General features: G+C 48.0%; 3 protein-coding genes across 6 annotated transcripts; 1 reads left to right on the plus strand and 2 right to left on the minus strand.

The window, feature by feature from the left end:
- Nucleotides 1-3868: 3868 nt before the first annotated feature.
- On the minus strand, nt 3869-12746 carry TRIM72 (tripartite motif containing 72). The gene is made up of 7 exons (XM_034988801.1): nt 12461-12746; nt 11660-12056; nt 8400-8495; nt 8083-8313; nt 7598-7620; nt 6365-6483; nt 3869-5214 (listed from the first exon to the last, which is right to left on the minus strand). Exons 2-7 carry the CDS (start codon nt 12047-12049, stop codon nt 4640-4642), a joined length of 1434 nt encoding a protein of 477 aa, XP_034844692.1. The 5' UTR covers nt 12050-12056; nt 12461-12746; the 3' UTR covers nt 3869-4639.
- Nucleotides 12747-23045: 10299 nt separating this feature from the next.
- Nucleotides 23046-24681, plus strand: LOC117999561 (apoptosis-associated speck-like protein containing a CARD). Of its 2 annotated transcripts, XM_034988802.1 has the most exons (3): nt 23046-23345; nt 23617-23670; nt 24203-24681. In XM_034988802.1, the coding sequence occupies exons 1-3, from the start codon at nt 23075-23077 to the stop codon at nt 24457-24459; spliced, it is 582 nt and encodes a 193-aa protein (XP_034844693.1). In that variant the 5' UTR covers nt 23046-23074; the 3' UTR covers nt 24460-24681. The 2 variants fall into 2 exon arrangements, with proteins under 2 accessions (XP_034844693.1, XP_034844694.1); XM_034988803.1 differs by lacking the exon at nt 23617-23670.
- Nucleotides 24682-33680: 8999 nt separating this feature from the next.
- FUS (FUS RNA binding protein) lies at nt 33681-44359 on the minus strand. Of its 3 annotated transcripts, none has more exons than XM_034988805.1 (15): nt 44252-44359; nt 42681-42705; nt 42439-42593; nt 41568-41709; nt 41160-41350; nt 40754-40961; nt 39120-39154; nt 37592-37624; nt 36483-36586; nt 35940-36069; nt 35312-35413; nt 35041-35164; nt 34606-34706; nt 34134-34281; nt 33681-33882 (listed from the first exon to the last, which is right to left on the minus strand). In XM_034988805.1, the coding sequence occupies exons 1-15, from the start codon at nt 44262-44264 to the stop codon at nt 33843-33845; spliced, it is 1551 nt and encodes a 516-aa protein (XP_034844696.1). In that variant the 5' UTR covers nt 44265-44359; the 3' UTR covers nt 33681-33842. The 3 variants fall into 3 exon arrangements, with proteins under 3 accessions (XP_034844696.1, XP_034844697.1, XP_034844695.1); XM_034988806.1 differs by having other exon boundaries at nt 41184-41350; nt 41568-41712; XM_034988804.1 differs by having other exon boundaries at nt 41568-41712.
- Between the last annotated feature and the right edge of the window lie 22574 nt (nt 44360-66933).

Below are 66933 nucleotides of genomic sequence, written 5' to 3' on the forward strand. Positions count from 1 at the left end.
CTTTCCTCTTGTGACTGAGTTCTAGTTTCAAAGCATTGTGGTCTGAAAATATGCAGGGAATGATCCCAATCTTTTGGTACCGGTTGAGACCTGATTTGTGACCTAAGATGTGATCTATTCTGGAGCATTCTATGGGCACTAGAGAAGAATGTGTATTCCATTGCTTTGGGATGGAATTTTCTGAATATATCTGTGAAGTCCATTTGGTCCAGTGTGTCATTTAAAGCTTTTATTTCCTTGTTGATCTTTTGCTTAGATAATTTGTCCATTTCAGTGAGGAGGGTGTTAAAGTTCCCTACTATTGTTGTTTTATTGCCAATATATTTCTTTGATTTTGTTATTAACTGGCTTATATAATTGGCTGCTCCCATGTTAGGGGCATAGATATTTAAAATTGTTAGATCTTCTTGTTGGATAGACCCTTTAAGTAGGATATAGTGTCCTTTCCCATCTCTTATTACAGTCCTTGGTTTAAAATCTAATTTGTCTGATATAAAGATTGCAACCCCAGCTTTCTTTTGGTGTCCATTAGCATGAAAAATAGTTATCCACCCCCTCACTTTCAATCTGGAGGTGTCTTTGGATCTAAAATGAGTCTCTGGCAGACAGCATATCGAAGGGTCTTGCTTTTTTTATCCAATCTGATAGCCTGTGTCTTTTTATTGGGGCATTTAGCCCATTTACATTCAGGGTAACTATTGAAAGATAGGAATTTAGTGCCATTGTATTGCCTGTAAGGTGACTATTACTGTATATTGTCTCTGTTCCTTTCTGGTCTATGTTACTTTTAGGCTCTCTGTTTGCTTAGAGAACCCCTTTCAATATTTCTTATAGGGCTCCTTTGGTGATCACAAATTCTTTTAGTTTCTGTTTGTCCTCGAAGCTTTTTATCACTCTTTCTATTTTCAATGATATAGTATTCTTGGCTGCACATTTTTCTCATTTAGTACCCCACCTATTCTAATTTTAAAGGTATACATGCTAGGCCACAGTAACTCCACCACTCAGAATCTACCCTAGAGAAACCCTTGTGCATGTGTACACAGGGGCAGATACAAGGATGCTCCTTGCAGCACTATTTGTAATTACAAAAAAATAGAAACAAATGCCAATTAATCAGGGAATGATTAAGTAAGCAATGGCACATTCACATAGTGGAATACTACACAGCAGTTAAAAAGGAGAAGGTGCACTCTACATAGTGACATGGATAGATCTCCTAACTATATGACTAAGTGAAAAAATCATGTTGTAGAATATGTCATGTTCATGTAGAGTATGACATCATTTATATAGAAAGAAAAATATAATACTATGTATTTTCTGTGGAACATATATATGTACAGGAAGTCCTGGAAAACTACTCCCCAAACTGACAACAGACATTATTTCTGATGAAGAAAAAAGAGAAGAAATTAGGAATGGGTGGGGGAGGGAAACATGGTCAGAGAACTTTCCTCTTATCTGTAAGATATTATTAAGTATATTTGTGCATTTTTTAATTTTTTTAAAGATTTTATTTATTTATTTATTTATTTATTTATTTATTTATTTATTTGACTGAGAGAGATACAGCGAGAGAGGGAACACAAGCTGGGGTGGGTGGGAGAGGGAGAAGCAGGCTTTCCACTGAGCAGGGAACCCAATGCGGGGCTTGATCCCAGGACCCTGGGATCATGACCTGAGCCAAAGGCAGATGCTTAACCACTGAGCCACCCAGGTACCCCTCAGTTTTTTTAATTTTTTTAAAATAATTTTAGGAATTCATATCCCTGAGGGTCTAGAAGTCTAGATCCAAACAGCCAGTACAAATACAAAAGTTCGTGGACATCTCTTGTTTAATCTCAAAAATTCCTGTCAATTCTGTACTCCATAATATGTTTGTTTTAATATGAACATGTTTGCAATGTTTACTTACTGGTTAAATTATACAACTTTCTCGCCACCACCACCATCAAGAATAATAATAATCCTCGTATAAATTTGATACTCTAAGATGCATCATGCACCTGTGGATTCATGGCCATACCTCTCAGCAGCTGGTTGCTCTGGGTTCCCAGAGTCTCCATGAGGGGGAAGTACTAAAGGAGAAGATTCTGGTCTTTGTAGACACGGGTGCTGGAGGAACCCAGCTCTATGCTTCCATTTCACCTTCCTACATCGCCAGGAAGATTCTGGATGGGCCAGGTGGCCACCACCCAACAAGGAACACTCTGACTAGGCAAAGTTTCCCACAAACTTGTCACATCATGACAGCCTTTGTCTCGGGGACCCCCTCTCTCAGTCAGCCATAGATAGGCAAGGTCACAGGGTCGTTTCCCTCAGTGCACACAGCTCAAGCCAAGGTAACTTTATGTAGAAAGAACCTGCGGTGGCTGTGAAAAGACATTTTCCTGACAGAACTCCAACAAAGGGGAGCAAAGACTGAGGGCAGCAGCTGAAGAGCTGTGAAACCCATTCCTGCATCTGTGCCAAGCACAGCTCCCACAGCCAGCTCCCAGCAATGATGCAAACATAGCAGGGACGCAAAGGCAGGCCCATACTGGAGACACACAGGGCTCCCTGCACAGGCAACTCGTAGAGAAGTCCCCACAGCTATCAACGACACTTTCCCCCAACCTTCCCTCACTCTCTCCTTCACTCAGGGTCAGACTGGCATCATAATCTGACAGCCCTGTTTGCCCCTACACTGGCATCTTCCCTCATACAACCCTTGCACATTTAATGCTGTCTTGGCATCTGTTTCTCAGAGCACCTAATTCTTCAGGAAGGGGCTTTGGGATCTTGGACATCGCCAGCCCATGACAGGGGAGGGCATTGGAATGCACCTTGTAAAGACGAGCTGGGGTCTGGAGAGGATAGAAAATAGTGGTGGTTCAGGGAATCCCTGTAGGATGAATGGGAAGCAAAAAAGCATTCCTAACAGAGAGTTATGTGATGTGGTGGTGCAAGGACCCCAAGAGGTCAGTAGGGCCAGAGAGTAGATGTGGCTGGAGAATAGCAGGGTATCTCATATGCTGAGCCAAAGATCTAGGGCTTTCTCCTGCAGGAAAATGGAGTTGTTGAAAGTTTTGAGCAACTGGATCCTACCACCACATTTGTGTTTTTGGAAAGATGAGATGGGTCAAGACTGAAAGCCAGGTGGACAATAGGAGTTTACTAAGCCTAACAATAGGTCACTTGTCCCTTCGCACAGATTTAATGGGGAAGGAGTCTGAATATAATCGTCTCTATTAATGCTGCTGAATTTTACAACCAAATAACCCTTTCACTTTATTTTCTAGCATGAAACAGCTTCTCAAATTAATCCTCTCTTCGGTGTCTGAGAGCTATTCCTCTGGGAGACACAGCCAGGAATGCGGGATGCCCCCCAGCCAGATCTTGAGGCCTCTCTTACCCTACCCACACCTTCCTTTTGCTTTATCCCCCAAGAAAATTCCCATATTGGCACCTGTTTCCAGGAGTTCCCAGGCCCTTTCACACATCAGCAGCAGCATCCCGACAGAGAGAACAAATGGCCCCACACCATCATCTTCTCTCAAGATAGGAGGGGCAATCCCACCTGCCTGAGTCCCCAAAGGCCTTTCCCTCTAAGGAAGCAGAACTCTCACTCTGGGCCTCAGTGGTTAATTCCAGAGCCCAAGAAATGGGCCATTGAGCTAAAACCAAAGAAGGTGTGAACCAGTGAGTAAGCAGCGAGGGGCCAATCCAGGAGAAGAGGGGGTGGGGGGGTGGGGGGAGCCTTCTATTCTCCACAAGCAGCAGGGCCCAGGCTGGGATTGGTATCAGGCTCTTTCTCTTGGTTGGCAACTTGAGAGATTTCTTCAGTGTCCAAGACACTCAGTAAACATACTCCAGAGGCAAAAGGGAAATAGTTGGGGGGTCAGTTTATTCACTTAGCGTGGGCTCTGGCAGTTTTTCAATGACTGTTGAATCGCCAGAGGAATACAGGTTTGTGTTTTCTACTCCTGAGAGCTGATAGCTATCTGATAACTGATTCTGTGTAATGGAGAGTTTACTGAACAGACCAGTGTCTAAGTCCGGGGTTCTCCAGGTGATCCCACTTATAACCTGCAGGAACAGCATAGCCCCGGGGAACTTGTTAGAAAAGCAAAATTTTGTCCTGCCCCCAGACCTAGTGAACCAGAAACTCAGCACTCTGCTTTAACAAGTCACTGTTACATGCTTTGAAAAAGTGGTTTTGATGCACGCCCAAGTTTGAGAACCATGAAGGGAAAGACCTTTCTGTATGGTGGGTCTGGACCCCTTGCCCCAATGCCACCAAGGAGGGGAAGGTGAGGCTGAAGGAGCTCCTTGCTCTACAGAGTTCTTCAGATCCCCCCCACCCCAGACACCTGACCCTTTTCACTCCTTCCCTCAACTTCAATTTCTTCCTGGAGATTTTGGGCTTCCTGGTTCCCAAACTGGGATTTCCTTACTGACCTAACTTTAGATCTCCCTTCCCCGCAGCCACTCCAACACCTAAAACTTCCAACTTCTCAGAACTCTTAGAGTCTCCCGTCCCCAACCCCCACCCCCACCCCACCGTGGCCCTGCCTTCAGTCCTGACAACCCCTGCGCGCCCCGTCTCCTTCCAGGCCTGCAGGACCCTGCCCCCCTCCCCAACCCAGTGGGCGGCTCAGGCCTCCTCGCCATCAGCCCCTACGAGCAGCAGCGGCTGAGCGTTTTTGCCCTTGTCGTGCCAGCACACGTCGAAGAAGGGGTACACGGGCCCGGGCAGGCGCTCGTGGAAGGCAAAGAGCAGCTCGAGGGCGTCGGCGTCGCTGGCATCATAAAAGGAGAGGACTCCGTCGCCGAAGCTTAGGTAGATCCCAATGCGCCACGGCCGCCTCTCCGGGGTGCGCAGTGAGCGCGGCTCCTTGGCTTCGACGTGCGCCTCCAGGATCTTGCCGTCTCGCAGCCCGATCAGCCAGAGGCCTTGCGAGGGCACGGCGTGCAGGCGGCCGCGGCGGCTGGCTTGGGCCGCGATCACGCCGAGGGCCCAGCGCGGCTTATCGCCCACCTCCACCTCCCAGTAGTGCTCGCCGTCGGACAGCAGCTGGTGCGCCACCACCGCCACAGCCTTGTCGAACTGGCACGGGTCCTCTCCGGCCGGCGGCGCCTTCTGCTCCGAGCACTCCACGCGGCGGCCGGAGGGAGACAGCACCAGGCTCGGGTGGGCCGTGCTCGGGTCAAAGGTCAGGTCCTTCATAACTGCCAAGGGCAGAGCGGTCAGGCCCCTGCGTGTCTGCCTCCCGCAAGCTTCTCCCAACCAACTTAGGGGCCAGCCGGTCTGCTCTAATCCCCCCCAACATCTTTGGGAGGTGAGTCCCTCTCTGCTTCCTGGCTTGGGCCAAAGACTGGACCTGTCTGAGCTTCAGTCTGCTCGGCTGGAAAACGAGGCCATAACTGCCTCTTTCCAAGGTAGGGAGGATCCCGTGGATACAAGGCATGTAAGTCAGTAGCTGAGGCCCAGGTCCCAAAGCAGGAGACAGTCAAGAAGCTGGGTCCTAGGGCGCCTGGGTGGCTCAGTTGGTTAAGCGACTGCCTTCGGCTCAGGTCATGATCCCGGAGTCCTGGGATCGAGTCCCACATCGGGCTCCCGGCTCAGCGGGGAACCTGCTTCTCCCTCTGACCCTATCCCCTCTCATGCTGTCTCTCTCTCTCTCTCTCTCTCTCTCTCTCTCTCTCTCTCTGTCTCTCTCTCAAATAAATAAATAAAAAATAAAAAGATTTAAAGAAAAAAGAAGCTGGGTCCTAGGCCGGCCCCCGCCTCACCCAGCTGTGTGATTTCAGTCAGTCTCGAGCCCGTCTCTGGGCCTCTCTTGCCTTGGATAAAACAGAATTTCCCCCCACCCCTCCTCCTGCAAGGCGGTCAGGGCTATTCCAGCCATGTGTGCATGTCCTGGAGTTCTGTAACCTATGGCACCTATGTGACCTAGCTCTCAGGGACAGGAGGCAGAACCCTTAGGGGCCTCCCCAGCCACAGGCCACCAGAGTCAGTGTCTGGCCTAGGCCCATCCCCAGGGTGTCTGTTCTGCACACCCTCAGCCTCCAACTGGCAGCCATGATCATCTCCGCCGGCCAGAGGGGGCAGGAACTGACCCAGGATCACACAGGGCTTGCCAACGGTAAGCAGGGTCCTCCCCACGTCAGCCCCCCACCCATAAACCCCATGCCCCCAAAGGTCCTTCTCTGAGCACAGGTTACAAGGGTGCAAGGCAAACCCCAGAGGTAAAGGGGCAATGGGCACCTTCTTCGATGACCTCCCAGCTGGGACTGAGAGGCCTCTCTTGCGTAGCCAGGACCTCCCCTCAACCACACAGTTACAAACACAAACCCGGAGACAGCCCCTCCCCAGTACCTGGCATCAGAGCCCGGAACATCTTCCTCCACACCTGGAATTTGAAGTCATCTGAGATGACAGGCAGCTGGATGTCCAGACGGGCAGGCGGCGGTGATTCTGCCAGGATCTTCTGTAGCCTGGGGGCGAGGAGGTGGGGGCAGCTGTGTGTGGAGGGACTTCCTGGAGGAGGCATGGAGCAGGGGAGGGCCCGAGGCGTTACCCCAAAGAGAGGAGGACAGGGGCTGTGGTGGAGTTCCAGGATCTCTCCTGCATCACACCTGGGCTTTTATTAAAACTCTGTCAGAGTTTCTGTTTGGAAGGATGAAAAAGTTCTGGAGGGAGGGGCGCCTGGGTGGCTCAGTTGGTTAAGTGCCTGCCTCCGGCTCAGGTCATGATCCTGGAGTCCCGGGATCGAGTCCCGCATCGGGCTCCCTGCTCAGCGGGGAGTCTGCTTCTCCCTCTGACCCTCCCCCTCTCATGCTCTCTCTCTCTCTCAAATAAATAAATAAAATCTTTAAAAAAAAAAAAGTTCTGGAGGGAGATGGTGCTGGATGGTGGTGGCACAACACGAATGTACTTAATGTCACTGAACTTAAAATGTGTACGTCAAAAAATGGTTAAAATGGCAAAGTTTACATCATGTATATTTTACCACAATTTTTTTGTTTATTTACTTACTTAAGTGATCTCTACACCCAACGTGGGGCTCAAACTCACGACCCCGAGATCAGGAGTCGCAGGTTCCACCGACTGAGCCAGCCAGGCACCCCCACAAAAAAAAAAAAAAAAAAAAAATTTTTTTTTTTTTTTTAAGAAGTACCTTCTGTTGGGATAAGGGCCAAGCTCCTCAGCCTTCCAGTTTGCCCTCACCTACCACAGCGGCTTCATCTTCTCTCCCTCTTACCAGTCTTGGCCCGCCTCTTCCCCCAGCTCTTCACCTCCCCACTCCTGGCATTCCTCCAGCGCCCCCTCTGCGAAGCCTGCCGCCGGCACCCCCTTCCCGCCACTGCAGCACTGAGCCCCTACGGATGCCTGTGTCCCCGCCCAGGTCCGTCCCCAGCACCAGTCTGGGAGGTCCCTGAGGAGAAAGACCAGGTCAGGGTCAGGGTCATTTCTGTGCTCAACAAATGCAGGAAGATGGCGGTGGACAGAATGGGGTGTACAGGCTTGCTGTGATTAGACGGTGAGCCAGCCAGTGTCCCTGAAGACTAGGGCAAGTTGGGAAAAGGGGCAGGGCCAAGTTGATCTCACCTGCTGGTCACCAGGCAATATTTCTGGAAAGAGAGATAAAGAGATGGAGGTGAGACAGGCAGGGGAGACGCTGGGGACTTCTGAGGATGGATGGACCACCGGAATGCTAAGTGTGGGGTCAGGAAGAAACAGGAAAGCCAAAAGAAACCCAGAATTTAAAGCCAACCCTAGCCCTTTACCTCTGTGTGAGCTATAAAAACGTACTCCCTTTCCTCAAGAGACCAATTCCACTGGGTAGAAGATTATCTAAAACATACAAACCTACAATGTCTATGATATGAATGGTGCCCACTTAAATCCAGTGTCTTTGTGCAGTGTCCAACCTAAACAACCATAACAGCAGTCCTGCTCCCCTCCCCCGATATGTGACCTGGCCTTGTCCTGTCCCTTTCTGGACCTCAAAGTCCATGTCTGACAATGGGATGAGGTCTCTAGGCCCCGAACCCTGGCTGAGAAGCAGAGAGGGAAGGACATCCAGTGCTCACCATGAGGAACTCAGTCTGGGGCTTGTCGGCCACCTCCTCCAGGACCTTCTCCATCTGCCGTAGCTGCTCCAGGTAAGAGTTCAGGCTTCCCAGCTCCCGCCGCAAGGCGACCCCTGCCTCACCCCGCACTCGCTCGGCCTCACGGTCCAAGGAGCCCTCCAGTGCCGCCAGGAACACCCGCATCTTGCCCAGCTGCTCCCCGACAGCCCCCCGGAACTGACGCACCATCTCCTGGGGGAGCAAACAGGCAAAAGCACTGGGCTGGGAGCCCCAGGCCGATGCCCAGTCCCCCGGCCCTGCTGTGCTGAGCCCCTCACCTCCACCTCCATCAGCTGATGTTCCAGCACAGCCACACTCTTCTCCTTGCGCATGCACGCCTCCTGCAGCTGCAGCTTCTGCTGCGGCAGTTGCGTCTGAGGGGGTGAGGCATAAAGAAGTGAAGGGGCTGCCCCCGCCCTCCACGTGCCGCCCTAAACCTGCACTCTCTGGCTCAGCCTCAGTGCCGGCTCCTCCGCCAGTCAGGTGGGCATCTCACCATTCCCCAAACTCGTGTGCAGATCTCTAGGCCCTCGCCGGCCCGGTCCTGATGTCGAGAACGCCTTACCCTCCCACTGCCTAGTTAGGGAAATCCTCCCTGGCCTCCCTCCCCTGAGCCCACACCCTGGGCCTTTAGCACCCCTAGCACGGGTCTTTGTGAGGGTGACAAACAGAGGGGCACAGCGCTGACACAGCCCGCCTCTCGGGGTGAGTGTAGGATGTATGAAGAAGAAGTTCAACCTCCTCCTCTCTCTGGGCTTTACCCCATCCTTAAAAGCAGAACAATAACAAAACACCCCAATCAGCCTTCCTGCCCCCCGCCAAGGGCTGTGGGGGCAGGCAATTTAATAAAAATGTCTGCTGTGGGGCGTCTGGGTGGCTCAGTTGGTTAAGCGACTGCCTTCGGCTCAGGTCATGATCCTGGAGTCCTGGGATCGAGTCCTGCATCAGGCTCCCTGCTCAGCAGGGAGTCTGCTTCTCCCTCTGACCCTCACCCCTCTTATGCTTTCTCTCTCATTCTCTCTCTCAAATAAATAAATAAAATCTTTTTTAAAAATTGTCTGCTGTGTTGGGGCACCTGGCTGGTTCAGTGGGTACAGCATGTGACTCTCGATCTCCTGGTGGAGGGAAAGCTTACTTTAAAAAAATATATTATCTGCTGCGTCTACCAAACAGATTTGTGGGTGGGATCCTCCCCTAGGCCTGCCAGTTTGTGAGTCCTGAAAGGCAGGTGTAGGGAAACTCCTAAGAGCCCCTGCCAAAGTCACTTTTTGCCTGGAAAGTGTATGGCCCTGGAATCAGACGGTCCCAGTCCCTCCTCCATGGCTTCCAACCTCAGTTTCCTCTTTTGCAGAATGGGAACAGTCTTCCTCACTTCACCCGGGGTTGTGGCAGATCTGTGGCCTCCTCCCCACTCCGCCCAAGGGAAGCTGAGAGACCTTCTAGGCTCTGGCTGCGGATGAGTCCCCGTCTTAGCGGAAGCCCCAGGATTAGCCCATGGCCCCCGTGGCCAGCCTCAGGTCATGCTCCGGCCTGCTGCAAGACAGGGCAGACCTGGTGGCTCTTAGCATGGAGTCGTCGTCAGAGGTTCAGTGGCGACAGGGCTAAGCCATGAGGAAGAGGCGTGACGCCACCCTGGATGCGCGGGGAATACTTGACCGCGGATGAGCTTAAGAAGTTCAAACTGAAGCTGGGGGCGGAGCCGCTGCGCCGAGGCTTCCAGAACATCCCGCGGGGCCTCTCCGGCAGCTAGACGCTCCACAAGCTGGTTGCCCTCTGCGGTGAGCACTTCGGCTGCGAGCCCAAGGCAGTCAGGCTGCACGACATTGGCATGCAGGAGGAGGCAGCTCGGTTTCAAGGGGTCGCATCAGTCCCCCGCTCCCGGCAGATCCCATTCGACCACTCTTGAGTCCTGGTACATGGTCTCTGGACACAGCCCCTCTTCATCGCCAAGGACCCAGGCATCCAGCCGCGCGCCCCAGCCTTCCTGTCTCCCTCCTCCGTCAGACCCTTCTTGGGTCCCTTCTTCAGAATTCCTGCCAGCCCCTCTCTGTGGCTTGGGGCTGGGCTGATGCGGATCCTGGCAGAATGTATCCCGCCCCATCTGTCCCCTCCAGGCTCCTGGGTCCCCTGGTGCTCTGTTGCATGTCGGGGACTCTATTCCCTCTTGGCAGGTCTCTCTCTTCGGCCCAGATTGGGAGTTCTGGGGTTACCAGCAAAGGTGAGCCTGGGTTGGGAAGACTCCCGGGAAGAAGCTCCTGCGCTGGTCTAGAAGACCACCAGTCGGCACTGGGCAGAACTGGGCAAGGCAGGAGGGGGAGGGACGGTGAGGCTGGGTCCCTGGGGGAGTCTGGGGGCCTCGAATACCCGCCTGAGGACGGTGGTCTACTCTCTTTAGAAGTCTGGGGGCCAAGCAGAAGTGCAGTGGAAACGCTGATGTTTGTGGGCAAAGATAACCCGCAGAAGCTCACCCCGCTCATCGTTCTCAAGAAGACGATGGCAGCTTCCCTGCCGGGGCTAAGGACCGCTCCCTGACTCCAGAACCCGCCTCGTCCCCCTCCCGCACCTGTCGTTTATTCTTCCACAGCCCAGCAAATGCTTCATGGCAGACCTTCCTGGGCCTGTGTAGACACATACTCTCCTGTCACTACATGCGTGTGATTTGCCACACGTCTGACACGGACGAGCCAGTGTGTGTATGTGTGTGTGCGCGCGTCTCTATTTGCTAATGTCTTGGTATCTTTTCTGGGCACCCGTGGGAATCGCAAACCTTGGGGTGCGCACAACTGTGTGTGGGCTCAGTACATAAGCGTTCAAGACTTCCAGCTCCATCGAGAAAAACAGCCCGGATTTAGGTCTCGGTGCCAACCCGGGCCTGCGCACAGAGGTGGGTTTCCCAGGCCTGCCTTGCCCTCGCCGCCGGATGTAGTGACCCTCGGGCCCGCACAAGTTCTGCAGCTCGGGGGAGAACGCGGGCCTCCGCGAAGCAGGCCCGCGGCCCCGGCCAACACCGCCCCCCCGGCCAACACCGCGCCCCCGGCCAACACCGCCCCCCCGGCTAACACCGCCCCCCGGCTAACACCGCCCCCCGGCCGCCCGCCCCCCCAAGCCCCGCCCCCAAGCCCCGCCCCGCTAGTCCTATCTGCCCCGCCTACGCCCGCGGAAGGGGCGGTGCTCGCGGGCCGCAGACACGTGTTCTCCTCCCCGCTCAGCCAAGTCCGCCGTGTGGCGGCTGCCCCTGCATCTCTGGGCGCGCTCCAGCCGCTAAGCCCGGGAAATCTAGGTTCCGGGCCGCAGCCGTTCCCCAGGGCCCGCCCCTGAGTGCCTCTTCCAGGCTCCCTTCTCCGCCTGCAGCTCGTCAGCCCCCATTCCCTAGCGGCCTCGCTCCGCCCCGCGTCCCCCGCCGCTCCAGGCGCCCCCGGCCCCGAAGCTCAGAATCCAGGTCAATGCGGCGACCTCCAGATCGGCCAGACCCCGCTCCAGCCAACAACCCCGTCCCACCCCGGCGCCCCCGCCGCCGAAGGCCGCCCGATCCCCGCACCTTGAGGCGCGCGTGAGCTTCGGCGGCGGGCAGCAAGCGGTGGCCGCGGTGCGAACCGAGCGAGGCGCACACGCCGCACACGAGCGCTCGGTCCTGCTCGCAGTAGATGCTGAGCGGGTCGAGGTGCTCCTGGCAGTGGCCCTGCGGCACCTGCGCCAGCCCCTCCACCAGGCGCGCCAGCTGCAGGTTGGTGCTGAGCGCCTGCGGCCGCGTGAGTGCCTGGCAGCTCGGGCAGGGCACCGTGCCGTCCGCCGCCGGCTCCCCAGCCACGCGGCTCAGGCAGGCGCGGCAGAAGCTGTGGCCGCACTCGGCCGTCACGGGCGCGTCGAACAGCTGCAGGCAGAGCGGGCAGGACAGCTCCTGGTGCAGGAGGCCCGGCGCAGCCGACATGACGGACCTGGGGAGAGGAGGGCTCAGTCAGGGAGGCTCCGCGGAGCCGCGAACCAGGCCCGGCCCCAGACCCAGACAGGGAGGATCCCCAGCCTATAAAGACCTCACGTCTCCTACAGAAAAGGACTCTGGTTCTGGCCAACGGGGAAGGGGGACTCGGTTTTGAGCCCCAAAGCAGTCTCAGTTGCATTTCTCAGCCCCAGCCCCCAAAACAGCCCCTAACAGGGACCTTGTCTCAATCCCAGGTCCTAAACAGGAGTCCAGGTTGCAGTCCTTCCCCTGTCTTAGGCCCAGGCCTCAGCCCCTGCCCCAAATTCCGCAGAGCCCCCACCCCCTACCTTCCTACCTCTCCGGGATCCCCAGGCCTCCCCTCCCCCATATCTCCAGGCCCACAAGACCCACAGGACTCACAGGTCTGGATGGAGATCTTGGGCGAAAAGAGACTCCCAGGAGGCCCACTCAAGGTCAGGCCTAACCTTAGGTGGGTGTCAGAGCTGTGTCTGGAGACAGGCAAAGGGCAAGCAGCAAGCTCAGAGCAAGGACAGGGGACCCACAGGCACAGCTGGGAGCCGACACCACGGGTGAGGGCACACAGTGAATCGCAGACAGACCCTCCCAGACTGAGTCTTGGCCCCAGGACTATATTTAGTTGTCCTGCCCACCCCCTTCCATCACTTCTGGAAACCGTTCTAAAAGTGAGGACTGAGTTGTCAGCGGGCAAGCATCACATGTCAAGGCCACCTGTCCTGGTCCATCCACTGGCCCCTCCCTGGCTCAGCCTGGAGCCAGAAATTACAAAAGCAGGGAGATGGGGCCCCTCATACCACAGAAAAGACAGAAACACGTTTGGGAGGAGTCTCTCCTTTCTCCCCCACCCCACCGCCCCCCATTCCACACTCTCCAGCCTCCCCTGTCCCTGACTGTGGCCCTCCCCAGTTTGTCACCCACTTATTCCCCAAGTTTATGGCTCTCCAAGATCACAGTGACCGTATTAGCTCCATCTGCAGGAGGACAGGACCTCAGACTACCCTGAAAGGTTTTCTTCCTCCAGAGTCGAGGGGAAGGTCTTTTCCCTGCTGGTCTCTCCAGTGCCCAGCACAGGCCCTGGGGCAAAGTGGGCCTCCCTAAGTGCTTGGAAAATGACTGATAGAGGGACAGTTGAATAAATGAAGGAACTGAATCCACAGCCTGCAGCCCAGAAGTTGATTCTGCCCTGAGAGCTTTGGGCTTTTACATGCTTAGCCTTCAAAACTCAGTTTAAATTGCATTCAGAATGAAAACCAAAGTCCTCACTGTGGCCTACAAAGCCCTACTGAAGCTGACCTCATTCTCCTCTCATCCCTCCCCACCTGCTCACCAGCCTTGGCCTTTGGGCTTGCTGGCCCCTCGGCCTGGAACACTCTTTCGGACATGGTTTCCATCCTACTCTCAGTGCGGCTTTTCCTAATTCCCCGATTTTAAATCTCATATCTCCCTCCCACTGCTCTGTTTTTCCCTATAACATTTATTACCATCTGACAAGCAATATTTTACTTATTGGTTTTTTTGACTGATTCCTCCTACCAGAATATAAATTTTGTACCCTGCTTGTCTCCAATTTAGAATAAAGCGTGTGCACACTGCAGATGCTCAGTAAATATCAGTGAATGAATAAACACACAAATTCACTGGATCCTTCTCTTTTGGCCTCTCAGCCACACTTTCTCTCAGCCTTTCCCTGGATTTGTCCGGTCTTAATCTGAGTTTCTGCTTACGTTTCAGTTTTATCTCACCCTTTGGACTCTCTTTTTGCCTCTCTCTTGGGTTTTTAATGTTCATTTTTATTAATTTTATCCCAAATGTGCACATGAGGTGTTCTAGATCAGAGACAGACTCATTAAATCTCTCCCAGGAAATAGTAAATGTCTGGCTCCCTGTGTCCTAGGATGATGGGATGAGAGCCAAGTTAACTGGCCCATGACGGTAGCCAGACACCCTAGAGAGGAGCAACAAGAAAGAATTCCTTTCCCTGATTATCAAGGAGAAGAAAGCAACTGCCCCTCTCCCCTGCTTAAAGATCTTCTTACTCCAACTCCTCGGCAAGTAAATAAATCTCCCCAGGAGCCAGATAGCTCCTTACACATCTCAGCTCAAGTCTTTGGTTTTATTGTTTTTATTTTTTTTTAATTTCACAAATATATTTTATTTAACCAAGTGTAGCCAAAATATTATCATTTGACATGTAACCAATATGAAAATTACTAATGTGGGGCATCTGACTGGCTCAGTCGGTAGACCATGCAACTCTTGATCTCGGGGTCATGAATTCAAGCCCCATGTTGGGCGTAGAGCTTACTTAAATTATTAACAAAATATTTTACATTCTTCCTTTCATACTAAGTTTTTGAAAGAAGGTGTGTATATTACACTGAGGGCACGTCTCATTTCAGACACCTCATTTCAAGTGCTCAAGAGCCACGTGTTTATAGTAGCTATCAAATGGGACAGCACAGCTCTATAATCTCCATGATCTTATAACAGATTGCCATTAAAGATTGTCATATTAAGCCTTGTTGATTAAATATAGATTTGCTCTCATGTGCTTGATCAAAATCCTAGGAAAATGCAGAATTTGGGGGGGGTGGAAGAACTCCGTTATTTTAAGCAGAGTATTCTTGTATTTATATACAAAAGTTATATTTAGGAGCTGAACCTCCCATTCTTTTTTTTTTTTTTTTTTCTGGTACCTTCTCCAACCCTCCCTCCCAACCCATGCTTGCTTTTTGTTTTGGTTTGGTTTGGTTTGGTTTTTTTGTTGTTGTTATTGTTGTTAACATATAATGTATTGTTTCAGGGGTACAGGTCTGTGATTCATCAGTCTTACACAATTCACAGCACTCACCACAACACATACCCTCCCCATGTCCATCACCCAGCCACCCCATCCCTCCCACCCCCTCCCATTCCTTTTAATAATTTGTTAAATCCCAAAGCGTATCTAGATAAACAATGACTTGCATCTCAAAAACGTAAGTAAACCCTAAATATTACAAATCTTTAGACTTGTCTCCAAGTTCTGTGGCTCATTTCTTCTAAAACACTTGAAGCTCTTCCATGTTGCATGCTGGCCCACTTAGGAAGCTACCCCAGGCTTCCTGGCACCTTTGGGCTTAACCTAGGAACCTTGTACAGGCTATCATCATTTACGCCTCTCAGGAAGAGATAAGTTTTATTATTCTTTTGGATCAGAGCAATTGACTACACAAATAACTACAGTATTGAAAAGTCTCAGGAAGGAGTGCCTGGGTGGCTCAGTCGTTAAGCGTCTGCCTTCGTCTCAGGTCATGATCCCAGAGTCCTGGGATCGAGCCCCGCATCGGGCTCCCTGCTCCGCGGGAAGCCTGCTTCTCCCTCCCACTCCCCCTGCTTGTGTTCCCTCTCTTGCTGTGTCTCTCTCTGTCAAATAAATAAAATCTTTAAAAAAAAAAAGAAAGAAAGAAAAGTCTCAGGAAGCTACTAAGGCTTTTTACCAGAACCCTGAGAAACCCAGGGAAGTTTGATTTCCCCAAAGAGGAGGGGGTGAGGATGAGAGCATATCTGGAGCTGGTCTCTGAAACCACAAACCACTTTACTTCCACTCAAAAAGTCGACATCCTGAATGTCGATCTCACCTGGAGTTCCCATCACTGCCAGGCTGAGGCTGAAGATTTTGGTCAATAGGAGTGGGTGCGCAGGACAAGGAGGTGACAGTCAACTCAATCTCTCTCTGTGGATGGGCCAGATCTGACCTCTGACCCATGAGAGGGACATTGATTGTCTACAGCAGGTTGGAGGGAACATATCTGGAGGAGGAAGTAAGGATTTGTGATGCTAACCCTACGATACGATGGAGCTCTGTGAAGTCCCTGCAGCCAGAGCTCAGAGGGAGCAGATTCCGGCTTGTCCTAAGGGAGAGCTTCCCAATGGCTGAAGTCATAAATGCCATGGAAGGTGAGAGCTCTTGTATTGGATAAATGCAGAAAGAAGGCAGAAATCCTCCAATCAGGGCCACAGCAAAAGCAGGTCCTGAATGCTGATGTCACAGACTCGTGTTGGGTATGCCCAGGAAGATCACCTACCTCTCTGGACTCCAGCATCTTCAGCTACAACATGAGGATAAGTAGGATAACAATACCATCCCTGTCAGGTTGATATGAGGATTAAACTAGATATTATAGTAAATAAACACCAGGGACAGTGTGTTGGCACTCAGGGGCTTAGGAGGCAGTGACTGCCACCACCAGGCTCAAATCTTGACTCTGTTCTTTCCTCATGTGACTTTGGGCAAGTCACTTAACCTGATTTTCTTATTTGTAAAATGGGAATCATGTAAGGATTTTTATTAAGACTCTAGATTGGGGGGCGCCTGGGTGGCTCAGTTGGTTAAGGGTCTGCCTTCAGCTCAGGTCATGATCCCAGGGTCCTGGGATCGAGCCCTGCATTAAGGTCCTTGCTCAGTGGGGAGCCTGCTTCTCCCTCTCCCTCTGCCTGCCACTCCCCCTGCTTGTGCTCTCTCTCTCTGTCAAAGAAATAAATAAAATATTAAAAAGAAAAAAAAAAAGACTCTTGGATTGGGGCACCTTGGTGGCTCAGTTGGTTGAGCATTCAACTCTTGGTTTCAGCTCAGGTCATGATCTCGGGGTCATGAAACCAAGCCCTGCATCGGGCTGTGCTCTCAGGGAGGAGTCTGCTGAAGATTCTCTCTCCATCTCCTGCTGCCCCTCCACAAACCCCAGCCCCCGCTCACTCACGCACTCTCTCTCAAATAAATAAATAAATCTTAAAAAAAAAAAAAAAACAGATTCTTGGATTGTTATGAAGATTCAACAAGCTAATTCATATAAAACTCTTAGAACAATGCCAAGCCCATAGGAAATGTTCAATAAATGTTGGCTATTGATATTATTACAATTATTATTACTAAGTATTCCAAGGAATCCTCCCTATAACCCTGTAAAGTCAATAACATCATCCCTACTTCAGAGACTGGGAAACTAAGGCTCAGAAACTTTAACATGACAAAATCACCCACAGTATGCCAGGCCTGTTCCAAGCATTTCACCATTCTTAATCCATTTATAACCTTATAACCTCATAACCTCATTTATAACCTTGTAACAACCCAACATTGTCCCTATTTTACAAGGAGGCCATGAGGAATGAGATTAAGTGGCTTGCCCAATGTTCTGACAATCTATGGTCTTGGCTGCAGAAGAAGCAATCTGGTTCCAGTGATCAAGGGTTACTTTGGTTGGGTGGGGAGAATCACACCCAGGAGGCATCTTACCACCACCAATAGCTCCGGCTCTAGTCCAGGGGCAAAGGTGGGCCTGAGGTAAGACCTGAAGGTTCTTTCCTTGCCAGGGATCAAAGTTCGGAGCTCTGAGCACTCCCCCCAGAAAAGGAGGTGTTGAGGGAGAAGGGATTATCATGGCTTCCCGGAGAGCTGCCCAAAGCTCCTATTCCCCACCTCCCCAGATGGAAATCACCCTGGCAGCGTCCAGGAACAAGTAGGTTCTGCCTCTGCCTCCCTGGGGACTTTGGCCAAGTCATTGCCCTTCTCGGGGTTCTGATTCCCTACAGGCTGATGAGGTGAGCACATTCATATTACAGAATGCAGACCCCAGGGAGGGGCTGTGACCTCCCTAAGTCACACAGCTAAGAGGATCTGGGAATCGAATCTGAGTGGGTCTGACACCACTCATCTCCTGCTTTTCCCACTATTCCACTATCTTCTGAATGCAAGTTCTAGAGCTTTCTGCAAAGAGGAGGAAGTTAGCGTTAACATTACTACATCGTAACATCTAGCTTCCCAAGATGTTTGTGGACAGTCTGGAGGAGGCATAGATTTCCATATACATAATCTCTTCAAGCCATTTGTCAATTTTTAAGGAAAGTAGGACATTTAGGATGGTGGTTGGAATTTGGGCCTAGGGGTCAGATGGTTCAATCTGTGTTTCCTCATATACTACCATTATTGGCTTCCAGAGTAATTTCTGAAAACCTCAGGTTTCTCCTCTGTAAGGTGGGATAAATACACACACTCACAGGGATGTCAGGAGGTTTAAATGAGATTATGCATGTTAACTGCTTAGCACAGTGCCTAGAACATAGTAAATTTTGGAGAATGGAAGCTGTTATTACTACTATTACTGTCTCCCACCAGCACTTATCATGTGGGTGGGCGTCTAGTAGATCCTTAATACATCTATTTAGAATAAAATAGGGGCGCCTGGGTGGCTCAGTCCATTAAGTCTCTGACTCTTGATTTCGGCTCAGGCCATGACCTCAGGATGGTGAGATCGAGCCCCATGTCAGGCTCCACGATGGGCATGGAGCCTGCTTAAGATTCTTTCTCTCCGGGGGCACCTAGATGTCTCAGTCATTAAACATCTGCCTTCGGCTCAGTCATGATCCCAGGGTCCTGGGATTGAGCCCTGCATCGCATCGGGCTCCCTGATCGGCAGGAAGCCTGCTTCTCCCTCTCCCACTCCCCCTGCTTGTGTTCCCTCTCTCACTCTGTCTCTCTCTGTCAAATAAATAAAATCTTAAAAAAAAAAAAAAAAAACTCTCTTCCCTCTCATTCTGTCCCTCTCCCCACCTCACTCACATGCTCTCTCTCTCTAAAAAATTAACTTTAAAAAAATAGAATAAAATAGATTCTCCAAAACCTATGTTCCCTTCTGAGTTCAGAGTCTACAATATGCTCATAGAGTACATCCACCTGCCAAAAAGTGTCACTTGTTCTAACTGAGGTGAATCCTAAAACCACCGGCTGGTGAGGCTTCCGGTTCCATGAAAGGAAAAGCTGTTCTCCCGTCCCTTGTCCCTTGCCTCCCTATGACATCACACCAAAGGGCCAGCACATGCTCTGAGGTGTCGTATGAAAATCACAGCCTGGATCTTCCGTGTCCCGGTCTGAATATGTGTGAGCAGAAATGTGACTGGGGTTGGATGCCAGGGACAACCTGGGCCCAGAAGGGTCGTGGGTGGTGACATGCAGGAACAAGGGAAGGGCACATGACCCTTGTGCCATGTCACAAATCTTCAGCCCCATTGCCCCCAGGAAGCCAGCTGGAAGGAGAAGCCCACCTTCTCCTCCTAGGGATGACACACATTCTCCCAGGCACAATTTCCCACAGTCCCACGGGTTCCATTGAAATATGTTACATTGAGTTTACTTAAAGCCAAGGCCATCCCATCCAAACAATGGCTCAAGAGATACAGAAATATGGCCATGTGGCTAGGGGTCCCTGCTCTATGTGGGGGTTGAGTCAGGCAATCATTTTTAAAATTCCATGACTCAAAAACCCAAAGCATTGGGGCACCTGGGTGGCTCAGTCGGTTAAGCATCTAATTCTTGGTTTCGGCTCAGCTCATGATCTCAGGATCATGGATGGAGCACCACATGAGCTTGAGTCTGCTTGAGATTCTTTCCCCCGTCTCTCCCTCTGCTCCTCCCCTCACCCCTGCTCTTGCACACTCACTCTCTCCCTCTAAAATAAATAAATAATTTTTTTAAAAAGATTTTATGTATTTATTTGACAGAGAGACACAGCGAGAGAGGGAACACAAGCAGGGGGAATGGGAGAGGGAGAAGCGGGCTTCCCGCGGAGCAAGGAGCCCGACGTGGGGCTTGATCCCAGGACTCTGGGATCATGACCCGAGCCGAAGGCAGACACCCAACGACTGAGCCACCCAGGCGCCCCTAAAATCTTTTTTTTTTTTTAAAGCATGTAAGATTCTACCAATGTGAAAAGAGCAGGTTGTTATGATTCTAGATCCTAGGATTCTTTTGTCATTCCATAAAGGCTTATAATGGCTGGAGTTATGCCAAGCCCTGTGGTGGGTGCTGTGGATCACAGAGGGTCCTCAAGGAGCTCTCAGTCTGGTGGGAAAACAGAGTGAATGGACACACTGTATGATAAAGGCATCATAAAGGCATCCTGCAGACGTGTGAAGGAATAATTCATTTTGCACAGAGGACAGAAAAGTCAACAGGGAAGAGTAGACAGAAGACAAATTCAGAATCCAGACAGACAAGCTATATGATCCCCTCAGCTATAGGACCTTCGGCAAGTCCCTCAACCTCTCTGAGCCTCAGTCTTCTCGTTGGTGAAATAGGGCTACTAGACCCTGTCCCCCAGGGATTGTTGTCAGGCTTTGAAATAATGCATGTAAAAGATCACAGCCTAAAGAGGGGGCTCAAATGTTTATTATTTCTTCGAAAAAGTGACTCCTGATGGATGTTGGGACAAGCACTAACTCATCAAGGCAACCAGAAGGGACTTTAAAGAGGCCAAGCAGAGAAAAGGTGCCACTTGTGGAGAGAAGTCCAGAGGCCAACACTGTCGAAGGTGTAGCTGAGGAGGTTGGCAAGGATCTTGAAGACCAAGCCAAGGAGCTTGGACTTGACTCTGAGGGCACTGGAGAGTCCTAGGTTTCTGAGCAGGGAAGGCGTAAGATCAATGTGTGCGCTAGGAAGCAGTAGCCTCTTGGCCACAGTGTGCAAAATGAGTCGGAGATTGTAAAAGGATAAAGACCAGGGAAGAGGCACAATAATAAACAACCATAAGCCAAGGAACACTGGTTATTGGACCACAGGTGCCACCCATGGTGGGATGTTGGCACATAATATACCTAGACCACGTGAGGCAACATGCACAAGGATGGGGAGTGAGCCCCGCTACTACCCTTGCTGGAAGCTCTTGAATACAACATGCTGCAGGTAACACGGCCTCATTTATTCCTTCATTTAGCAAATCCTCACTGAGCACCTCCTAGGGATCAAGCACTGTCTTGATGCTGGGGATTCAGCAATGAACAAGACACACAAGGTCCCTGCCTTCATTCACCGAGCTCACAGCTGGGTGACGGATGTTCAACAAATGAATAAATAAATGTGTATGTCAGGATCACATCAGTAAAAGCAATGGTGATTGTTACAAGCCAGCTGAAATGGAAAAATGAAGGGTTCCCAATAACCACCTAGGAAGGAGAGCCCAGATTCAAACTAGACACTGGACAGCTTCAAGCCCACAGTCTTCCAGCTCCTGGCAGCTGCCTCTGGTATCCTCCGTTGAACCACCAGATGCCTTCGTTGTTGCTGTTGTTTTTAATTTAGATTCTAGTTAGTTGACATACAGTTCAATATTGGTTTCAGGAGTAGAGTTCAGTGGTTCATCATTTACATATAATGCCCAGTGCTCATCATAACATATGCCTCCTTAATACCCATCTCCCTCCATCAACCCTCATTTTGTTCTTTATAGTTGAGTCGCTCATGATTTGTTTCCCACAAGGCCCCTTCATTCATTACTGGTTCCACAAAGATTTCTTGAACAACCACGATAGGCCAAGCACTGTTCTGGATGCTGTGGATGCAACAATGAGCTGGACAGGCATGACTTACAGACCGGCAGGGAAGACTGATGCTAAACAAATCCATATAGTTACAATTCAGTCACAATTGCTATGAAAGCAGGTGTTATGAACTAGTCTGGGAGGGATTCTAAACCTGGTTGGCCAGAGGAAGTGACATTTAACTGGAAACCTAAAGTCTCAAGAATTTACCAGGCAAAGAGTGAGGGAAGAAATTTCCAGATCAAGGGAACACGTTGAAAGGTTAGAGAGGGGCGCCTGCATGGCTCAGTCGGTTAAGCGTCTACCTTCGGCTGGGGTCATGACCCCAGGGTCTTGGGATTGAGTCCCGTATCAGGCTCCCTGCTCAGCGGGGAGTCTGCTTCTCCCTCTGCCTGTCCCCCACTCATGCTCTCTCTCTCTCTGAAATAAAAAATTTAAAAAACAAAACAAAACAAAAAAGGCCTTGGAGAAGCAAAGGAGCGTGGCACATTTGAGGAACTGAGAGGCCAGTATGGTTGAAACTCAGAGACAGAGGGAGAACAGGGTGTGGCACAAGACAAAGCTGGTGAGGTCCACGGGGGCCAGACCAGCAGGGCCTTCCCAGACACGTTAAAGACAAGTTAAGAATTCTGGGCACAGCTTGGGCTCCAATGCCTACTCATGCCACCTTTCACTTGCTCTTCTAGATCAAGCCCCCTGGGCCCAGGGTGACTCTGCACCCATGACTTTCCCTCCATCGAGAAGTTTCTCAACCGTTCATTACAAGTGTCTCATCATCACTTCCCCAGAAATTCAGCTCCTGGGACCAAATCCTGGCTGTCCCAGGAAGTATCTGGCCACTTGCGGCCATCAGGTAGAGGCCATCAGATAGCCCATGTTACACTGGAATATTTACTAAGTGGATAAGTGTTATGATCCCATTTTACAGATAAGTTAACAGGCACAGAGAAAGTACACGACTTTTTTTTTTTTTTTTTTTTAAGGTTTTGAGAGAGAGAGCATGAGCAGGAGTGAGGAGTGGAGGGAGAGGGATAAGCAGATTCCTTGCTGAGCAGGGAGCCTGATGCGGGGCTCGATCCCAGGACCCTGGGATCATGACCTGAGCTGAAGGCAGACCCTTAACCAACTGAGCCACCCAGTGCCCCTCTACCCTTTTTTTACATCTTTTCTTCTCTGTGCATGCAATTTGGTAAGCTACATGGCTCTGGTTGTTAGGATTCTAAGATTCTAAGATTCTATGACACGTGAGCGTGGACGCTAAGATTCAGGGAAATGTGGACATTTTAGTGTTCTAGAATTTCAAGATTCTAAACCTTGGCACTTCCAATAAACCAGGTTCTGGTCTGTGCTAGTTACTGCAAGCCTGGAGATGGAGGCACTACCCCATGAGCCCCTCTGCCATCTCCCGGCTCCCACCTCACACATCAGCTGGAGGACGCAATCCCGGCGCCCCCTGATGGCCAGGTTAGTGAGCCTGGAGACCTTGGTGGGTGGGAACCAATGAGGTAGTCGGGGCGCCCTATGCCACCCGGCAATGAGCTGGGGCGAAGGCGGGAATCGGGAGAAGGCGGGGAGTTCCAGGTCCCACCCCAGAGCAGACTTCCTGGTCTGCAGACATCCCGGGTGAGCAGCAGCGGCAGAACCATGGGGCGCACTCGCGACGCCATCCTGGACGCGCTGGAGAACCTGACTGCAGACGAGTTCAAGAAGTTCAAGCTGAAGCTACTTTCAGTGCCGCTGCGCGAAGGCTATGGGCGCATCCCGCGGGGGACACTGATGTCCATGGATGCCATGGACCTCACAGACAAGCTCGTCTCTTTCTACCTGGAAGAGTACAGCGCAGAGCTCACCGCGGTCGTGCTGCGTGAGATTGGCATGCAGGAAACAGCGGAGCAGCTGCAGATGGTGCGCAAAGGTGAGCACACCCGCTCCACGCTCTGCAAGGCCCCAGATCGCTGGGCCTCCTATGTCCCCTCACCACACCAGCCCCACCCCAACGTTTGCCCCTTGGGCTCTTTTGCTTTCAGTTCCTCCTACCCTCTAAAATTACAAATGCTCCTCCTGCTGGGAAGGGTTTCCTGTGCTTGGCCCTGAACTTGGCTTCCGGACCAAGGGGCCCCTGCCCCAGAGAGACTGGAGATATGATAACGGAAGGGAAGGGGACCACTTGACTGATTTCCTTATAGGCCCCGCTCCAGGGCCTGCTGGGATCCAGGATCACCAGACTGCAATCAAGCCAGGTGAGGCCTTCACTCCCAACCTCTCTGGCCACATCCCAGCACAGCCTGGAGCTGTGTCCCCCAGCCAGCAACACTGGGGAAGCAAGAGTGGGCCTCCCCTTCCTACCCACCCACACACCACTTGGGCCACACCTCAGGGGCACCTGCTGAGATCCAGGCTTCTTAAGAGCTGGCAGCCAAGCCAAGTGAGGCCTTCACTGCCAACCTCTCAGCCACACCCCACGACACCCCTGCACAGCCTAGAGCTGTGTCCCACAGCCAGGAACAAAGGGAGCAAGGTTGGGCCTATCCTTCCCACCCACACACGTACCCCTTGGGGCACACCTGGTTGGGGGGCGGGGGGGCTGGTGGGAGGGAGAGAAACAAAGTTATACTCATCCCACCCTATCTGTAGTGTGGGTGGGCTGCCCACCTTGAGCCCCACCCCTTAGGGTTACAGAGCAATTTCTGAAGAAAGCAGAGCTCAGGGGGAACAGACCCCAGTATCCACCCTGGGAACTGGCTCAGCTGCTCGCCTCCATTCTGCCTGCAGCACCGCACTTTGTGGACCAGCACCGGGTAGCCCTCATCACGCGTGTCACAGACGTGGATGGGGTGCTGGACGCCCTGTATGGTACGGTCCTGTCAGAGGAGCAGTACGGGGCAGTGCGGGCCGAGTCCACCAACCCAATGAAGATGAGGAAGCTCCTCAGCTTTGCTCCAGCCTGGAACAAGACCTGCAAAGATCTGCTCCTTCAGGCCCTGAAGAACACCCACCCCTACCTGGTGGTCGACCTGGAGAAAAGCTGAGGGGTCTTCCCCAGCAGCAGTCCCACATAGAATCCCTGGCAGTTCCAGCCAACTAACCCCAAATCTGAATCTCTTTTTATACTCAATATATGAAAAGCCAACTTGTACTTGTGTGTTTTTCCTACTTCCAGCCTGGACGCACATGCAGAGCTAAACTACAATGTAAATGCCACAGAGGCCAAATAAAGCTCTACTTTACTGCCTGGTCCTAGGGCAGCAGGCTCCCCGCTTTATCCTTTCTACCTCACAGTCACCGTGGAATATCCCCTCTCATTTACCATTTGGTAACTCCTCCAGTGCTACCCATGGTTAGCCCTGTGGCCAAGGTCGAAAACAGACGTATGTACAAAAGGTCTGAACCGTAATGGGTCAGCTCAGAGGCATGTGACAACAGACGAGTCTACATAGCTTCTCTTTCACTTTTCCTTAGGGAAAAAAAATGTAAAATTAGAGCACTCTTCAAGGGGAGCGACAGAGTACCCTCTAAACACAGAAGAGCACAAGCAATCAAGCAGAATTCTAGGGTTCCTTCTGGCACCAGCCCAGACTTCAGCAGGCTTCATTGCTCCCTCTGCTCCCTGCCGCCCCCTACAGGAAGGGGTTATAGGTTATACTTTGCCCAGAAAACAGGCCAACGACAAAACCAAAACTTTGGGAATGAGTTCTAGGAGCCATTTCTTCTCGATTGAATTTTTGCCTCCAGAGGTATTATTAATATAAGTATTCTTCACCAGGAAACAGCACTTAAGGAGTGCTGTTTGCAAAGGCTGTTGGGGAACCAGGATGCTAGGATTACATCCTGCATACCCTTTGCACCCAAATTCTTTCTGGCTTTGAAGCAAGATAGGGGTAGGCAGGCAAAGCAACAAGCAGGCACAGCAGCCCAGTGTCCCACTCGTAAGGGACAGATCATCAGACACAGGGGGTCCGGGTATGCAGGTACCTGCGTGGTTCTGTGCCACTCGGTGATACACTAGTTCACAATGAGCAAAAGCTGTCGACTTCACTTTGAATCCCTCACCTAGAGGACACAACTAGAAATGGTAGTCTTTATGCCTCCCACACACTTCCTTAGGGGTATACGCACAGTATTCTGACAGTCTGTATAAAATGTCCCTATCCTGATCTACTGGACCACCAGAGAAACAGGAGAAAACAGGTAGTTTGCTACAAGAGGAAGCACCAAGGTAAGATATGGCCACCGTCAAGGCCACCCACTCATCACATGGGACTAACTGCTCCGAATGCTAGGTGGGACTCCAGGAGAAATGCAGAACTTTCCAAATGCAGCCATCAGCCCTACCAGCTTCCTGTAGGTTTTTAAGATTTTATTTATTTGAGAGCGAGCAAGCACGTGCGGGAGGGACAGAGGGAGAGGAAGAAGCAGACTCCCCATTGAGCAGGGACCTGATGTGGGACTCGATCCCAGGACCCCGAGATCATAACCCCAGCCGAAGGCAGATGCTTAACCCACTGAGCCACCCAGGCACCACAGGCTCATCGTTCCTTAGCCAGCCATCCCATAAAATAAATGATGCTGATCCCCATTCCATACTCAATCCTGAGATGTTAATATGTTCTTATATGTCACTTATATGCTCCGCAAGGACCTTGCCATATCCAAAACTGGTCTTCCTTTCATCATCCCTCTATCTTGACATAAAATAGTATCACCTTAACTAGAAAACAGTAAACCCTAACATGTTCCAACAAAGCACAAATTTAGTCAGTCTTGTGGACGCTAGCTCTTCCAACTAACTTCCAAGAATAACATCAAGGGTGCCTGGCTAGCTCAATCCGTGGAGCATGCGACTCCTGATCTCAGGGTTGTTGAGTTCAAACCCCATGTTGGGCGTGGAGCCTACTTAAAAAGAAAAAAAAGACTAACATTCAAGACTAATGTTGCCTATGCGTCAACCTCACTGCCGCCACCTGGCTTATGCCTAATGTCTCACCTCCAACAGGTTCTCTACCTCTAGTCTACCTTTAAGGGCTAGAGTGATCAAAACGGACCATGGAGGGGCGCCTGGGTGGCTCAGTTGGTTAAGTGACTGCCTTCGGCTCAGGTCATGATCCTGGAGTCCCAGGATTGAGTCCCGCATCGGGCTCCCTGCTCGGCGGGGAGTCTGCTTCTCCCTCTGACCCTCCTCCCTCTCATGCTGTCTCTCATTCTCTCTCTCAAATAATAAAATCTTTAAAAAAAAAAAAAAAAACGGACCATGGAAAAGACAGCCTCACTTCTAACATTAGGACACCTCAACTCTTTCACCCTGACCTTTAAGGACTCCATCCAACCTGTCTTCCTTTCACATATCCCATGATCCCAGCAATATCTGCTCACACCCCATTCCCTAGAACATGCTGGTCCCTTAACTCTGGACACCTTGCAATCTGTCCTAGAGCTCCCACAGGCATGCCTTTATCTGGGCTCCAGTGGTATTTCCCAGGGTCGCATGGTAAAGCAAACCTTTTTTATTTTTAGTCTTTTACATAGGACTGAGCCCTCATAAAAAGGCAACCTTTCAACCTCTCAAGTGCCTTGCATGCAAAAAGTACTAAATGGTAACTCCTGTGAATCTCCAGTGTCCTAACAATTTTTTTAAAAAACTCCACGAGGGGCGCCTGGGTGGCTCAGTTGGTTAAGCGACTGCCTTCGGCTCAGGTCATGATCCTGGAGTCCCGGGATCGAGTCCCACATCGGGCTCCCTGCTTGGCAGGGAGTCTGCTTCTCCCTCTGACCCTCCCCCCTCTCATGCTGTCTCTCATTCTCGCTCTCAAATAAAATCTTTTAAAAAAATACAATAAATAAAAAACTCCCCATGAAGGGGCACCTGGGTGACTCAGTTAAGCGTCTGCCTGCAGCTCAGGTAGCCCTGCTTCAGACTCCCTACTTGGGGGGGGGGGGGGGCCAGCTTCCCCCCCCCCTCCCCCCTCCCCTGCTCCTATTCTAATAAAATCTTAAAAAAAAAAAACCTCCACATAAAACGGATTCTCAGATGATGGTGCCATAGCTAACACTTTCTTGCACAACGGTTATCCTTAAAAAGAGCAGTTACAGGGACACCTGGGTGGCTCAGTCGGTTAAGCGTCTGCCTTCAGCTCGGATCATGATCCCAGGACCCTGGGATTGGAGTCCCACATTGGGCTCCTTGCTCAGTGGGGAGCCTGATTCTCCCTCTGCCTGCCACTCCCCCTGCTTATTCTGACAAATCTTTAAAAAAAAAAAAGCAGTTACAAAAACCAGTGCAGGCCTGAAGCAAAAGAAATGGTTCTAAGAAACTGATCCCTAGGTTAAAATTTCTTGGGGCCTTTTCTTCTTGGGGAGATGGGGGCAGGGGAGAAGCACAGGAGAACGGAATTTTTTTGTAGTATTTTATTTAGAGAGCACAAGCAGGGGGAGGGACAGAGGGAGAGTGAGAAAGAGAACCTCAAGCAGACTCCACACTGAGCACAAAGCCAGACACAGGGTTCAGCAGGGGGCTCAATCCCAGAACACAACCTGAGCAGAAAGCAAGAGTCAGATGCTTAACCTACTGCACCACCCAAGGTACCCCGGGACAACTGAACTCTGCCTGAAGTCTTTACGCACAGCACAACATAGTGGTCAAAGATGAAAGTTCGACAGCCAAAGGATATGAACTCCAATCCCTGCTCCACTTCACATCAGTTTTGAGTCTTAAGGCCAGTTTGTGCATCAGCATCCCAACTATAAAGTAGGGATAACAGCAACTGGTCCATAGTTAGTACACATTAGTGTTAGCAAATACCTCCACTAGATGTTTTCGTTCCTGAGCTCCCTGATGACTTAACATAAATAACACCTGGGGGGTCCTGGGGGGGGGCTCAGTCGGTTGAGCATCTGCCCTCAGCTCAGGTCATGACCCCAGGGTCCTGGGATTGAGCCCCGCATCGGGCTTCCTGCTCAACGAGAACCTGCTTCTCCCTCTCCCTCTGCCTGTTGCTCTCCCTACTTGTGCTCTGTGTCTGTCAAATAAATAAAAAATCTTAAAAAAATAAAAACCGTAAGTAATACCTGAATCAACTTTTGCTCTAATCTCCAAGCATCACAAGACTGAAAAAAGAACAAGTAACAGGAATGCCTGGCTGGCTCAGTTGGAACCTCTTGATCTCACAGCTTTTAAGTTTGAGCTCCACGTTGGGTGTAATTACTTAAAAAATAAGATCTTTTAAAAAACGGGGGGGGGGGGTGTACGCCTGGGTGGCTCAGTTGGTTAAGCGTCTGCCGGGGTCCTGGGATCAGGCTCCCTGCTGAGCAGGAAAACCACTTCTCCCTCTGCCTGCCACTCCCCCTGCTTATGCCTCCCACTCTGACAAATAAATACAATCTTTTTAAGATTTTGAGAACAAGCAGTGGGGAGGGGCAGGAGAGAGCGAGCAGCAGACCCCCTGCAGAGCAGGAAGCCCAATGCATGGCTCAATCCTAGGACCCGGAGATCAGGACCTGAGCCGGAGGCAGACGCTTAACCCACTGAGCCACCCAGGAGCTCCATAAATAAAATCTTTTAAAAACATAAAGAGGAAAAAGGGAAAAAAAGAGAACAAGAACAAAAGCTAGTGTTGGCTAGGCCTGTGCTAATTAGAACAAAAATCTATAAAGCAGGATCCAACCTTCCATAAAGTGAAGTTTAGCTTATTAGCTCCTAGCTAGCACCACTTATACAGAAAGTGATAGTCAAGTTCCCCTTCACAGGAAATGTAGAGGGAAATAGCTGAAAAGGAATCTCTGCAAAACTTAGAAAGTATGGATCTACGTGTGCAGTTGCACCAGCAACATCAACACTGCCAGAGAACGTGTGTCGCACCTGACCTACACGGGGAATTAGAATCCACATGCTAACAAAATTCCCCAATGATTCGTGTGTTCAACTTAGACACACTGCTAGAGAGGATCCGGCTCCACCATCTCAGTCTGAGGTTTGCAGAGGCCTTCCTGTACCAGGATGTAGATGTGCTTTTTTTACTCATGGCAACAGTACACAGACTAGGCCAGCCTTCTCCCAAACTCTGGAAAAATAAAAATAAAAGCCCTGTCAGTCTAGACCTGACAGACAGGCCCTCACTCCCTAAAGGGGCTGCAGTTGGACCCTAAGTACCCTGCGGTGAGCAAGCTCCAGGGCATCGATGTGGCCATGCAACACTGCCACCCTGAGGGGCGAGTGCAGGGTACCACCCGGGACGCTTGGCTCCTGTTCCCTCAACATGTCGTCTTCCCACACCCACCCCACTCACCCTCCTTGGGACTTCTCCACTTCAAGCCACCTAATTTGGTTCCCACTGCAGACAGAGAATCCCAAATCCTTAACCTAAGGATAGTCCGCGCTCCTCTCCCGTCCCACTCCCCGCACTAGTGGCTCTCGACTGTTCTGTGAAAGGAGCCCTTCTCTCTTGGGCCCCTATGTGGCTGTCAGTTGGGCATGAGCGTCAAATTCTTGATTTTGGCTGAGGTCTCCATCTCAAGGTCATGGCCTCCGATGCTCTGATCTCTCCCCCTCTGCCCCTCCCCCCAAACTTGCACACGCTCTAAAAATAATCTTAAAAAAAAAAAAGCCCTTCTGGCACTACACCCCAAAATTTAGTAGGACACAAGCCACTGTCCAAAGAGCAAAGACAGCACTATCCATCAGCAGGGAGCACTATTTCCAGACCCAAACTCCTGCTCGTAAGTACTTTGTCTATTCCTACTTCAATACCAGGAATTTTAGACTGAACTGCCTCCAAAAGCTTCTTTTCTAACTACGAACACCAGGGGTTGAGTGGCCCAATAATTTCTACAAGCCCTAAAGTCAAGTGTGCTGGCAAGATCCACTTGACTTTACTTTTTTTAAAGATTTTGAGAGAGAGAGAGAGAGAACAAGCAAGGGGAGAGGCAGGCAGAGGGAGAGTGAGAAGCAGGCTCCCCACAGAGCAGGGAGCCCAATGCAGGGCTCGATCCCAGAACCCTGGGATCATGACCTGAGTTGAAGGCAGACGCTTAATGACTGAGCCACCCAGGTCCCCTTGACTTTCTTCGGCTCTTCTGTGTCAGCATCATGAAGACTGTATTTCATAGAGAGAGATGAATGAGACAATTTTTAATAAATTTAATTAATAGAGCGCCTGGGTGGCTCAGTTGATTAAGCGACGGCCTTCAGCTCAGGTCATGATTCTGGAGTCCCGGGATTGAGTCCTGTTTGAGGTTCCCTGCTCAACATGGAGTCTGCCTCTCCCTCTGACCCTCCCCTCCTCCCCCAAATAAATAAAATCTTTAAAAATAAGGGACGCCTGGGTGGCTCAGTCTTTAAGCATCTGCCTTCGGCTCAGGTCATGATCGCAGGGTCCTGGGATGGAGCCCCACATCGGGCTCCCTGCTTGGCAGGAGGCCTGCTTCTCCCTCTCCCCCTGCTTGTGTTCCCTCTCTCTCTCTCTCTCCATCAAATAAATAAAATCTTTAAAGATAATAAATTGAGTAAGTAATTCTTCAAAGTCTAAAATTATTTCAAAATAAAAAGCTAGAGATGAGAAGCGCACCTGGCTGGCTCAGTCAAAAGAGCATGTGACTCCTGATGCATGGGGACTCAAGGCCCCACATTGGGTACAGAGATTACTTAAAAATAAAACTTTAAAATAATATGGGCGCCTGGGTGGCTCAGTTGGTTAAGCGACTGCCTTCGGCTCAGGTCATGATCCTGGAGTCCCGGGATCGAGTCCCGCATCGGGCTCCCTGCTCAGTGGGGAGTCTGCTTCTCCCTCTGACCCTCCTCCCTCTCATGCTCTCTGTCTCTCATTCTCTCTCTCTCAAATAAAAAAAAATAAAATAAATAAACTTTAAAATAATAAAGATGAGAGGAAAGAGGCTAAGTACTGAAGGCTCAAAGGAAGGAAACACTCTGAGTTCTGGAAAAACTGGGCAGGAATAGTTAGTGGTGGCCAGGTTATTACAAGGGAATGCAACAAAGAACAGAGAGGGTCCAAATTCCAAAACCCCATGGGTCTCATGTTTTCTCACCAATGCACTTGCGACCAGAACAAACTGCTCGGAACCAAACCAACCAATTCCCTCTGCTAGTATTTCCATCTTCATCTGCTGTCCTGGAAAAGCCCCCAAACTGGATCCACCCACTAGCCAGACACCTGGGACCCTATTTCCTTTCCCTATTCCCCACTCTGGGGGAATCTGCTGGCCTCCCCTTGTGCTCTTGGCTCTCCTGGAGCTCTCAAAATCTTAAAAAAAAAAAAAAAAAAAAAAAAAGAGCAAGGCCAATCACTAAGCCCTTTTAAGGATGTAAGATTGTAATACTAACAGTCCCAAGTCAGTAATCAAGCTCACAAGGAGCTCCAACCTCCTTCACCCCTTGCAGCAGGGATCCCGGAGCCAGAACTGAACCCTAACATTGGAACTCTATTAGGTGAAGCAAAAACAAACTTCTCAGAGACATGGATCAGGTTATTAAGCCAATCATTTAAGCGAACAGATCAAAGAAATATAAAGGCAGCTTGATCACACCACTGCCACAGCCTTGGTTCTAGAAGAGGCTTCTCACATGTACCAAACTCAATAGCCAAACCAAAGGATTGCCTGGGAGAACCTCAGCCATTCTCAACCTATTCTTGGTTACTGAGCACCCCCACACGGTAGGGAGAGTAAAGCAACTACTTCTTTTGACAAGGCAAAACCTGCCTCATAACCAGATTTGATTAAGCATCCTTCTCCAGAGAACACCCTTCAACATACTTGACAACTTTCAACAGAGAGGAGTCCCAGGAACTCCACAAGCTATGCTTCTGACAGCAAAATACTTTTGCTGTTAGCTCTGATTTTTAGTTCCATGTTAACTAAAATTCATGCTCAACAATTCATTGGCAGGTAAAACAAGTCTTCTAAACTCAGACTTGAGAGCTGGGGAAGGAAAAAAAAAAGTTTTGGGGGTCAGGAAACGCATATGGTGAAGTAGAGGAGAAATGACTAACGTTTTAACTCATTGGCCCTACCCTTTCTCTATCTCCCAACACCCTCCTTTGAAAATGGAGGGCTATCCACCACCAATTAAGGCTCCGGCCTAAAATCTCAAAATACCACGACCTCAGCCCCAAGTCAAGGCAGGATATGAAAATGACACACTGTCTCCTTATAGCACCTATCTACCCAAGCCCCACCTTCAGGAAAACAGGCGGAGGGGCACTCACTTTGAAATATAAGGAGCTATCTCTACCTTCCTTTCCCAGCAAACTTTCCCTCTTCTTACCATCAACTCATTCCCAACCCTCTTCCCTCAAACTTAGCACCCTCGTTAAGACCTAAGCAAACGAAGGTTTTGGGATAGAAGTTTGTCCCCTTAAGAACAATGATTTCAGGGACGCCTGGGTGGCTCAGTCCTTAGCAGCTGCCTTCCGCTCAGGTCATGATCCCAGGGTCCTGGGATCAAGCCCCGCATCGGGCTCCCTGCTCCGCGGGAAGCCTGCTTCTCCCTCCCCAACTCCCCCTGCTTGTGTTCCCTCTCCCGCGGTCTCTCTGTCAAATAAATAAATAAAATCTTAAAAAAAAAAAAAAACAAAAAACTTTTCAGAATGAAAATGCTAAGAAATGAAAATTAAGTCCTAAGACTAGGCTTCAATCTTGGCTCTACCATTTTCTGATTCTGAGAGCCAAATAACCCATGCACTCCATCTTCTGCCTTTAAAGTGAATGAGTGAGGCCAAAGAACCTCTGCCATGAAATAGGTACACACTCCTTCCTAAAGGTCCCAAAGACCCGCTTTGGCTAGCTATGTGCTGGCCAATCTGAAAACTGCCCCAAAACCCAGTCTAATTTATTTGAGCCCCACCCTTAGAGAAGTGTCAAAAGAGCCAAGAATCTTAAAAAGGGTAAAACTGATAGAATAATAAACTAAGACCAGCATGTAAATAAACGTGGTAAAAAACAAACTCGCACATAGTTGAACATATTTGGGGCCACAGTCATGACACCACATGTTCTTCACTTACCCCATTCATACATCCAATTTTTGCCATGACAGAAAAGTTTTAATCTCTACTTTCAAAGATGCCACTTGACTTTTTCTCCCCTGGACCAAGTATCAAACACTTTATTCCAGTTCCTGCTAAGCAGGAACAAATTATTCCAGTTCCTGCTAGGCAGGATGATCTGAAAGAAAAAAACTCCCCACATTCCTGACCCAGATATCAATCCTCCAGTGGAGTGAAGAGGGGGAAGAGGAAAAAAATTTACCTAAAACGATGGTTTTTAATGGGAACCAGAGGTATGGTTACAATTACATAGTCCGACACAAAAAACCCGTGGGTGATCAGGAGTTGAAAGGTTACAAAATAATGAGGGTAACACTGGGTACAAGAAGAAAAGCTGCTGCAGAACCTCAGGAGCCAAGCTAATACGGCCTCTCCCTGCGATCCTGTCTGTGCTCACCCCTGCAAAAGAGAGGATCTATTAGGTCTGAGTTGCCAACCTCTCCGCCCACCCAACCCCCAAAATCCTATCTTCCCCTGCTAACCCAACCCCAAGAAAGGTCTCATCTTCATAAGGATAGAATGTAAATGTGGATCTACAGATTAGTTCTTCAAGATAATCCTCCCACCCTCCTTCCATACCCCACACTATGGTTATAATCTCAGCTTTCCAATCAAGCCCTCAAAATGTTATTTCAATTTAAGACTCTTACCTGGAGTCCATCTTGCCAGGGCCAAAGCCACCTCTGTCCCCACCACCCCGGCCCCCTCGGAAGCCCCCACGGTCCCCGCCTCGGCCTCGGTAGCCGCCCCGATCATAGCCTCCTCTGCCACCACGACGATCATCTCCATAGTTACCCCCTAGGGCAAAAGAAATATGATAGATCATATACCCCCCAAATCCCTACCTTCCCTTTAACCTCCCTGCTTAAAATTAAGGGCTTTCTGGGGCACCTGGGTGGCTCAGTCAGTTAAACCAGCTGATTCTTGGTTTCGGCTCAGGTCAGGTAGGGTTGTGAGATGGAGCCCTGCTTCGAGCTCCACACTGATCATGGACACCAAGTGTGGAGTCAGCTTGTCCCTGCCCCTTCCTCCCTCCCCCACCTATAATAAATAAGTAAAATATTAAAAGGGGGGGGGGCTTTGTGATCCCAACTCCTTATTACCACCTCTGTCCCTTCTTACCCATATGAGAACCTCCTGGTCCCCCTCCTGGGCCATCTGGTTTAGGGGCCTTACACTGGTTGCATTCATTCCTCCAAGAGAAGTTCATGTTCTCACATATACTAAGAAAAAAAAAGAAAATTAGTTTGGAAGGGTGGGAGTAAACAAGACCAAGAAGTAGGAAAAGATTCCAGTGACCTTAAAGGTAACAGTGAGGAAAACGGGGGCCTCAGAAAGGCAAGAAGAGGCTTCTCAGGAGCAGAACCAGGAACAAAAACTACAGATTTTTGAACCCAGTCTAGTTATCTTTCCCACTGTAACAACCTTAATCAGGTAAGCCCTCAGCCAAATCTGTCCCCATCAGTGTGACCTTGACATCTGTCTAGAAAACCTCCCAACTCTGCCATTGTATCAAACAGCACACATTTAGAGGACTAAAGAAAAAGTTTCACTCACGGATTAGGACACTTCCAGTCACCAGCTCGCTGCTGGCCGCCGCCACCACCTCCTCCACTGGGGAATCCTCCCCGGCCACCGCCACCACTGCCACCACCTCCGTAGCCTCCACGGCCCATGGGTCCTAGTGAAGACAGAAATATGGGTCTGCTCCCCTTACAAGTGTGATCAGCCTAACCTAACCTTTTCTTACACAAGCCTTGACCATCCTCTCCCTGTCCTTACTCTACCCATCACCTCTTTATACCAGCAGCAGGAAGTAGCTCCTCACCTCCTCGCCCTCGGCCTCCACGACCATTGCCACCGCCCCTATTGAAGTCTGCTCGCCGAGTAGCAAATGAGACCTTGATGGGATTCCCAGAAAATTCTTTACCTAATGCAATAAAGAAGATATAGAGAGACCTTCTATTAAGAGTTGTGGATCCAAAAACAAGTTTGGTACGATCAAGAGGAGACTCTACACCTTCCTGAAAAAGTTTGTAATCAGAAGACATATAAGCCAAAGACAACAGTTTACCCTTGAACACGGGTTAGAACTTACATGCAGATTTTTTCAATACAACACAGTACATTAAGTGAGTTTTCTTAAAAATGTCTTGTCTTAATAACATTGTCTTAGTAACATTCAATATACAAAATATGTGTTTATCGACTTATCAGTAAGGCTTCCAGTCCAAAGTAGGCAAATGACTTTTGGGGAAGTCAAGTTATATGCAGATTTGTAACTACACAGGGGTCGGGCAGCCCTAAACCCCCGTGTTGTGAAATGGTCAAGTGTATACACTAAAGTAGCAGATAAAAAGTGTTGGAAGACGTAGAAGGAACCTTCAAAATGTAACCTGTTTCCCAAGGCTAGTTGCCCTATCCCACCCACCCCACACCAGCCTCCTCATACGTACCATCAAACCAGTCAATAGCTGCTTTAGCAGAAGGTGGGTCATCAAACGACACTGTTGCCTCTCCCTTCAGCTTGCCCGTTTCCCTGTCTGTGTACAGATTAATCATGGGCTGTCCTGTTTTCTTATTTGTCTGAAAAAAGCAACACAAGATAACGTGAGTCTTACAAGATAGCACTACCCACCTTCCACCTTCCTTCTCAAAAACCTGAGGTTTATCATAACCATACTTCAGCTCCTCTCTTCCCAATTACTGTTTCCTATCTCACGTATAACTTGAATTAAAATCATTACAATGATCTCTCACTTCAATGTTGACCCATAAAACTAAAGAATATAAGCTACAAATTCAAAAGCTTAGGACACTCCCTTCCTTATCAACTGTGCCTTTCTGTGTGAAGATGTGCTTTCCTTTAGAAAATAGCAACATCTAATGTTCTTTCCTCAACAGATTAAGCTGACAACCATTTTACTTTTACTAATGTATGAAATCCAAAGGCCTGCAGCACTGACACAAAAGCAAGCACCCACTATGTTCCACAGTACCTTAATAATACCAATCTGCTTGAAGTAATCAGCCACAGACTCAATTGTAACATTTTCGCCCAAGCCTTGCACGAAGATGGTGTTGTTGTCTGAATTATCCTGTTCTGCTTGAACAACAAAAAAGTGAATTTGAAGAAAACCAGCGAAGGTAAAACAATACTGGATGTTAAACTTTCAAAGAAAAAAAATCCCTTTGAAATGTGTTACTATCCATAAAAGAAACCAGGGCTCAGGAGTTCATTGCCGAAGATCACAGTACAGCAGTGTGTGTCAATTTTCAACTGAAGACCCAAGGTAAGAAACCTTTTTTACACTCAAACCCAACACACAACCAAGAGAGACTTAAATCCTTCCCTTTATGGGTCTCTTGCGTTTACTAATTTGGTCATGATCCCCATTTTTAAAATCCACTGCTTTAAATCAGCAGTACCAGAACATGTCTACACAGAAATATATCACCATCTCCTCGGATTTGTTAGAACTGCAGCTTATCAGAATGCTCCCAGACCTACTAAGTTGCTCGGTAAAGAAACCACTGAGGAGATAATTTCCAGATCATTGCTAATTATAACTACACCTAAACTCCCTTTCCTTCATTTTCCTTCTTCTCTACCCTTGCTTTTTTTTTTTTTAAGATTTTATTTATTCACTCTGACAGAGAAAGAGCACAAGCAAGGGGAGCAGCACATAGAGGGCAAGGGAGAAGCAGACTCCCCGCTGAGCAGAGAGCTTGAGGCTGGGCTCCATCCCAGGACCCCAGGATCATGACCTGAGCCGAAGGCAGATGCTTGACTGAGTCACCCAGGTGCCCCTCTTTTTTTCTTAAAGACTGTATTTGTTTGACAGAGAGAGAGCGCGCGCGTGTGCGCACAGATGCAAAAACACAGAAATGGGGAGCTAAGCAGGCTTCCCCCGGAGCAGGGAGCTCAATGCAGGGCTGACTCCAGGACCTGAAATCATGACCTGAGCAGAAGGCAGACGTTTAACAACTGAGCCACCCAGGCGCCCCTCTAGTTCTACTCTTTTTCAGATCCCTGAAGTGTCAAAGAACAGCCAAGAAAAATCCCAATACCACATTAGCCATTCTTTCATGCCAGCTGTGGACTCACCAGAGTCATGACGTGATCCCTGGTCCCGAGGGCCTTAAGTGACATGAAAAAAAAAAAAAACAAACAAGGAAAGAGAACTGTTAGTCAACAGGGAGAGACAAACAAGGAAAAAATTTAACACCAATCCAAACTCTTGCAAAATTATCAGGTAAGTGCTCACAGCCTCATCCAAACCCTGTCCTGGGTTGCCTGCCCAGAGTAAATCCTAGACAGGGCTGGGGAAGACACAGGCCCCTTTTCTTAAGATCTGTATGTAACCTGAGTCCCCACAGGGACAACTCCACACTTCAGAAAATTCTGCCGCCCCCAGCTCAGGCTGGGAAATGTCCTCAGCACAGACTGGGGGGGGAGGGGGGTCAGGAGGGAGACCCATTGCAGTTAACAAAACCAACTCATAGCTTGGCCCTATTCTCTCACCCCAGAGAGAAATGGGCTCACCACCAGCAATGTGATATGCATCCATCCAGTTTCTCCAAACTTTAACACCAAAGACACTTATCCCTTGTGGAACAATTTTTAATTTCATCTTTACAAACCATTCTTAAAACCATGTTGTTTCCCCAACCACATAAATAAAAAAACATACATAATAACTATTGTTATTTTTAAAGCATGTCCCAGGGAACAGACCAGAAATCTTATTTCCATAATGTAGCCTCTATTTTTTTTCCAGAGACCATCTTTGACCAAAGTTTCTCTGAATTCACCATATATATTGTACCCACACTCAATGACACCTAAATCATGAACCCGAACCTTTGGCTTTAAATGTTGAGACAAATCAAGAAACCTTTTTGTTAGTTAACCAAACCAGAAAAGTTCCAGCTTACTGGGAGACTTCTCAAATTTGCCATTTTTCCATGAATTCAGTTTGTGCTGTTAAGACCTGGTTATTTCCCATGAGCCACACATGCTCCCAACCTTTCTTGTAGTAGTCCACACCTTCCTTCCCAGAGCTAGTTTCTATTTGCCCATCTGAGTTGAGTTTAAGTACATAGATGTAGAATTGCATTGACACCATTCAGCATTTAATATATAAATATATACCAACTTCACCATCCTCAGGGCAGGGCAGCATTTCACATCCCCCTTCCAGAATTAAAACATTTGGAGGTTGTTACACACACACACACACACACACACACACACACACTAGCCTTGGACACAATGATCAAAAGGATCCTAAAGCCAAGTTGGCACCACGTGTTCCAGCACACACTCTCCAGTTTCTCACAATGGTCATCACTAAGTGCCAGGGGTGGCAACACTCCTGTCAGAGGCCTGCTAAACACCTCTTATTGACCTGGGTCAAACCAACTTGGCACCAGACGACTGCGGAGTCTTACCCCGCCTGCCTCCAGGTTAGCACGCATCTGGCAGCAGGTGGAATTCTACCCCACCCCTTTCTGGAGGTGGTTCTGGACACTCCAAAACCTTTGACACTTAAGACACGCTAAGACATCTGCAAATGAACAATCAGACAAAGCATTGCTGGGAGTTGGGAGTTTTGGAAACTCTGTTCACTTACCACCGAATTTATTGAAGCCACCACGGTCACTTCCGCTGGAGAAGACAAGTTAGAAGAAAGGACATGAAGCTTCCAACGGCTACAAAAGGGCGTTTTTTGGTTTTGTTTAACAGTCCCCAAACATGGGTAGGGGTTTTGGGAAAAAGATACAAGTGGCTACTAAAATACATTCCCCTTCCTGACCACCCCTTGTCTGACCTTTGAGCGTGTCACACACACGTGTGCAATTTCTCAGACACAGTTTTTAAGAATTTTGCTTTTAAGAGGTTATGTATCTATTTCCTCTGGAAAAAAAAATGACCCATTTTCCTTGGTCGTTCTTCCGATGTAGCAGGTGTTTTTTCCTCTTGTTGCGAGTGGTGGACAACCCAGTAGTTGGTTTAAAAACCCTACCCCGAATTCACCCAGAAGACATTTCACACCAGGCTGGGGTAGCCCTGAACACACTTTTGTGATTTTTGCTTTGAAAGCAGCAAGCAGACCCAACCCCATTCCATAAAAAGTCAAAACCAAAGGCAATTTCCCCTTAAAGCAAGACAAACTTAGCTAAGCCCTATCCTAACTACTGAGCTGTTTTTGATCTCCCTCCACCCCCGGGGTCACCCCTTCTACACTGCGAGAAGAGCGGAGTATTTTGCAATGTCACCTTTCATACCTGTGGCACATAAAATGCAGAGCAAGTTAACAGTCACATAACAGTTGTTTTTCTTTTTAAAGTTTTGCATTAAACACACGCACACAACAGAGTTTTCCTTATTTTTGTACAGATTTTGAGATTGCCCCCACCCACCTCTGAATACTTACCATACACAAACTCTCATTTAAAAAACCTACTTTTTCCCAAAAAGGAGTAACACACTGACATTCCTCCCCTTTTCAAAGGGAGACAGAGGAGGGTCCTTCAAATCATATTTACCAACAGATTTGACCAATGCTTTAACATCAAATCTAAGGTTTTACTTCAAATCAACTACAGCGGGAAGGGGAAGAAAGAGAAGGTCCAGCTGGACAAGTAACCAGGGGAGGGGGACAGTGGAGCAAATAGATCGGATACCACTGTCAAGCGTATTTTGTCCAAAAGGTCTGCACACTTCAGACAGCCCCATAAACCAAGTCACACACAAAATCATTACTGCCAGTCAAATTACTGCAAATCAAGCTCATGGATTCAAATGACTACAGAATACGGGAAGAGTAGACAACTCCTGGAAGCTGAAGTCATCAGGTTAAGCATTAACAACTCCTTTAGAGGACACATGGGAATACATGTAACAAGTTTCCCTATTACCAGGAGTGGGATCATCGGTTTTCCTTGCACAGAAAGAAGACTTTACTTCCATGTTTCTTGCCTAGGATATCAATGACTCCCAGTCCATATACACCTATGTATTTTTTCCTTTTTCTTTGGAAATACAAGTGTCAGTACTCAAATCTCTATTCAGAGGTGTGGGTGAAAGTTCAGGCTCCCAAATTCTCACAAAAAAAAATGGGGATGTACAAAGAAACCATCAATACCCCCAACTCCAAGCCCTCCTAGAACTAACCATGCACTAAGAAACTGAGCTTCAAGGGAAATTCATGCAACCCTCCACACTCCCCACTGATGTTACTCCCTAGCTCACAAGAACACCTACCCCATGCCGCCTCTGCCTCCACGGCCACCTCCACGACCTCTGGGTTCATAGCCACCGCTGCTGCGGTTGTAACCACCGCCACCGCCCCGGCCGCGGCCCCCACGGTCCTGCTGGCCTCCCCCGTAGCCACCGCCTCCACCACTCTGGTCCTGATTGCCATAACCGCCGCCACCACCACTCATGGAGGACTGATCTTGGCCATAGTTACCTGTCAGGAGAGAAAGGATTCTTTAAAGAGAAAACGCACATGGCATTAAACAGTGCCAAAAGAGAAAAGACAATGAAAATAAAGACAGCTAAGAAACAAGAAAGCAAAATTTTTAAGAACCTTTTAGGGCAAGGGGCCAAGCAGTGTATATAAACCTCTACAGAAAACAGGGGTGAGACACAGCTGAAGACCCCTCACCTCCACCACCCCCTCCGCCACCACCTCCACTGCTACTGTTGTACTGGTTCTGCTGTCCGTAGCCTTGAGGGGGATTATAGGAGCTTTGCTGCTGTCCATAGCCTTGCTGCTGTCCACTATAGGTCGACTGCTGGCCATAGCCCCCACTCTGGGGCTGCCCGTAGCCGCTGCTCTGAGAAGCACTACCATAACTAAGGAAAAAGAAAAAGAAAAAACAAAAACAGAATCATAATGCCAGCAGGTCTAAAACTTCGTGTTTGGCACATCCCATTCTCTGTACCCAACCCCCATTTCAGACTCCTGCCCCCTCCCCCCACCATTACTCCTAATTACCCCTGTTGCTGATCACATCATTCCTCATCAATTCAGCCCTAATCATATTCCAGGCCTCCCCCCCAAACTCCTTACCTTCCCGAGGTGCTGCTAGGAGCTGGCTGCTGGCCATAGCCAGGATAAGAGGACTGTTGCCCATAAGATGACTGAGAACTCTGGCTACCGCCATAGCCACCGGTTGAGCCATATCCCTGGGGACCTGACTGAGTGCCATAGCCTGCTAGAAGGAAAAGGAAAGAAATCACAAAGACTATGAAGAAAAAAAGGCAGAGAACAGGTTGAAAACATTATGTACTACCTAATGCTACCCGTACTTGAAAAATCAAAGCTGCTTGGAAATCTTTTAAATCTTGGTCAAAGATGCCCTTCCCCTTCCAGCCTAAGGCTAATACTCTAACTTGTACCAACTTCGGAGTGCCAATCTCACCCAACCTATCCCAAAGCCAGTCTCCAGGACCACTACTAATCATAACTCATAACCCAAGAGAATCTTACTCATTAACAGCATTTTAACCTGCTCATGGGTGTGTAGTACAAATAGGACAACCCACATTATTTACATATCAAGATCTCAGGGCAAATTCCACCCCTTGTGTATCATCATGATATACACAAACATCTTAAAGCAAATCATCCCCTCCCTCTATGAGAAGCCTAAAACTCGCCCTTTAGGAAATACTCTTCCCCCACATTTCATTGTCATGCTGAGGGGAAATGGAGAAAAGGAGAGCAAGAACAGAAAGATAAAAAGTCAAAAATAAAAAGAACCAGAATTACAAGCCAATTAAGTATTTGTTTGAAAAGATTCAGACTCCACAAAGTTTTAAGGGTTACAAACTAATTAAAGGACAAGAAAGTTTCAACATTTCAGCACTGCTTAAGATTAAGAAAAGCTACATTCAAAAAGAGCAGGAAGAGGCGGGGTTACCCAATAAAAGAGACTCACTGTTCTGGGTCTGTCCGTAAGAAGAACCATAGCTGCTCTGGCCATAGCCTGAAGTGTCTGCTGACTGGCCGTAACCACTGTAACTCTGCTGTCCATAGGGCTGATTGCTCTGCTGGGAATAGCCCTGCCCAGGCTGGGTGGGGTAGGCCCCATAGCTGGAAAAAAAATCGTGCAATCAGGAAAAGATACCTTAGCCACCCCTTGCCACTCTACAAACGGAAAGCCCTGAAATGACAACTCACCTTTGGGTTGCTTGTTGGGTGTAGTCTGCAAAAGAAAATACAATTACATTACCTTCAGCCATCCCTGAGAGTAGAATAGAATTAAATTTCTTAACTCAAGCCCTGGGGCCTCCAGATAGTATCAACTATGTTGCAACAAAGGCAGAAATTCCCTTGTGAAAGGAAGGACAAGCTGGCAAATCATAATCAAGTTTTCTTACAATGAAATAAAAACCGAACTTTTACAGACACCCGATTAAGTTGTACTACTGGAAAAAAACACTGGAATCTTGGTGGAAAACTACATTTTCTGCAAACTCAATGATGTCAGCAACTGCACAAATCTACACATTTACCCACTCTGTAGGAAGGTATCACCAACAGTCAAGCTAAAGTCACAAACTTACTTAAGTGGGACATTTTAATGCAAGCTGGAGGCAGCAATGATGGGGATGTGGCCTCCACTCTATCAAGCAAGGCCCGAAGAACAGATGCGTCTCAAATGAGGGCATTCTTCACCCTTTGCCCCATCTCGGAGAATGGCAAAATGGGCTTTTAGTGCAAAGCCAGGTAACCAAGAGAACTCTCTGAACCCAAATGACAGGGATCGTCAGAGAGTTCGCCTTGGGAGGCCAATCAACTGGTACTCAAGTCCCGAGCCCCGTGGCTCCAAATGACTCCGTTTTCTCATCTACCTTGCCTTCCCCGGGGCCGTGGGGAGTCTTGGCAAAGCAAAGGTAGCGAAAGCGCTTTTAAATCGCCCCACTGAAGGCGCACCAGTCAGATCAACTCATCTCCTCAGTACAGGAAACGAGGCGCTTCCCCCGCAGGAAAAGGGCAAAGGACCGGGAGAGGGTGTGGCCTCGGGTGGCCGTTCCTTTCGGTTCCCACCTCAGAAAGCGGAAATTTAGGCGGGAAAACCCTCGGGCCCGGTCCCAAGTCCGTTAGACGACCCCTTAGGGCCTCCCCCAAACCGTTAAGCGGGCGCACGGCCCCGATCCCGAGCCTCCGCCCCCGGCCGCGTGGCAACCAAGGCGGGAACCAGGCGGTCCCGCCCCTTCCCGAGGGACCCCGGGGGCGAGGCCCACACCGGACGCGCGCCGCGGAGTCTCCAGCGGAGGGTATCGCGACAAAAAAACAGGGCTAACACGAGGCGGGAGGGGGTTCGCGCCGCGAGAAAGGGGGGAGGGGCCAGCAGAGCGCGTGCGCGCACCGAGTGCCCGGATGCAGCACTGCGACAAAGCGGGCCCGAGCTCGCGGCCGGGAACGAGGGGAAAAAAGCCTTCGGGATCGAGCATTTCCATCTGTGTCTCACGTTTCAAATCACCAAGAAGCGTCCCTCTTAAATCTCCTCTCAAGTAAAGGGGCTGCGAAGGCAAGATCCCCCTACCCGGCGAAAGGCGCCAGAGGAGCGAAACAAAATGGCGACATGCGCCTCCCCCCTTCCACCCCTCTCGCTGCTTCCCGCCACAGTGGTGAGAGAAGACCCTACACGCGATCGCCGCCCAGCTCCCACCGAAAAACAAAAACCCAGCTGGGAGGGAACGAAGCCCCAGGCCGCCACGCCACCGCCGCCTCGCGCCCTTACATACCGTTTGAGGCCATGTCCGCGCACGCGCGCACAGGCCGACAAGCAACAAGATCCCAACACCACGGAGCACCGACGCCTCGAGGACTGAGCAGCCCCGCCTCCTGCGTCGAGGTTTATGTACGCCTCCCCGCCTACGCACCGCGGAGGAATGCACCAAATGTGGAAAGGAAAGGGGGGGAGCATGGCCGGACTCCCACAACTCTTCAGGGATTATAGAGGATCCTAACAGACAGAGGGGAAGCATATTAACTAATAACCTTCGAAGTAACATGTGTAATCCTATTTTTTTGGCAAAGCACTCTGACTCGCCCTGCAGGACTAGCCCACGATTCACCTCCACCGCTATAAAGGTATGGTACAGTCTGATTACCCTCCGGGGGCGGAGCGAGGGGCCCAGGGCGTCTGCGGACGCAACTGTAGTCAAAGCCGGGAGTCGCAGGGCGGGAACCGAAATTCTTCTGGCTGGCCCCTTTCACTGGGCCCCACTTTCACTCAGGATGGCAAGCCCCTGCACCTCCCTGCCCTTCCTCTGCACCAGACGCTTGGTCCCTCCGGCTGCAACCTCCCTCTCTGGCTCAAACTTTCCTCCCCCGACAGCACAAACCCCGCGTCTCGGTTTCCACTTCGTCGGCTTTCGGGGTTGCGTTTCCTTAGTCCCTACCAGGATTTGTGGATTGTGAGGGTTGACCTAAAAGAAAACCTGGAGTTTAGCCCGGACCCCTGGGTCCTCATCTGGTCCAGCACTGATCGCCCACCAAGCCCTCTCGGCTTTGCTTTCGACTAGCGCTGGGCCTGGAAAATCCAGGCTCTCTGGACCCCAGAGAGGGTTGAGATTAGATTAGGGGTCTCCTTACTCCTCTTACTGATAAGGAGCTTCTTATTTTCCTACAGCCCTACCAAAGAACCAGTGTAGAGATCCAGTAATGACGGATATTTATAGAGAGTTTAAGTGGTTTCAAAATGTACAATCCGGGAGCCTGGCTGGCTCAGTCAGTGGAGCGTGTGACTTGATCTTGGGGTTATGAGTTCCAGCCCCATGTTGGGTGTAGAGAGTACTCAAAAATAAAATCTTTAGGGGCACCTGGGTGGCTCAGTGGTTAAGCATTGCATTTTTGGTTTCCACTCAGGTGGTGATCTCAGGGTGGTGAGATAGAGCCCGGCATTTTCTCCTCACTCAGCCAGAGTCTGCTTGAGGTTCCCTCTCCCTCTGCCCCTCTCCCCTGTTTGTGTGCCTGCTCATGTGCTCTCTCTCTCTCTCTCAAATAAATGAATAAAATCTTTTTTAAAAAAAAAAAGGGGGCGCCTGGGTGGCTCAGTTGGTTAAGCGACTGCCTTCGGCTCAGGTCATGATCCTGGAGTCCCGGGATCGAGTCCTGCATCGGGCTCCCTGCTCGGCGGGGAGTCTGCTTCTCCCTCTGACCCTCCCCCCTCTCATGTGCTCTCTCTCATTCTCTCTCTCTCAAATAAATAAATAAAATCTTTAAGGAAAAAAAAAAAGGATAATTGATTGCTTTCCCATCACCATCTTGTGAAGAAAATAAAGGTATCTCCATTTTATAGACAAGAAACATGAGACTAAGGCCAAGTGCAATCCAGATTATAGAGTGGCTGATTCCAGTCCAGGTCTGTGTGGCTGGAAAACACTGTTTTTGTTGGTTACATGAACGCTTCGCAGTGTTCTGAAGCCTGTTCACTCCCTGTGAGAACAAGGACAAAAAGTGAAATTCAAATTTAACTTGCAACTTGCATTCTAATCAGCCTGACCTAGAGAAGGAAATTTTATTTTTTTTTTTAAAGATTTTTATTTATTTATTTGAGAGAGAGAGAATGAGAGACAGAGAGCATGAGAGGGAGGAGGGTCAGAGGGAGAAGCAGGCTCCCCGCAGAGCAGGGAGCTGGATGCGGGACTCGATCCCGGGACTCCAGGATCATGACCTGAGCCAAAGGCAGTCGCTTAACCGACTGAGCCACCCAGGCGCCCCGAGAAGGAAATTTTAAAGTATTAAATAAGACAAATGAAGTTATTCCTGCTACACCTGCCATGCAGATTTTCCTTCTCAAATTACCTTTGACCTGGGTTCCAGAAGTTCCTTTGTAGGTTTGACACTTTTTCCTAGAGAAACAATTGAGGACTATGCCCTAGGCCTGCCCGCAAACTTCTACTAAAATTCCTGATTTAGGCCCTGTTGGTTCTTGAACACTTTGTCAAGTACCCCATTGGAAGGACAGTGTGACTCTGGAGTAAGACAAAGGGAAGTCCATGACTCATTAATTCGTTCATTCAGCAAATATTTACTAAGCACCTACAGTGTTCCAGACCCTGTTCTGGGCACTGAAGATACATTAGTGTACAAAACAAGCAATTTAATGATGTAACTAATATTTAATAATGATAATTTTATGTATATTTTATACATATAACATATTTATAATAGTGTAATACTATGATAAGGCTTACTAAGTATCAAACACTGTTCTGAATGCTTTGAGTATAATTTAATCTTACTTTTCACAATAAAAGGTTGATGTGCGGATTACATTTTACAGATGAGCAAATAGACACAGAAGGGTCCAAAGCTATGCCCAGAGCTGTACGGAAGGTAGCAGAGCCAGGTTCCCACCTGGCTCACAGTTCCTGCTCTTTAACTTCTATGCTTCAGCAAACATGGCTCAAGCACTGCATAATATGTACCAAGCCTGGGGCAGACCTGGAGAGAGGACGATGAAAAAGATCCAGTCCCTGAACCCCAGGACCTTATAGCCAGCCGGTGAGATGTGGGTAAGACCCACAGATCCCAGAGTGTACTTGAATCAAATGTGGTGCTATAACAAGGAATCAAGAACTCTGGAAACTCTGCTGGGACAGCAAGTCATCCACCAGGTGGACAACCACAGAAGGGGAAGGAGGGGTGGTAACATTGAAGCCAGGCCTTACAGGATAAGAAGGAGTTCACCAAGCAGAGAGAAGAAAGGGTATAACAGGGCGAAGCAAGGGCAGAGGCATGGGTGGGAGAGAGCACCTATGGAGCAGAGTGGCAGGGAGTTAACCGTCTGAAATTATGACTTCTCTGGGAAGTCATATAACATGGAGATCTCTCACGCCTCCTTAAAGTCTCCTTACTTGACATCCCTGCTCCCTCCCCTCCCACCTTTCCCACTATGCATCTGTCTCCTTCCCCTGTATTCTCTTCCTCTGCTCACCTGGAGACCCAAGGTGAAAAATGGTGTGAAATGCAGCCTGCAGACAGGTTTTGTGTAGGCTACATGTTGTTTTTAATTTTTTTAACTACTTGCCAACACTAAAAGTAAAGCAAAAATCCAAACTTCTCGCTTTTCTTGAAAATTGGAGGCTCTGGCCATCCCCAGGCCCACTTTCCATTAGGGCAAGGGTCAGCTGGAGCAGGAAGCCACTGGGGCATGTGCCTGCAGCTAATCGTAGTCTCCCTTACTCCCTAATATTTCAGACATCATATTGAGAAAATGCTAAATGTCAATTGGCAGTTAGTAAAAATAAAAATGTAATATTTTCCTGTCTGAATCTCTTACCCCCTGGATGATACTCTCAGACCCCCTAGTGGGGACTTCAGGTTAGAAACTGGCTCTAGGGGCACCTAGGTGGCTCAGTCCGTTAAGTGTCTGCCTTCGGCTCAGGTCATGATCCGGGGTTCCTGAGATGGAGCCCCAGGTCGGGCTCCCTGTTCAGCCTGGACTTTGCTTCTCCCTCTCCCTTTGCTCCTCCCCCCTGCTTGTGCTCTCTCCCTTTCTCACTCGCTCTCTCTCTCAAATAAATAAAATCTTCAAAAAATTAAAATTAAAAAAAAAGGGGGTCCAGGCAATCATATCCACAACATGCCTTCAACTCCCTGATGTGTATGTCCAGCCATGACACTCCCAAGTTCCATGCCTGTCTCTTAATCATCCCCAGTCCGGGGTGCCTGGGTGGTGCAGTTGGTTAAGCATCTGACTCCCTTCTGGCTCAGGTCGAGATCTCAGGGTCGTGAGATTGAGCCCCACGTCGAGCCCCACATCGGGCCCCACATCGGGCTCTGCACTCAATGTGGAGTCTCCTTAGGTTTCTCTCTCCCTCTTCCTCTGTCCCTCCCACTTGTTCTCTCTCTCTTTCTCTCTCTAAAATAAATAAATCTTAAAAAAAAATCATCTCCAGTGGCACTTGGGTGGCTCAGTTGGTTAAGCGTCTGCCTTCAGCTCAGGTCATGATCCCGGAGTCCTGGGATGTAGCCCTACCTACATCAGGCTCCTGCTTAGCAGGGAGCTGTTTCTCCCTCTCCCTCTGCTCTCTCAAATATAGAAATAAAATCTTTAAAAAAAATCATCTCCAGGGTGCCTGGGTGGCTCAGTCGTTAAGCATCTGCCTTCAGCTCAGGTCATGATCCTAGGGTCCTGGGATTGAACCCCTCATGGGGCTCCTTGCTCAGCCAGGAGCCTGCTTCTCCTTCTCCCTCCACCCCTTCCCCTCTGCTCCGCTCTGCTCTCTCTCTCAAATAAATAAATAAAATCTTAAAAAAAAAAAATCATCTCCAGTCCAATTTTGTCAAGCAGATGCATCACACATGATTGGAGATAGTAACCATGTGTGGCAAGTTCAGATATTTTGGCCAGCATAGTAGCTCAAGCCTTTGTCCCTTCACAGGTAGCTCTTATGTAGGTTATAACATCCCTAGTATAATTTATGTCAATGGCATGAGGCACAGCACTGGAATTTATTTCTATTTGAAAAGTTCTATGGTGTCTTTGGACCTTTGGCCTGGTATGTGTTCCCGGCTGGAAAGCACTCAAGCTTGACTTTGACCCTATCAGAAATTTGGTTACCACCTATCATAATCTCTGCCGAAAGTAAAGTGGATTATACCATCTGCAACGAAGAACTCCAATTTATACCACTGTCATTGCAGCGAGGTCTATATATAAAAATATTAGAAGCCACCTAAGTGCCTATCCATAGGGAATGCTGGTCAAACAGCAAGGTTTCTCAATCTCAGCACCATTGGCATCTTGGGCCTTGTTGGGGGGGGAATGCTCTGCATATTGAAGGGTATTTAGCAGCATACCTGGCCTCTACCCATTAAATGTTAGTAACAACTTCCAGTTGTTATAACCAAAATTGTCTCCAGGCATTGCCAAATGTCCCTGGGGGAAGGAGGAGGGGAACAGAAAGCAATCTCCTCAGAATGAGAAGCACCATGATACAGCTACCCCATGAGGTTAAAAAAATGAAGTGGATTTAAATGCACAGATACAAAGAATATCCGAACTGTATTATTAAGGAGGGGGGGGAGCAAGGTGCTGAACAATGTATGTACTATGCTATTATTTGGGTTTTAAAAGGGGGGAGTGAATAACTGATATAAATATATATGGGTAAAAATATATATATGTGTGTGTGTGTGTGTGTTTTTTTAAGCATAAAATATCTGGAAGAAAAGAAAAACTAGTGACTGTTTATTTCTGGGGAAAGAATCTGAGAAACTTGGGGTCAAGTGCATGAAGGAAACTCACTTTTCCCTGGATCCTCTTTTATATTTTAATTTCTTTTTTTTTTTTTAAAGATTTTATTTATTTATTTGAGACAGAGAGAATGAGAGACAGAGAGCATGAGAGGGAGGAGGGTCAGAGGGAGAAGCAGACTCCCTGCCGAGCAGGGAGCCCGATGCAGGACTCGATCCCGGGACTCCAGGATCATGACCTGAGCCGAAGGCAGTCGCTTAACCAACTGAGCCACCCAGGCGCCCTATATTTTAATTTCTTACTATGAATGTATATTGGCCAATTCAAAAAAGAAATTGACTCTTACAGAACAGTACAGCAAAGGTGCAAAAAGAATGTTACAGGGTGGGACCACCAGGTGGGAGGGGTGATTGGTTTTGCAGTGAGTAGAATGTGATGGGTCAGCCTTCCCTGAGGTGATGACATTTCAGCTGGGAGTTTACCAGCTGAAAAAGGATTTGTCAGCCCAAGACCAGCAAGAACAGAAGGAGGGAGGAGACAGCTTGACTTGAGTTCTTGTTCCAGCCTTGCACTTTGGCTGGGTCCCTGTCTACAAGGCTCAAAAGGGAGAGCTGAAAATGTCCCTCTTCTCAGGAGTGTTTACTGAGCCTGAGGAACAGTGTGGAGGGATGGTGTTCTGGCATTAGGCCAGACCTGGGCCACTTCCAGCCTGCAGTGTTAAGTAGAGAAAGGCACCCCTTCCTCCAGGCCAATGCAGCCAATGCAGGGCTCAAGGTTTGGGGAAAGGAGCAGCAGCGGAACTTCTTTCCTTCTTCATTTTTTTTTTTTAATTTTCTTCTCCTTTTTGTAAGTAACCTCCACTCCCAACCTGGGGTTTGAACTCACAACTCCAAGATCACAAGTTGCATGCTCTACCGACTGAGCCAGCCAGGTGCCCCAAGAACTGAATTTCACTCAGTCCCAATTAGCTATTCTTTTTTTTTTTTTTTTTAAGATTTTATTTATTTATTTGACAGACAGAGAGAGATAGCGAGAGCAGGAACACGAGCAGGGGGAGTGGGAGAGAGAGAAGCAGGCTTCCCACAGAGCGGGGAGCCCGATGCGGGGCTCAATCCCAGGACCCTGGGATCATGACCTGAGCTGAAGGCAGACTCTTAACAACTGAGCCACCCAGGCGCCCCTCAATTAGCTATTCTGTAGGACAAAACCCACACCATCCTAAGCAGAGGCCTCGAGGCATGAAAAGACTCTGCTACTTCATATCACTCAAAACAGGAATAGAAGAAAGTGACCTCGTAGATCAATTGTAAATACCAAATGATATTTCCATTTGCAAATCATCTGTACTTGGCTTGGAACATAGTAGGTATGAATAAATGTCCTTTTCTCTGTCACCCATCCTTCAAGATACATGGCTTTAAGAAAGAAATAACTGCTTTATTATTTCCTTGGGCAGGATAGGAAGTGCCCCTATGGGCCCCGCACCCCACCCCGCTCAGGGGTGTCTCTAGGAGAGGTTGTCACAGTAAAGAGAACTGGGAAAGTAAATACTGGGCAGATAATTGGGCTGCCCTAAGAGAAAAGCCGCTTGCACTAGCTGGTAAAGGGCCGCACAGGTCACTGGGTCTGAGCAGGAAGGGCAAGGCCTCCCAGGAGGCAGGGCCAGGAAACTGAACAGGCACCGGGTGAGGAGTCTGGGGACAGTGGGAAATTGTCCCATCATTGTGCCACAATCATTTCCAAATGGGTTAGATGTCCCGGGGGAACAAATTGGGCATCCCAGAATTCTGGTACCTGGTTCATGAAAAATGTAACATAAAAGGCTCTGGTATCATTGCCTTTCTCAAGGACCCAGGACCCTAGAGTTTCCAGCTCTAAAGACAAAGGAGAAGGAAGAAGGGCCAAGAAAGAGCAGCGGTATAGGGGCTTCCTGACAAATATGCAAAAGAATCTGACAAAACTTGTTTATGCTTGACTTGTTCATGCAAAGATTTGAACCCTCACATGCCAAAAATATATGTATTTCAGATTCATTTGCTTATTTTGACAGGAAGATACAAGTAAAACTATTGAGAAGAGTTCTGACTTTCTCTGTGGGGCAACTAAAAGGAAAACTACAAATATGAAAACCTTTTTTTGGATGGCCGTCTCAAGGGGACTATCTAGAGCAGTATGATCCACCTATGTACTTTAAATTTCCTAGGAGTGACATTTTATTTATTTTGTTTTGAAGATTTTATTTATTTATTTATTTATTTATTTAGAGAGCGTGTGAGATCGGGAACAGGGGTGCAGGGGGGGCAGAGGAAGAGGGACAGGCAGACTCTGCACAGAGTGCAGAGCCTGACTCAGGGACTTGATCCCACGCACCCCTAGGAGTGACATTTTAAAAAGTAAAATCAGGGCACCTGGGTGGCTCAGTCAGTTAAGCGTCTGCCTTTGGCTCAGGTTATGATCCCAGGGTCCTGGGATCGAGCCCCGCATTGGGCTCCCTGCTCACTGGGGAGCCTGCTTCTCCTTCTACCTCTGCCTCTCCCCCTCCTTGTGCCCTCTCTCTTTCTCAAATAAATAAAAAATCTTTAAAAAAAAAAAAGAAAACAAATCAGTGAGATAGTTTACATTATTTTTTTTTCCCTACTAAGTCTTTGAAACTTGGTGGGCCACCAAGATGAGCCTGAAAAGGCTACACACACCAAAAAGGCACAGACAGATACACGCACATGCCTAGAAGGACGTCCTGATAATTTCCACAACGGCTTTTTCTGTTTCCCACTAAACAGTTGTTTTTCCAATGGTGGTGTTGTGGTTGTTTTTAAGAATTTTGGAAAAAAATTTAAAAAATGATGATGATTTGCAAATTAAAAGAATAAAAAAGAATTTTGTCCTAAGACCTTTTAGCTGATTAGAAACCAGAGAATTTAGCAACTCCTTTCTTTAGTGAAAGCTTCATATGAGATAACTTAGGAAAATTTTGTCTGAAAAAATAAGTCTGATAAACATGGCATAATAAACCGGAAATTTTGGGGCGCCTGGGTGGCTCAGTTGGTTAAGCGACTGCCTTCAGCTCGGGTCATGATCCTGGAGTCCCAGGATCGAGTCCTGCATCGGGCTCGCTGCTCGGCGGGGAGTCTGCTTCTCCCTCTGACCCTCCTCCCTTTCAGGCTCTCTGTCTCTCATTCTCTCTGTCTCAAATAAATAAATAAAATCTTTAAAAAAAATAAATAAATAAACTGGAAATTTTGCTTCTCATTTCAGACATTTTCTTACCTGATGGTCCTTTCTGAAATAAGAAGACATTTTTATGGGTAAATTTGGCCTTAGTGATTTTTAGCGGAAGATGTGTTTCTTCTCTGTGGTAGGAGAAAAAAGACATTATCCCGAAAACCTAACCACCATTGAGTGTAAAATTGGAGACACAGGCATGGTTTATTTTAGTCCACAGAGAAAAATAACATAACCCTGCTCAATGTAATTATTATTTGCTACTTTTCTGTGACAATAGGCAAAACCCTCTGGACCAGTACCAAAATAGTGTAGAAATTTGCTGATAATCATATCAAAATGCACCCAAATGTAGGGGAGTTACAGGTTTGTAATTCACCAGAGTTTTCATATTTCAGAGCCTCCTCCTATGGTCCAAGTCATGTAGTATTTGCATTGAAATGGTTCAAGTAAACTCCCTGGGTGAGAGTCTTCCTGAATAATCTTGAATTAGTTTCCAGAACTGTTAATCAGTGGTGTTACCTAAGGAATGTAATAAACATTTGTCTATACCCAAGTACCGGAGAGTAATTGGAATTTATCAGGAAAACCTCAGGACAATCTAGGATACCTACACCCAACGTGGGGCTCAAACTCACAACCCAGAGATCAAGAGTCACATGCTCTACCATCTGAACCAGCCAAGCGCCCCAAAGATACCTTTGTTCCAGCTTTGGTCTAAGCTATTTAATTATTACCAAAAGGAAATAGATGTACAGGACCTGCTTTACCTAGTAATTCCTCAATAATTCAGACTTTTACTTTACCTTTTTTTTTTTAAGATTTTATTTATTTTTTGACAGAGAGAGACACAGTGAGAGAGGGAACGCAAGCAGGGGAAGTGGGAGAGGGAGAAGCAGGCTTCCTGCGGAGCAAGGAGCCCGATGCGGGGCTCAATCCCAGGACCCTGGGATCATGACCTGAGCTGAAGGCAGACGCTTAACGACTGAGCCACCCAGGCGCCCTCCCTTTTTTTTTAAGATTTTATTTATTTATTTTATTTGAGAGAGAGTGAAGGCCAGAAGGAGAGAGAATCTCAAGCAGACTGCGCTGAGCACAGAGCCCAAGATGGGACTTGATCCCACAACCCCGAGATTATGAACTGAGCCAAAACCAAGAGTCAGACGCTTGACCAACTGAGCCACCTAGGTGCCCCTTACTTTACCTTCTAAACTGTCTGAGTAATAAAACCTTTAATATTTAATCTCTGTACTGGAGGAACACAGAGGGCAAATGGTCACAGGCCTGAAGACAAAACATGTTTTGATATTCAACAGAGGAAGAGGGACATAGAGATGGAAAAATAAAACACAAGGATGTAAGCTTTTCCCCCTTAACGTAGGGAAAGGAACAACAAGGAAACTTCCTGTAACAGAGAGAGCCTATGATTTTATAAATCAAGTAATATAAAATTAGGTTCAGGGGCGCCTGGGTGGCTCAGTCGATCAAGCATCTACCTTCGGCTCAGGTCATGATCCTGGGGTCCTGGGATCCAGCCCCACCACAAGCTTCCTGCTCAGCGGGGAGTCTGCTTCTCCCTCTGCCTCTGCCCCTCCCCCTGCTCATGCTTTCTCTCTCTCACTCTCTCAAATAAATAAACAAAATCTTTAATTTAAAAAAAAGAAATTAGGGCGCCTGGGTGGCTCAGTCGTTAAGCGTCTGCCTTCGGCTCAGGTCATGGTCCCAGGGTCCTGGGATCGAGTCCCGCATCGGGCTCCCTGCTCGTCAGGAAGCCTGCTTCTCGCTCTCCCACTCCCCCTGCTTGTGTTCCTGCTCTCGCTATCTCTCTCTCTGTCAAATAAATAAATAAAATCTTTAAAAAAAATTTTTTTTTAATAAAAAAAAGAAATTAGGTTCCAACGGCATGGATTCCAGTTGGCATGCTGGGGACCTTATGGCCGGAGGTGTTGGACGGGCCCCCTGGGAGCACCACTAGGACCTGCGCACTACAGAGGCTGTTTCAGGATGCACAGGTCACAGGGACCCCTGCACGTGCTTCAGCAGATGTGCTGGCCAGCTACTCTGTTTATAAATTATGTTAGTACTTCAGAAGCCCGAAGTGGGATGGGCAAAGATGCTCTCCTATGGATAAAATACAAAGCTCTGGATAGCACAGTAATTTTTTTTTTTAAAAGATTTTCTTTATTTATTTGACAGAGAGAGACACAGTGAGAGAGGGAACACAAGCAGGGGAGTGGGAGAGGGAGAAGCAGGCTTCCCGCCAAGCAGGGAGCCCGATGCGGGGCTCGATCCCAGGACCCTGGGATCATGACCTGAGCCGAAGGCAGACGCTTAATGACTGAGCCACCCAGGCGCCCCTGGATCGCACAGTAATTTAAAGATATACTTTCGTGTGGTAAGACACGTCATAAAACAAATATTTTGGGGAGATGTATGTATGTATGAAAAGAAAGTAGGGAAAGGAAGAAAGAAGAAAGTAACCTGAAAAAGCTTTTCTTTAGGTAGGTTACGGCTATCTACAGTTACCATATTAGAAATTGATAAATTTTTAATTATCATTACAGGTTATGTAGTCTCTGGAAAACTCCAGAGAGTGAAAAAGGCAAATGACCTCTTTGTATTATTATGAAAATAGTTTTGATCTTACAGCCCCTCTAGAAGGGCTTGGGAACCCAGAGAGGTCCCTGGACCTCACTTTGAGAACTGCTGAGCTAGATTATTATGCTATAGTAATAAATGACCCCAAAATCTCAGTAGTTTAACACACATGAGTTTACTTCTTGCTTATGCTTCATGTCCACTAAGAGCTCTGCTCTGCATCATCCTCAGAATGGGGCCAAACTAGAACGTTGCTGGTTATTGGAGTGAGGTGGGGGGAAGCAAGTGCCAGAGGTCTCAGAATTAAAGCTTTGGTCCAGTAGTTGTACATTCATTTCCATTCACAATTCACTGGCCAGGACTAGTCACGTGGCTCTCCTCAACCGCAAGGCAGGGGGCCAGGAAGTACAATCCTGCCCTGTGAAAATGATCCTTTCTCCTTGAAAAGATTTTTCTTTCTCAGAAGCCCCACCAGACTTTCCATGGGTCAGAATTTGACCAATTTCTGATAGAGGAGCAGGGTTAACCCAAAGAGGCTCAGAAACAACATCATGTATTCCTGGACAGAGGGTAGGGAACCTACATCCATGAACAAATTGCTGCCCACCCAGTGGCTGAACAAAACTGGGGTCTGATTTGCAGGAAATAAGGAAAGGAATAGCTATCACCATCTTCCCCTTTCTTTTTTGTTTCGGTCGGGTCTCACACTAGCAATCTCAAATAGTATATTGAAATAGGCAGAAAACATACTTAGGGTGGATCTCTCTTTTTTTTTTTTTTTAAGTAAACTCTATCCCCATGTGGGACTTGAACTCATGACCTGAGATCAAGAGTCACACGCTCTACTGACTGAGTCCGCCAGGGGCTCCAAGTTGTATCCCTTAAAAGGGAAGATTTCCATTCAGAGCAATACTTGTCTAAGAGATAGCAAAACTGAATATTGTATTTCATCACAACTGGTTCCAACCAAGTAAGGCTAATGAACAGGTGTGGACTTTGAGTGACTTCCAGATGCCAGACCCTTAGGGGACCAAACTGAAGACTCCTTCCTGACCAATGAACAATGGGCTTTGTTTTAACCAACTGGGTCAGACCTATGGATTCATTCCATTCTATCCAAAGTGTTCACTTTACCTTCTTAGTTAGCATATTACCGTGAAAACCCCTTCCTAAAGCTCAAAACTCTTGACCTCTCCCACTCAGCAACCCTCCCAGTGAATTTCTTCTTCTGTCAAACACATTCAGCTAAAAAAGGTATTTCAGACTTCTGGTGATCTTTGTTTTATTCCCTGATAATCTTTAGAAACTATATAATGTTAGGGGCGCCTGGGTGGCTCACTTGGTTAAGTGGCCAACTCTTGGTTTCAGCTCAGGTCATGATCTCGTGGTGATGGGATCAAGCCCCGAGCTGGGCTCTGCGCTCAGCATAGGGTCTGCTTCAGAGTCTCTCTCTTTCTCTCTCTCTCTCTCTCTCTCAAATAAATAAATAAAATCTTTGAAATAATAAAAATAAATAAATGGGAATTTGGCCCACAAGTTGCCCATCTAGAACAAGAGTCAATTAAACATTTTCTGTAAAGTGCAGACAGCAAATATTTTAGTCTTTGTAAAGACCTCTGTCGCAAGTACTGCAACCCTATGCAGCACAAAAGCAGTCATATGCAATAGGTAAATGAATGGGAGTAGCTGTGTTACAATAAAACTTTACTTACAAAAAGAGGCTGATGGCTGGATTTGGCTGGAGGGCCAGTTTGCCAACTCCTGAACTAGAATTAAAACCACTGAACTACGGTCTATTATAAAAATCTATATGAAAGCAGGGTAAAAATCAAGTTAGAGATCCCTGGCTAGAGCCAAATCTCCTAAGAGATCTCCTCTGTGGAATGGTCCCCAGCAAAAAAGGATCAGAAAGCCACATGGTTTCTTCTATGAGCTGATTGGGGCTAAGTACAAATCAGCCTGTCATACCTTAGACAGTTCGTGTACTAACCTAACCCAGGCAGTGGACTTTAGTGATCAGAAGTTTAAGATCATTTCTAGGAAAGGTCAACTACCAAAGGAACTAACCCAGAACTATGAGAAATCATGATCTATCAGAGGGCAGGGCCATGCAAGATTCCCTGCAGACCACCATCCATTCTAACACCCTGATCAGCTCAGCTTGAGTCAATAGTTCTGGACCAAGAGCTTGCCAGGGAAGTGAGGTTTGTGTTTTTCAAAATGGCTGATAGTATGACATTGGAAAAAGGAGTCAAGGACATTTCTTCTGGGCATTGCAGACCATACCAAGGAGCTTAATTTAATTATAAGAGCCTTGAGCAGCCGGGGCACCTGGGTGGCTCAGTTGGTTAAGCGTCTGCCTTCAGGTCGTGATCCCGGGGTCCTGGGATCAAGCCCCACAAGCGTCTGCCTTCAGGTCGTGATCCCGGGGTCCTGGGATCAAGCCCCACGCCTGGCTCCCTGCTCAGCGGGGATCCTGCTTCTCCCTCTCCCTCTGATGCTCCCCCTGCTTGTGCTCTCTCTGTCGAATAAATAAATAAAATTTTTAAAAAGGAGCCCTGAGCAGCCACAGAAGATTTTTTTTAGATTTTATTTATTTACTTGACAAAGAGAGAGACAGCGAGAGACGGAACATAAGCAGGGGGAGTGGGAGAGGGAGAAACAGGCCTCCCGCCGAGAAGGGAGCCCAATGTGTGGCTCGATCCCAGTAAAGTTTATTTATCTTTTTAAGTTTTTTAAAAATTACTTATTTATTTTGGAGCAGGGGGCAGGGAGAGGGACAAACAGACTGCACTGAGCACAGAGCCCTACGCGGGGCTTGATCTCATGACCCAGAGATCACAACCTCGGCGGAAACCAAGAGTCCGACGCTTAACCAACTGAGCCACCCAGCCACCCCATAAAGTTTATTTTTTATTTAAGTAATCTCTACACCCAACATGGGGCTCGAAATCAGGAACCCAGTATCAAGAGTCACATGCTCTTCCAACTGAGACAACCAGGCACTCCATCCACAGAAAAATTTTTAAGCAGGGGCAAATAATTTTAAAATTTGATGTAATAACAGCCAAGATTCCATTCCCGTGGACCATGGGAGCAGATAGGAGCAATGGTTATTGTAAGTTGGATACATAATCTAGAACAGTGGCTGTCCAATAGGACTTTCTGCAACAAAGAAATGTTCTACATCTTTGCTGTCCAGCGTGGAAACCACTAGCCACACGTGGTATTGAGCATTTGAAATGCAGTTAGTGTGACTAAGGAAATGAATTTCAATTTCTGCTTAATCAATTTTAATTTTAATTTTAACAGCCACATGTGGTTAGTGACCTCTATAATGGACAGTACAGGTCTAGAAGTCCAACACATATAGCTCTAGTCCCTTGGGAGCTTTTGGGATTCCATGAGAAACCCTTGATATCCTGATAATAATGCACCTGTTTCTGTAGTGAGATAGCCTGAATGGGTTTCTGTTACCTACAGCTTTCTTCCTCATACACTTTATTTATTTATTTATTTATTTATTTATTTATTTATTTATTTATTTATAAGTAAGTAAGTAAGTAAGTAAGCTCTATGCCCAACGTGGGGCTTGAACTCACAACCCTGATATCAAAAGTCCCATGCTTTACCGACCAAGCCAGCCAGGAGCCCCCTCATACACTCATTTTAGATGTTTAGAATTTAGAAAACAAAACCACCCACAGGAGAACTAACTGCTATGGTATGAGTACCCGAGCTCCTACCATGCCCCATGCCCCCTGTTGACCAGAGGAGTTCAGAAAGCTTCCTGGCTCAGGCCTCCAAGTCAGAGCCCTATTGCTTCTAGCCACTTCTCAAAAATCTTGCCCTCACCCCCTCTGGCCTCCTCTCTCATCTGCAGGGACAGCCGTCGCTCAGCCACACTCATCCGTTCCGTGCAGGAGAACCCCACAGCTGCTCTCCTTGGAGGCAGAGGGTCTCTACCCCCGACACCAATCAGATGATTCCCTATGTTCCTCAGGAACCACCCTCCAAATGGCATATAACACATCTCACTAAACTGAGGTACTTTCAGGGCACCTGGGTGGCTCAGTCGGTTGAGCATCCATCCAACCCTTGATTTTGGCTCAGGTCATGATCTCAGGGTCGTGGGATCAAGCCCAGCATTGGGCTCTGTGCTCAGCAGGAAGTCAGCTTGGGATTCTCTCTCTCCCTCCCCTTCTACCCCTCCCCCTCTCTAAAATAAATAAATCTTAAAAAAAAAATAAAGTGAGGTACACTTTTTGTTTCATGTTATGTTAGTCACCATACAGTACATCATTAATTTTTGATGTAGTGTTCCGTGATTCATTGTTTTCATATAACACCCAGTGCTCCATGCAGTACGTGCCCTCCTTAATACCCATCACCGGGCTAACCCATCCCCCCAATCCCTACCCTCTAAAACCCTCAGTTTGTTTCCCGGAGTCCATAGTCTCTCATGGTTCGTCTCCCCCTCTGACTTCCCTCCCTTCATTTTTCCCTTCTCCTAATGTCCTCCATGCTACTCCTTATGTTCCACATATAAGTGAAACCATATGATAATTGTCTTTCTCTGCTTGACTTATTTCACTTAGCATAAGCTCCTCCAGTCCCATCCATGTCGGGTCGGCAAATGGTGGGTATTCATCCTTTCTGATGGCTGAGTAATATTCCATTGTATATATGGACCACATCTTCTTTATCCATTCGTCTGTTGAAGGGCATCTCGGCTCCTTCCACAGTTTGGCTATTGCGGACATTGCTACTATGAACATTGGGGTGCATATGGTCCTTCTTTTCACTACATCTGTATCTTTGGGGTCAATACCCAGGAGTGCAATTGCTGGGTCATAGGGTAGCTCTATTTTTAATTTTCTGAGGCACCTCCGCACTGTTTTCCAAAGTGGCTGTACCAACTTGCATTCCCACCAACAGTGTAAGAGGGTTCCCCTTTCCCCACATCCTCTCCAACATTTGTTGTTTCCTGCCTTGTTAATTTTTGCCATTCTAACTGGTGTAAGGTGGTATCTCATCGTGGGTTTTGATTTGTATTTCCCTGATGGCTAATAATAAAGTGAGGTACTCTTAAAATAGGGCTGCTCACTTGAGACGAAAATACTGAATCCTGGGGCAGTTTCTTTTTTCTTTTTTTTTTAAGATGTTTGTTTTATTTGTTCATTTGAGAGAGAGACAGAGAGACAGAGAGAGCACAAGCAGGCTGGGGGAGAGGCAGAGGGAGAGGGAGAAGCAGACTCCCCGCAGAGCCTGGAGCACAACACTGGGCTCCATCCCAGGGTCTGGAGATCATGACCTGAGCCCAAGGCAGATTCTTAACCATCTGAGCCACCAGGAGCCTCCTCTGGCAATTCCTGGCTCCCATAGGCCTCAGGTGCTCAGGGGCTATATTGAGAGAAACGTTGGGAGACTTGTGGTGACCAATATGGTCCCCGGAGACCAGGTGATGGAGGCAGGTGGTGCTTCAGAGAAATGGAAGGAGGAGCAGTTACTCTTCCCGTCACAAGGGGGAGCACCAGGAGGCTCATCTGGATCCTACCAGTTAACTAGGCTTCTCCCACAAAATGCAGTCAATATGTCCCCAGCTTTCATTAGTAATTTCTCAAATATCCCCATTCAGAAGATCACTCCATCAAGTAACATGGACTGTGCATTTTAGACCCTACCTCAGGTTATTCTGGAGGCCACTCCAGAAAGTCTCATTCTTCCAAGCAGAGGCGACAACACAGTAACTTAGCAAGACAGTATTATGGCCAAGGTAATAGGGTTGCGAGATTTAGCAAAGAAAAATACAAGACACCCAATTAAATCTAAGTCTCAGATGAATAAACACAAATTATTTTTTAGTATAAGTATATCCCAAATATTGCAAGGGACATGGTTACATAGAAACAATTACTCATTGATTACCTGAGGTTTGACTGAACAGCCTCTGTTTTATCTAGCAACCTTACAAGGGGTTGCATCTGCTTTAACGTTTTCCAGACTGAAATGTTTGCAGGCTTGCTCTGTAATGGCACCCATTCTGGGGCGCATTAGGACGGACACTCCCGATTCTTTTCTGTGGAGACATATGGTCCTGCCCACAAGATCTCCACGGAGCAGCCCCGACCAGAAGTAGAGTAACTTCACATTTGTGCACATTCTCTCTTCACGAGGAGATGCAGTGCTTCCCGCCGTAGCTTACATGACGCGTGCGAGGCCCTGCCCTTAACCTGTGAAACGCTCTCCTGCTTCCTCCACCCAGCACGTTTCAAAAGCTCGGCTGAGAAAAACAATATTTTTCTTCCAGTTTTATTGAGAAGTGATTGACATACAAGAGAAACAACATTTTTAAAGGATTATCTGAAGGATGTCCTTTTTTTTCTAGGTCAGTGATAATCAACCTTCTTAGTGAGAAGGCCAATTCAGAAAGTAAGGAAACTGTTACCAAATTTTTTTAAAAGAAATTATCTTTTTTATCAGGAATGTAATAGCAACAACTTTGCTTACGCATGCTTTTATTGTTTCTCCAATCGCTAAAGGGTTTCATTATTTTGGCTAAACTTTCAGACAATACATAACGTATTCCCTGGTGTATCTGATGTAATGCTCTACCTTCTACCAAAGTCTGTGGTCTAGGAAAGCATTTTTGGATCTGGTTCAGTTCGTTTTATCCTTAACTGACCCTGGAATTCACTTACTTGCAAAATGTGTTTTGTTTCTTTCCATTCAGGTATAATGACCATACAGTAAAGTGCATAAAGTGTACTAATCTTAAAGGTTCAGCTTAATGAAATTTTGCATTTGTGTATACCTGTGCACCCACCACCCAGATTGAGATATAGAACTTTCCTGCACTCTAGCAAGTTCCTTTGTATTCCTTCCTGGTCAGTACTTCCACAGAGGTAACCGCTACTCTGACTTCCATCAATATCAGTTACCTTTGTTTTTTCCTCTTTTTTTCTTTTTTCAAGATTTTATTTATTTTTTTGAGATAGAGAGTGAGGAAGAGAGCACGAGCGGGGCGGGGGAGGGAAGGGGAGGGACAGAGGGAGAGGGAGAAGCAGACTCCCCGCTGAGCAGGGAGCCCAACTCAGGGCTCGATCCCAGGACCCTGGGATCATGACCTGAGCCAAAGGCAGACGCTTAACTGACTGAGCCACCCAGGCGCCCTAATCTTAAGTTGCATATAATTGGAATCATAGAGTACGATACTTCTCTTCAGTGAACATAATTTCTGTGAGATTCATCCATGTTGTTGCACAGGTCACTAATTCTTTTTTATTGTTGCATAGTATTCCATTTTATCAATGCACCACAATAATAAATTGTGGTATACATTGCCAATTTCCCTATCATTAGACATTTATGCCGTTTCTGGGTTTTGGCTCTTGTGAATAAAGATGCTATGGGCACTGTGCTATGCTCCTGTCTTTTGGTGCACTCATTTCTCTTGTGTCTAAGCATAGACGTGTTTTGGAATCATAATACAGGTATGCATTTAGCTTTAGTTAATACTGTCAATTTTCTTTTTTTTTTTTTACATTTTATTTATTTATTTATTTTTAAAATATATTTTACTTTATAGGGCAAAAAGGACTTTGCAGATGTGATTGAGAGTATAGATCTTTGTTTTTTAAAGATTTTATTTATTTATTTGACAGAGAGAGACACAGTGAGAGAGGGAACACAAGCAGGGAGAGTGGGAGAGGGAGAAGCACGCTTCCCGCGGAGCAGGGAGCCCGATGCGGGGCTCTGGGAGCTGCCTTCAGCTCTGGGATCATGACCCAAGCTGAAGGCAGACGCTTAACGACCAAGCCACCCAGGCGCCCTGAGAGTATAGATCTTTAGATGGAGAGATTATCATGGATTATCCAGGTGGGCCCATTCATCACGTGAATCCTTAAACTCAGAGAACCTTCCTGGTTTGATCAGACAGAAAGATGTGAAGACAGATGAAAGGTCAGAGAGGGGTGCCTGGTTGGCTCAGTCGTTAGAGCATCCGACTCTTGATCTCAGAGTTGTGAGTTCAAGCCCCACTTTGGGCTTTATATAAAAGAGAAGAAGGTTGGGCGCCTGGGTGGCTCAGTTGGTTAAGCGACTGCTTTTGGCTCAGGTCATGATCCTGGAATCCCGGGATCGAGCCCCGCATCGGGCTCCCTGCTCAGCAGGGAGTCTGCTTCTCCCTCTCCCGCTCCCCCCTCTTGTGCTCTTTCTCTCTCTCACTCTCTCTCTCAAATAAATAAAATCTTTAAAAAAAAAAAAAAAAGAGAAGAAGGTCAGAGAGAGGCAACCTGCTTGGCCCCGTTGACACCCAGCGTTATGTTAGCCCAGCAAGAACCTTGTCAGGTTTTTAACCCTCAGAATTATAGGATAACAGGCTTGTGTAGTTTTAAGCCATTAATTGTATGATAATTTGTTTCATCAGCAATAGAAAATGAATATGTTAGCTGATCTGTGATTTCCTGTTCCACTGATCAGACCAGCAGAGAACTGTGTGTCCATGTGTTGCCTCTCTTACCCAGAGGCAGCCACCATATAATTATTTTATTGACTTGCAGTTTGATTATGGTATTATTGGCTGCCATTAAGCAGCACAATAAAAATCAACCTCATGACACTCTTTGTTGCTTTTGCCATAATGGTGTTATTGAGGAAGATTGCATTACACAAAAGTTTCCTCTCCATTAAAACCTGCAGGAGAGGGGCACCTGGGTGGCTCAGTTGGTTAAGTGACTGCCTTCGGCTCAGGTCGTGATCCTGGAGTCCCTGGTTCGAGTCCCACATCGGGCTCCCTGCTCAGTGGGAGTCTGCTTCTCCCTCTGACCCTCCCCCTCTCATGCTCTCTCTCTCTCTCTCAAATAAATAAATAAAATCTTAAAAAAAAAAAAAACCTGCAGGAGAAAATTATTTTTTGTCCTAGTACCTGGAAGAGATACTCTGCTTGGGTTTCCGTCTTTGTGTTTGTTGGCTGTTAGGAAGCATAGAGCAGTGATTCTCAAGCAAACACATCTTGGGCTGGAAGAACTACCAGAAACCCCGGGCGCAGCTTTTGCAAACTGTACTTGCACGACCCAGAAATTTCAATCTGTCTCCCTAGAGGAAAGTGTTCCCCCTCCCCCCTCTAAGATCCATTGCTTTGGTGAGCCACTGTGCCATTTGGTGACAGACAAAACTCTCTAAAGCCCTGATATATAAGGGAAGCCATTTTAGATTTCTTTCTTTCTTTTTTTTTTTTAAGATTTTATTTATTTATTTGAGAGAGAGAGTGTGCCAGCAGGAGGTGGGGGCAGAGGGAGAGGGAGAACCAGACTCCCTGCTGAGCAGGGAGCCCAACGTGGGACTCCATCCCAGGACCCCAAGATCATGACCTGAACCGAAGGCAGACACTCAACTGACTGAGCCACCCAGGTGCCCCTACATTTCTTTCTAAGTCAGCATGACTACATAAACTTTGTTTAAACTAAGCCGGGGAATACTTGGCTGGCTCAGTTGGTAGAGCGTGCGACTCTTTTTTTTTTTTTTTAAGATTTATTTATTGGGGGCGCCTGGGTGGCTCAGTTGGTTAAGCGACTGCCTTCGGCTCAGGTCATGATCCTGGAGTCCCTGGATCGAGTCCCGCATCGGGCTCCCTGCTCGGCAGGGAGTCTGCTTCTCCCTCTGACCCTCCCCCCTCCCATGTGTTCTCTCTCATTCTCTCTCTCTCAAATAAATAAATAAAATCTTTAAAAAAAAAAGATTTATTTATTGGGGTGCCTGGGTGGCTCAGTCAGTTAGGCATCTGCCCTCTGCTCAGGTCATGATCCCCGGGGTCCTGGGATTGAGCCTCCTCATCAGGGAGCCTGCTTCTCCCTCCCCCTCTGCCCCTCCCCCTGCTCATGTTTTCTCTCTCTCTCTCAAATAAATAAATAAATCCTTTTTAAAAAATATTTCTTTATTTGAGAGAAAAAGAGAGAGAGCAAAAGAGGACGGGGGGGGGCGCCTGGGTGGCTCAGTTGGTTAAGCGACTGCCTTCGGCTCAGGTCATGATCCTGGAGTCCCGGGATCGAGTCCCGCATCAGGCTCCCTGCTCGGTGGGGGGTCTGCTTCGTCCTCTGACCCTATCCCCTCTCATGTGTTCTCTCTCTCTCATTCTCTCTCTCTCAGATAAATAAATAAAATCTTAAAAAAAAAAAAAGAGGACAGGGGGAAGGAGAGAGAATCTCCAGCAGACTCCCCACTGAGCACAGAGCCTGATGTGGGGCTCCATCTCAGGACCCCGAAATTGTGACCGGAGCTGAAGTCAAGAGTTGGAAACTTAACCGACTGAGCCACCCAGGCACCCTGAGCATGTGAATCTTGATTTCAGGTTTGTGAGTTTGAGCCTTGCGTTGGGTGTAAAGATTACTTAAAAAATAAAATCTTTATAAAGAGTAAAACAAAAAACCAAAAGCCTGATTTATGGCCCACCAAGCATACATTGTAAATGAGTAGCCTAAAGGAAAGCCATCTTCTCCTTAAGATATGGTCGATGCTCCTACTCCCTGAATTCCTCGACGTTAAAACTTATGATTCCTGGGCGCCTGGATGGCTCAGTTGGTTAAGCAACTGCCTTCGGCTCAGGTCATGATCCTGGAGTCCTGGGACTGAATCCCGCATCGGGCTCCCTGCTCGGCAGGGAGTCTGCTTCTCCCTCTGACCCTCCCCACCTCATGCTCTCTCTCTCTCATTCTCCCTCTCAAATAAATAAATAAAATCTTAAAAAAAAAAAACTTATGATTCCTGCCTATATGTTAATCTATACTCTTTTGACTTTTATAAGATATAAAAAAGTATATAACCCTGTAAGAACTGTTCATTCTCTGGGGCACTTTCTTCCCTGTGAAGACCATTTTTCCCAGGCAGCTGTCCTAACTTGGGCTCAAATAAAACTTTCTTACTTTTAGGGATTCTGAAAGGTTTGTTCATTTTGCATCAACACATTTAAAGGAGCAAGTCCTATTCCTCAAATCTACTGAGTTGGAGAAAGGGTTAAGAATTACTGCCTTAGGGGGGTGCCTGGGTGGCTCAGTCGTTAAGCGTCTACCTTCGGCTGGGGTCATGGTCCCAAGGTCCTGGGATGGAGCCCCGCATCAGGCTCCCTGCTCGGCAGGGGGCCTGCTTCTCCTTCCCCCTCTCCCCCTACTTATGTTCTCTCTCTCTGTTAAATAAATAAATAAAATCTTAAAAAAAAAAAAAAGAATTACTGTCTACTGCCTTAGGGGTTTCTGGCTGGCTAAGTCAATAGATCATGTGACACTTGATCTCTGGATCATGAGTTGAGACCCACATTGGACGTTGTTTACAAAAAAAAAAAAGGAATTATTGTCTTAGAGCAGCAGTTCTCAGATATGGTCTGGGAACTCCTGAAAGGGTTCC

This window comes from Mirounga leonina, unplaced genomic scaffold, assembly GCF_011800145.1.
Source record: "Mirounga leonina isolate KUSES-001 unplaced genomic scaffold, KU_Mleo_1.0 Mir_454, whole genome shotgun sequence".
NCBI lineage: Eukaryota > Metazoa > Chordata > Mammalia > Carnivora > Phocidae > Mirounga > Mirounga leonina.

Excerpts from the sequence above, each read along its gene's own strand:
- LOC117999561 (XM_034988802.1), top strand. The coding sequence starts at position 23,075 with ATGGGGCGCACTCGCGACGCCATCCTGGACGCGCTGGAGAACCTGACT. Across the intron at positions 23,346-23,616 it reads GCTGCAGATGGTGCGCAAAG|GCCCCGCTCCAGGGCCTGCT; the intron begins GTGAGCACACCC and ends ATTTCCTTATAG. Across the intron at positions 23,671-24,202 it reads CCAGACTGCAATCAAGCCAG|CACCGCACTTTGTGGACCAG; the intron begins GTGAGGCCTTCA and ends TTCTGCCTGCAG.
- FUS (XM_034988804.1), bottom strand. Across the intron at positions 42,594-42,680 it reads ACCCAACAAGCAACCCAAAG|CTATGGGGCCTACCCCACCC; the intron begins GTGAGTTGTCAT and ends TTTTTTTTCCAG. Across the intron at positions 40,962-41,159 it reads TGGCGGAGGGGGTGGTGGAG|GTAACTATGGCCAAGATCAG; the intron begins GTGAGGGGTCTT and ends CTCTCCTGACAG.
- TRIM72 (XM_034988801.1), bottom strand. The coding sequence starts at position 12,049 with ATGTCGGCTGCGCCGGGCCTCCTGCACCAGGAGCTGTCCTGCCCGCTC. Across the intron at positions 8,314-8,399 it reads ATCAGCTGATGGAGGTGGAG|GAGATGGTGCGTCAGTTCCG; the intron begins GTGAGGGGCTCA and ends TTGCTCCCCCAG. Across the intron at positions 7,621-8,082 it reads CCCAGACTGAGTTCCTCATG|AAATATTGCCTGGTGACCAG; the intron begins GTGAGCACTGGA and ends CTCTCTTTCCAG.